Source organism: Diuraphis noxia, unplaced genomic scaffold, assembly GCF_037042655.1.
Source record: "Diuraphis noxia isolate RWA-SAM2 unplaced genomic scaffold, SU_Dnox_SAM2 contig0002, whole genome shotgun sequence".
NCBI lineage: Eukaryota > Metazoa > Arthropoda > Insecta > Hemiptera > Aphididae > Diuraphis > Diuraphis noxia.
Window position 1 is genome coordinate 23931305 of NW_028301712.1, and position 72089 is coordinate 24003393.

Sequence of the window (72089 nt, forward strand, 5' to 3'; positions counted from 1 at the left end):
CATTCCTAAATACCTTTTTTTCCTTTGAAAATTGGTATCACATAACTCTTTCTCCATGCGTCTGAGAATTTTCTTCCGACTAATAACCTGTTGAAGAACCTCGTCAACCTATTTACTCCTAATCTACCTATAGCACTTTTCAAGCTTCTTCTAGTATTCCATCTAGACCAGCGCTTCTCAACCTGTGGTACGCGGAAAGCTCGTAGGTGGTACGTGAAGAAAATCTACCTTTATAAAAAATTAATTTATTAACGAAATTCTATACATAACACATAAACGTATACATTATTAATAAGCGAAAAAATTGTCAGGTGGTACGTAAAAATTTTCAAATTGTGTAGGTGGTACGTGACTATAAAAAGGTTGAGAACCGCTGCTCTACGGTAATACCTAAGACCCGTATCGACTCAGCTGCAGTCCGGGAAACAATTAAAACAGCGGATATCAGAATCAAGAAAAGGGCCCTTTTCAGGGCCATCGCCTTATTTTGACACAAAACTTAGAAAAGTTGTTCGTTCCGAGCCAGGTTTGCCGTCGGGATACCGCTTTACCCTAACCTAACCTACTGACGACGGCCATTTGGTAAATACTCGACGAAACCCAAGCACCTCTGATTGTGTCGACTCACTTATTTTAAGTCCGATCGACACAAATCGACGCTTTACTCAGCACATGTATTGTAAATAAATAAATACATTTATTATTATTAAGATTATAATGTATAAAAATGAAACAATGAATTTATTCTTAAATTTTGTTTATATTTTAAATTTTAATTGTCTTTTATTACCTAGGTACCTAAAAATATTAAAATTATATGTTGAGCTCATACTGTACAATATCCTACACAAACAACTGGGTTCTTTGATGTTTAAAATAACAATGGGAAACTTTTTTTTCGCTCCAAGTTAAATATTGACAAAAAAAAAATGTGTTTTCAATGAAAAAAAAAAAATAACAACGTATTATTTAAGATTTACCTTTTTAAAAGTAACTTGAAGCTGATATACGTATAAAAAAATACAATAGGCACCTATGTATAATAAAACATGTGTGTAGTATGCTTAAATACTTAGATAGGTACTTTATTATTTATATAAATATTAAATATATTTAATGTAAGACAATACTTTTGAAACTAAACCCAGTCTCCTATGATAATTTGCCATCAAGAATTAAGATAAACTGAGTTAAATCTCATATTAGGCAAAGTATGGCACTTCTACAATACACAGTGCTCCCTACTTTTTCCAAACATTTGTATGGAAACTATGTGATGAAAAAAACAAATAGGGGAGACCGAGATATAATGAAATATGAGATGCACTTATACATCGTTTATATTACACCTAGTTTCTGTTAATTTGAATAGGTAGTTTAATTTGACGAAGAAAAATGTTTAACCAGCATTATTGTACGATGTCTTACAAGTGGTACCTACGACATACCCATGGTTTAAGATGGATAGATTTTCTTAGGTTTCCATCACGGTGGATTGTATTTAATCATAAGATTCGTCTTAAAACGTTGTAGAACCGCAATGGCAGCTTGATAGTGAATATTATCAATGTTCATAGTTTTAGAATATCAATAATTCACAATCAATTCTAAAAAAAAAAAAAATTATTTATGAATTATTATCTATGTAGACCTTTTACTGATAACGTTTTCCACCACATCGCACAATAAATTATTATAATAATTAAAAATTGCACCAGCCACCAATAAGGTGGAGCTGGTACAGTTCACTGATAATCGTCCCAACACGGGCTGGTGCAAATGTAGATGAAACATAAAATCTATACTTATTACTAGGGTTAGGATGTTTATGACCTTAAAAACACTAAAAAATGAACGCAAATATGCACAATAAATATCAAAATATGCCTTTAAAAAAAATTAAACATGTAATTTTAAAATTTTATTTCAAATCTAAAATGTATTTTAAATTAATTTACAACCTTTTTTATAACTTTAAACTTAAATACAAATATATAAAAATATGATATTTTGAAATTAAAAACATAGGTACTTACAGTAAATTAATATTTAATTAAGTAAGTAATAAAGATAAGTTAATTATATACTACGGGTTTCATATTTTCTCATTTTCGTTAAATGTGAAACCGACTGTGCCTACCCTACCTATGGGTTTGTATTGAGGTTCATATTGTATTTAAGTTATTTTTTTGGCGAAATATGCATCTATTCACAATTTTTTTCAAAATATGCATTTATTCATAAAAATTCCCTAAATATGCAAAAATATGCAAAATAAAATTGAATGTATTTGATTCTATGTCGCATAAAACGAATTTATAACTTGCCTAACTTGGTCTTTAATGTGCAGGACTAGAAGAAAAAATATGCTAAAGTCATAAACATCCTAACCCTACTTATTACTCATGGACATTTTTCTAGGGCGGAGTGCAAAATTAATTTTAAAAGTAAATGAAATTTTTTTTATACATTTTATTCATAGTAAATTATTACGTTTCGCCATTATTAGAATTATGAATTAAAACATTACCTACAATTAGGTAGGTATTATTATTACAATTAAAACATTAAAAAACATTATTATAGCAGAATTTTACCAATTGCTGTGGAAATAACATTATTCCAGTGCCCCATCTTGGCCCCCCCTAGGGATGCCCATGTTATTACTGATAATATATAAAGATAATAAAATATTTAATGGGTATTGTCCATCAAGATAGATAAACAATACTAAATACTAATACACAGACTTCTATAATAAGTATAGATGTCTGTGTACTAAAATTGTTTATCTATCTCGATGGTATTGTCATAGAAAAATATGGTATTGTAGTACTTATCATGATAAAAAATATCATGGGTGCATAAAACTGGCGTAGTGCATTTAGTTGAAACATAAACAACTAACCTTGCAGATGGAACATAATGATATGCTGCATTATGCACTGGTGCAGTCAGTGCAGTGTGGTAGAAAACGCCATGAGTATAATATGGTCATTCCGCGGTAGTAATTGATAATAATGATAAGCGACATAATGACGTCATGGACCGCGAATATAAAATACATAATATAAATTATTATACGTCCGTCACAGACTGCTAAAAAATTGTTCAGCCATTCTTATAATATCATAATATTTTTATATGTTAATTTGTGTCATGAATAAATGATTTATATTTTGTATATTTTCTTGTATGCATGGTGCACCGTCGTTAAACGTTATCACTAAATCACTTATTATCAGTCGAGACCTTCAAACGTCGTCACGTCGATGATAAAATATAATTATAATATTGTAATACACTGGATCAAATTAGTGGAGTTACTATGAAAACACTGAAAACAGTCAAATTGCAGACGACAACTTACTTACGATGAATTATGAATAATAATGTTATTATGATTATACAATGCATATCATTATGATTTGTTATGATTATATTGTGATTTCAGAGGCGTGTGCGTTTTGCTAGTAAACAAAATATTACATAATATTATGTTCGACTCGTCTTTGGGTGAACCATCATTTGCAATTGGTTTGTGTTTCCGTTCAGCATATTTATCAGTTGATGACGGCTCAACCGCCGCCGTCGTTCACGTCGCCGAGACCGTTGAATCGCGACACGCATGTTCCTGTTCAACTGCCGTCTCTTGATGTCATGTATGACTGATGTCACCAAATCGACGTACCTGTCATCTAACAAAAGTAAGAGTAACTGGTATCGAGAACTAGAAATTTATAGTATTACTATATATTACTGTTTAGTGTATAGTAATCAGTACCTAATATAATATTCAGTACCTATTATTTAATAATATTATAATATTTTACTCGTGTAGTCGTGTGTTGTCACAGTATCATGCTTTCTGTGCATGCGCTGCAGTGGTCTAAATTTTTTAAATAAAGTTAGTTATATTTTTCGTATAAAATAAAAGTATTACTAAGTACCTAAAGAATTTTATGATTTACAATTTAAACCGTTTAATCCTTTAAAAATATTAATTTTTTCACACCAGCTTATTAAACAATGCTTTGTTTAGAAACATATTTTACTTTTATTTAAAGATTTTTCCACCAATAATTTAAAGAGTAGTTATTCTTTGTTTTGATCAATTCTTTATATTGATAAAACTCATTTTATCTTCGAGTAGGTACCTTTACTAATATTATATAGTTGTTGTTACCAAAAATATTTGTATTCATTATTGTAACATAATGTTATCTGTATAATTTCTAAATTCAACATAAATATTAATAAACTATCTATAAATATTATACTTCAAAATATTTTAGTACATGACATTTTGAAGTATGTATAATGTATCACTCTTTTATTACATTTTAGATCACAGTTCTTTGCATTGAGTGGTTTTATCGGTGTGCCTAGAGGTACCTGATGTTATAATAACATATCTAATTGTTACCTATATGTTACTACTATATTGTTGTAAAGCCATTTTTTTTTTTTTTTTGAAAGTACAATTCTCAAAAACTATCTATAAATAATATGTTATTATTTTGGTTTGACGTGATTTAATGCATTTACTAGTTAAAGTTTTAAATTTTTCAACATTTTGTTAGGCAGACGTCAAATGCCAAAAGATAATGGTAATAGCTTTAATTTCGGTTTTAATATATTATGTATAGATTATGATATTTTATAGTTTTCTTTAAAAAATCCATCAATTATTATTATATTGGTTCTTAATTTTAACTAAATTTATTAAGTTAAGATTAAAAATAGAAAATATACTTGAATGTTAAAAAGAATAGAAAAAGTTGACATATGCATAGATAAAGCAATAAAATATACCCAAACTGTATTGGTTCATTGTTGCGATAAAATACTATCCTCTTTCTGTAAACTGTATGTATTCCTATTATTTACTGTGTAGAAACCACCTGGGGTGTAGCTATACCTATTGTTATAAAGTTAGATATACCATAAAGAGTATCATTTTTTCTGAATGAAAAATATTTCTTTTAGGTACCTAGGTCTATGTATAACCAAAATAAATTATTTTTATTTATTTGACAAATTATATTTTTTACTAATACTTGAATTGAATAATTAAAAAAAAAAAATTCATTTAGAGTACAATTGTTGATGTCTCAATTTTTGTGAAATATTTTATTTATAAATGATTTCAATATTGGGCTATAACTTAGGTATCCTACGACTTACGACTTACATTAAATAGAAAACATATACTGTTGTTCAATTAAGTTAATTTAACTATATGAATCATTAAACTACTTTTAAGTATCTATTTGTCCACTTGACCCAGTTAAACTTTTTCTAGGACACTGAGTAATAATGATTTTGTTAAATTAATATTTTAAAATTAAAAGACATTTTTTATTTGATTTAAAATTTAACTGTTTGTGTTATATGTTATTTGTGTATGAAATGTTAGTTCTTTTGAATATTTTTCTGAATACATGGTGATTCACCGAGAATGATCACCCCTCTTTACTCTTTTTATTTTTAATTATGGAGTTATTCAAATTCTGATTTTTAGAAATTTTAAATATACATGTAGAGCATATTTTTGTATACCTGGGATTTTTCATACTACTTAAAGAAAGTTCTTTGTTGAAGCAAATTTTTGTTTTTCTATTGAGAACTTCCCTTTTTTTCTGTAAATAATAGCAGATAATTATTCTAAACATTTTGATATATCTAAAACAAAATTCAAACGAGGGGTTCCTGAAATGTTGTATATTAATTAAGTGGTTAGGTTAGTGGTCCATGATTATAGCCTGGGACTCGGCCATCTCCATATAGTAAAAATTGATGCTGAATTTTTTCTTAAGTATTGCTATTTTAGTTACTTTATAACATTTTTAAAATGACAATTGCTTTGTATTGCCACCTTCATATTTAAATCGAATAATAACCAGCCACTTATTAATAATTTTCTTTTCCAGTTTATTGATTCACTTATCAAACTTTGTTTAGAACTAAAATCATAAACAATGTACTTTTTATTCAAGTTTTAATCCAATTAGTTTCTTAGTTGTGTAATGTATGTCATTCTATTGTAGTATTTTCAACCATTTTGTCAATTAGAATTATTTTTGTTGCAAACTTAGTAAGTCTAGAGTCTAGACGTATCTGGTTATTTTAATAATTTTATTAATATTACATACTAATTTTACAAATCAAGATAACTATATTGCCGTCTTAAGCAAATACACCGTAAGTCCCAAAAAACATAAAAACATATCAATAATTGTAAAATTTGGCTTGTCTAGATGAACATACATTATTGCTATATGTCTGAAATATTACTCCAAAAATATAATATAAGCAATAAACAAATAACTTAAATGCTCTAAATCATACTTTTTAGTATTTACTACATTTTTCTCAAAATCATTTCATAGTGACTTACAGCGTTTTTGTTTACGACAGCAGTATATGTCTTAGGTATTTATTAGTGCTGAGCATTATTTCGATTAATCTGGATTACGGATTATAATTATTTATTCCAAATTTCAGATCAATCCGTTTTATCAAGATTCACGGATGCAATCCTTTGATTCAGATTTTGGTTCTAATCCGGTTCCATTGTTTTTGAGATAATTAGCTATTTTTTAATTTTTTAATAAAATTCATATTTTGTGATTAGTTAAAGAATCATAGTTAAATATTTAAAAAAATAATTATTGTTTTTAAAATGATTAATAATTCAAATTTATATCATAATCCCGATTGGGTATTTTAATCCGTATTAAACGGATTGTAACTCTTGTTTCAATCCAGATCGGTAATTCGTATATGGAAATTGATTTGGATTTGGTGCTCAGCACTTATTTACCAGTGTATCTATCATAATTTTTGACTTTTTGTGTTGTAAGGTGTATCTAATATTGTAATCTGACTTTATGTACCATAATTTGGGAAATAATCATTTGATTTTGGTTTTAGGTACATTAACATTTCTAGCTTAACAATCTGCTCATCAATTTGCAGAAAAAGGAGGGGGGTTCCATTTGAAAAATAAAAGTTTAAAATTACCACAGATCCCACTCTAAGTGGTACAAAAAATTCCAAGTATACGGAAATATGCTATTCATGAACATTTCAAATTTCCAAAAAAAAAGAATCTGAATAACTTCATTATAGAAAGAAAAAAGGGGGCTGAACATCCTTTATGAATCACCCGTGGCCTGTGTATAATATTATATAATTGACTTATTAATATTAAAATTGTTTTATTTTAGATAATGGTATTGTCAAGTCATCCCAGTATTTCACTAATGTAAAGTATCAAAATGGAGCTGTTCATAATGGTCACCTAAAACCATGGAAAAAGAATCTTTACTCTAATGAAGGTTATCCAGATAATTATACTGATAAGTCTTTCCTAGAAGAATTGAGAAAAAACCTCCATGTACGAAAACTTACACTTCTAGAAGCAATATTGGGAGCTGGTTTAATTACACAAAGATTATGCATAGTGGTAATTTTTGCATTATCTTTTTATGCTCTGAATTGCAATTTAATTTCTCCACTATTATTGCTAATTTCTAGTACAAGTTTTAGTTTTATCGTTTACCTCTTTCTTTATGAAAATTCCAAGGCAATTCCATTATGGCTGATGAAGTCAGCATGTGCATTTGTCGTATCTGGTTATATTTTATCACCCGTATTAAAAACATTGACTGAAACTATAAGCACCGACACCATTTATGCCACAACTACAATAATGATGTGTGTACATCTTGTGTTTTTTGACTATGGGGTTTCTGCAGTTATTGTGTCAACATCACTGTCATTAAATGCTGCCTTATTTGGTTCAATTTGTTTGTGCTCAAGACTACAAACAGCTTTTCATGTTTTTGTATTTATAACAATAGCAGTACAGTGTTTTGCTGTATCACCAATACTTTTATCGCCCATCAAATCTTCCATTACCATCTTATTGTCGTTTGTAACTGTTACCTTTGTGTTATGTATGAGGGTGTCATCATTAATGAGTGGACTATTTATACTTACCGTCTTGTTTATTAATTTGATGTGTCCATACTATTTTGTCAAATGGCATTCATTCAAAGACAACATTTATGGACCATGGGATGAAGCTATTGTGCAAGATATTAAAATAAAAGATTTTCACGTTGACTGAAAAGTAATGAGGGTTCTCTAATTAAATACTGTCTAAGAATGTGTGATATCAACAACCAGTAACTGTTATCTTGGTTTTCCATAAAGTTACCATTCTTCTATTATGTATTAAGTTAAAGTAATTTATTATCAATTGAAACTAAATTGTGTTGGTTAATTCTTTAATGGCACTACATTCGTTGTTTTTCATAATAAATTAAATTAAAAGCATTGCATGTTAAAATTCATTTTTTTAAAGTTTGTTATTCTCTTTTCTTTGTAAAATGTGATGAACATTTTGATTTTAATTATTATATAAATATGAGATCATCTATGTGTTATGCTAATCAAATTTTATTATTTTTTCACTGTATTGTTAAGATTTATCGCCCCAGTGTATAATTCTAATGTTATTAAATACTTAATTATTAATTATTATGCTGTTTGTTCTTTTTACATATTTTATCATCATATGTATTTCATAGTAATGCCAACTCTATAGTATATTTTAATCAGGGGCATGCCTACGCATTTTTCTGGGGGAAAGAGGTTTAATTTTTTTTCTAGAACATATTTCAAATGTATTTATTCCATTAGCTAATACTTTTTTCTAAATCCATTAAAATTTTGTGGTTTGAACACCCCTATCTTCCTTAGGCACACCTCCGAGTTTCATAATAATAAATTATGAATGATGACTCAATTGTTTTTTGTCATAATATACTCATATTCCTAAAATCTGTTAGCCATGTCACAACTTTTTAATGAAGATTGAATTTGTAATGATTACTATTAGACATTTAAAAAACTTTAATTTTACTTTAAGTTAATTTTGTGTGGTAAAAGGTAAAACTACTTCTTTATTCAAAATTATAGTAGGCACTACAATTTAGTACATTATTCACGGGACTCAGAGTCATGTGTGAGAGTGTGAAAATGTGACATAAGTTTGGAGTCTTTCTTTAAATTTTAGATAAATCGTGATTTTTATAAATTTACTTATACAGATATTTCCTATATATTTACACAAATCAGATTAAAATGTATCAGTATTCATTACCTTCGAGGTTTCATAAAACAATTCATTACACTTTGTTTGGTTATTGTTCCATGCATTGTATTATAAGACACACACATGATCATTATAATTTTCAGAAGTTTTAATATACATAATATATTATGTTCTATTAAAATATTTACTTTTTAGTTAGAAAAAATCACTTTTCCATTTTCTAATAGTAATGCAATTAAAACATAATGTTGTTACTATTTCATACATTTTATGATTAGGGATGGCAAAACTAATTGATTGATTGCTGTATGCTAATTATTTTTTTAAGAACACAAGTAAAAACATTATTTGAGTTTATTTGGTTTGATTATAATTGCATGTTTTTTTATTTTCATTATAAATATTATTATAACAATAATTCTTAAGAACATATTCTAAGTACAAATACTTCATAACATTTAAATTGATTTGTATAGTATAATATAGGTGTGTCTTACTAAGATAACTACTAAACTATGTGAATAAAGTTTTTAAAAAAAACAATTATTTTCAAATGTTCTATGTAGATGTAATTGTGTTAAAACAAAATATGTAATGTAGGTAATTTTTAAGTATACTGGATACTAATGGCGGCAATAACTGTCATTGGTTTCTTGACCATCTGTGATGTAAAAGGTACCTATATATGTTAAGTTACATGTTTTTTTATCTCAAATGATCTCTACAAAAATGTTGCTCATTTGATCCACAGAAATGTAGGAAAAAACAATATATTCTACAGTAATACATATAGTACATGATAATATAAACATTATTTAAAATACTTTTCTCATTTAACTTGCTTTCAGTGAGATTTTTGAGCATTAGGTATATAGATAAGTTTGCAGGTCACTCATAATTCTAAATTTTGTATTTCACATGGTAAAGGTTTAAAATTTCAAAAAAATATAAATACTAATTCATTCTAAATCTGACACTGGTTGCCTACTGTTATGATAATTCACAGCAACAGTATTGTATTACATTTAAAATAAACAGGCACTCCCCATATCTAATCGCTTCACCCATGCCATTATCTAAATAGGTACATATAATTGGATTGTTTTGGTGGAAGGGTGGATCCAGGAGAATCACTGGTGGCAAGTTCTCCCCATTAAAAATATATATTTTAATTATAGTATTATTTTTCCATTAACTAATAAATATCAGCATCGTAAAGATGTTTTTAATTTAAGTGCTCTCTAATTATACAAATTCTGGATCTACCCTTGGGGGGTTGGCGGTAAGTCGTGACCTAATACCACGGCCCACGCTTAATATGCCTTATTTATTTTATATTTCAATAACAATGATTTGTTATTTCCATATGATTTGCTAATCGTATAAAATAATTCAGATTGTCCAATGCGTATATACACATATCACTGCCAGTGTGTAAAGTAGGTAGTTATAATGAAATAGGTATAATATAAGAATAGGTATTTACTATTTAGAATAATTATAGTTGCTTAACCATATTCACTATTGTTTTACACACATATATATATTTATATACGTGCATGTAATTATTCCTAATTATGTATTAAATTTTTTTTTTATTTCATGTCGTTGATTCAGATGTTTGTTATCTATTTAGTATTTATATATTTTCGTTCTAGCTAAATAATTATATTTATATTTATCACCTATAATACATTATGTTATGCAGTATTGCAGTGTACCTACACGTCCTACACATACACTATACACGCCAATCAAAATTATTCACGATCATTGAATAATAATGTACATTATTGTAAATCTTAGTACGCATTATGTATTTATGTGTTATGATTAATGTTTATGTATAATATGTTATAGTCATTAATTATTGCGTGTGTATAAAATTTTGTATTATTTTTTATCTATAACGATCGTCACGTGATATTAAGTAAGACACATGCTTGTATTAATAATAATGATGATATAGGTATACTTACCTATCATGTCTGCACGTTCATAACTTCATACAAACATTTGTGTATACGCTCTTTAGTGTTGTGTATTCGTGTTTGACCAAACTCCCAACCATTTATCCGTCATATAAAATAGTATAGCAGTATTATGATGGGATTAAACATTATAATACGACTAACGAATAACTATAAGTTTTCCTATATAATTTAACATTCTATTGACAATGATATTATATTTGTAACTGAAAATTCAGTCTTTTATTTTGTAGCCAAAGAATTTATATAAAATGTTTGTTAAATGTATGATTATTAATCGCCTATTATTTTATTTATAAATTGTTGCAAAATAAATATTTAAATTCAATATTATGTGACGTTTTAATTATTTTTGCTTAGGTACTTTATTACATAATTTGTGCGTGTTGTAGGTATTAATGATTTACAAAACAGTAACTAGGTAGTGTTGTTTTTTTTTCTGAAAGTAAAGTTTTTAATCAAAATGTAGCCAAGTTCCAAACACTCAGTGGTTCATATAAATTGTCAAACCGAGGTATAAATCCAATAAAATAATAATATTTAATAATTTATCACGTTTTTCAATTAATGATTGGTTAGAGTCTGTGCACTCGAGAAAATCGTTGACAAAAATGTTGAGAAGATGCTACATGTTGTGTTGTCTCCGTCTTACAGTTGATCTATAAAACACCAAAAAATATTTAACGCGCGAGATATAACCACTTAGGTCTTAGGCTATAGTGAATAGTGATACTTAAGACTCCAATCTTACATACCTATTGTATTTATGATATAAATAATAAATAATGTAAGTAAGCATTTGTTTGTAGTTGAGAAAATTATCTGTAAAGTGTGATTTTGATTTTTTTAAATCACTTATATAAAAATAAAATGTTATTATTGTTTCCAAATCAATTATTTTTGTGATTTTTTAACTCTGATAACTTGTATAAGCTCCGATATCGAAAAAATAAAAATTATATTTCACAGTTAAAGTTCTCCTTTTTATGTGGTAGACATACATTACATTAAAAAACTACCACAATATCTGAATGATTATATTTCGTTTTAGAGATACACACTCAAATTAATTGACTTATTTACTATAGTTACTACCTATATATACTTAAACATATTTTTTTAAATCTCAAAAACATTGCATTTTTTTATTATTGTTATTAAACTTTTTAGTAAACATACCGTCCGAATCGTAGAACTGTGTGAATAGGTTCATGATACATATGTTAAGGTACGTGACCGCATTGCAATGAATGTTGAAAGTCACCGGTGTATGTTGACTTTTACTGTTCATTTTGATTCAAATGTTATCAATTGTTTCAAATATCTCACAATGTAAACATTTACCAGTGTTTTTTTTTTTTTTTTTTATTTATCAAAGTATATCGACAACTAGGCCATTAGTAGAATAATTTTTTTTTTGTTACATTTTTAGTATTTTAAGTATACATTTTCTACTTTTCTAGATTAAATTAAATTGTACAATTCTGTACTTTTTAAGAATAAAATTAAGTTTTTTACATCCTTTGGGTTGGGTCCAAGTGCTTGACAGATTTGTTCGGATATGTGAAATTGATTTCGATACTGGTTGTATTTTTGACATTCGGTGTTAATGTGGTTGACGGTTAAAAGTACGCTGCATGACTCACATAGTGGAGGATCGTCTTTACTCATCAAATAGCTGTGTGTTAAGTGTGTGTGACCAATTCGGAGGCGGTTTATTATGATTTCATCTTTTCTATTGAGTTCAGGATTTTTCCATGGGCTTATATTATTTTTTATTTTGTTGAGTTTGGTGTTGAGTTTTCGCCAGTGAGAGAGCCATTTATTATTTGAGTGTAGGTTTATTTCGTTCTTTGCATCTGCAGATGTGATGGAATTTATGGTTGGAGTTGATGTATAGACGATTGCATTATAAGCTTCTTGGTCAGCCATTGCATTTCCGGGAATGCCTATGTGCCCCGGGATCCATACAAAATGAATATGTTTATTTTTTTTCCTGCAAGAAAAGTTTCCTCTTGGATGAGCTTTGTGATATCTGGTTGCTATTACCAGTGTTTGTTGATATGTGCGATAATTATTTATTAAATGTTGACATGACTGACAATATATATAATCGAATAGATAGCCAGATAGGTAAGAATTTCATTAATAAATATAGTTTAACAAAGTAATTTTTTAATATATAGTTTAGGTGGTATATATTTTTTTGAGTTTTATTTATCACAACAAAGCTATCGTGGTATTTACTGTTACAGAGTATTCCCTCATTCGTTGCAATTAAATTTTTTTGTATAGCAATTTTTTTTACAATTGCATCGTTTATTATAACGTTGACCACCACTTTTGGAAGCAGCTGTCGATACCTTTCTCAAAGACATTGTCTTATCGGATAAAACGTCGTTTAATGATATCAATTTTTCTTTGCACGCTGCGTCACTGCAAATTTATTTCGAGTGTACCTACAGCTGACTGATGATCCAATATTTTGTTCCTAATTTGTAGAAGTCATTATCAACGTCCATTACAACTGCCAAGATATTTTGGTAATCCATACGTCTTCGATCGATATCCGGGACTTGCACTCGAACAGTATCACTCACTTGAGCAGACGGACATTTTTGGTTCAACGATCGCAGCATTAATACACTTGCTTGTTTTGAAGTTAATTTAGTTTCAATAATCTATTCTTAATTGTATTATGCTTCCTTTCATTTATATCTTTGAGATACAAAATATTTGTCTAAATTATTTCTGTAATAGCTATTATTATTTTGAATTAATTAATAATTTATTTTGGTTTTTGTCGTCATTTTTATCACCGAGCTCATTTCATCATTATTTGCTTGATTGTCAAGGTTATCATCACTTTTACCGTTAGACTCTTCCTATACTTTAGTCTCATCACTTCCTTTATTTTTTGGATCAGTTTGAGGGGCTGTTAAAAAAAAGTTGTTTTCTTAACTGAATAATAAAATGCATATTATTATTACAGTAGCGGCTAGTCGTAATTTTATATGGTTGTGCTATAAACTATATATACATTTATCGATCGCACCTTATCACGAGCCGCCACTGCTTATTAATATTTTTATTTTATATTTTTTAATTTATACTTAATTATAGACTGAAGTATTTGTTCTAACTCCTCTTCTGTTGCTAAATTTTCTATTTGTTTTCGCGAAACAGAAGATGTCAAACGACCTTTTTGTGCTTTAGTGCCAAACATATGGTATGGTAAAATTACTAACGTCCAAACGTCTCCAATGAATATTGTGACTGGGCTATAACGTCTTCATTTTACAAAATAATACAATAATACTTTTTACATACAACATACATCGTATTTCAAGCGTGGTCAACATTTTCCAAGCACCGATTGTAAATTGTAAATGTCAACAATCACCGGTGATTGTCAACATTCGCTTACTGTGGTTATACACTTTAATAACATACATATCCAATCATTTCTACAAATTACCTAATCGAGTGTAGGTTAGGTTATGTTGCTAAAAATCCCGGATGGGTGACCATCCGGGAACAAGCAACTGTGGCTGGTACGTATGCTCAGTGCGTTTCCGCAGATTGAGTGTACGATCGCGCCTCACCATATAATATATTATTGTTAATATTTGTTTCCTTTTGATCTTTGAGTCAATACCGGCTTACCTCTGAACATTATGAATTTAGGTTCACCCTTTCGTGTGATGGGTATAAATAAGCAATAGCTTAAAATCAACTTAATTATTCTGAAAATGTCATTGTGTAGGTATATTAAATATAATTATTTAAAGCTCCCTCTCACAATATTCGTAATCACATTCCTTTTTATATTGCCAATCATTCTACTTCCTTCAGCCACAACCACTCCATGCACAGAATTCTTCGGTCTGCCAATTTAGTTTGATCTTCGCCTCATTTTGATATTACTTTACCTATAGTTATATATTTTAACACTTATTACTATTAACTATAGTCATAAAATATTATTGTTATCATATTATATTATATTTATATTTAACTCTTTGTAACATCGGATCCGATTGGCGTATATACATAAAATAAATAAATAATGATATAAACCTACGTAAAAATTGCCAGTTCCAGCAAATAATATAATACCTACAATTCTGTCAAAATTGTTATTTCAAAGTCATGATCACGTGGTGCAAATAATAATTATCCGTGTATATTTTTTAAATTCAGTAAGAAGAACAACTTAAATTGTGTATTACATTTCCACGCTTTTAGACCGAGCCTAAAAATTATTATTAACAGAAAAAAAACCTCTAAATACCCCATAATATCTATGAAAATCTTATGTCGAGTCTAAATATTAAAAAAAATTAATTGGGCATAGAAAATGTTAATTTAAGTAAAATTGAGATGTTTCAAGTTTCTATAATTATATCCATATTATCTTTTTTTAAAGTATAACGATTATTATATGAAACTGAAACTAAATTTAAACCTAACGTCCCTAACCTGTATATTTCTCTAATTGCGATACTACAATGGTTACAATAGCCTTGCTTAAAATCGGATTTTGATAATTAACATTTAGCCTATAACTTACCTATGTATATATATATAAGGATCCTTAAAACTAGTTTACTAAGTATATAATATGTTAATACAATTATCCATATTTGTTTGATACAAAGATTGAAATATGTACAATATTTTCATAAGATAATGTTTTTTTATAAATTATAAATTAATATAATAAACAGCAACCTACGACCTACCTATTTGTGATATTATTAAAATCACTACCGTGTTCGCTTAAATGAGCAATTCTCAAATGCGCGTCTATGACGTTATAATGTGTACACGGAACATAGACACACAAATTTATTGTGTAGGTTTTTACCTCTTAAATCTTTTAGATTGAGTTATCTCCCGCTTGTCTATTCATAACTAAAACATAATACAGTGCGAATATTATATAACAGGTACATAAATAATTAATACACGTAATTTATGTTACACTTAAAATAACTTTATTTTTATATTACGTTTAATATAATAGAGGATAAACGTCTACTACATTATTGGGAATCGTAATGTTCTAGTACCTATTTATATAAATGTTGATTTTTTTCTTTTTAAACGTGGCAAAAGCTAAATAATATTATGTCAACACATGGACATTACATATCATTATTATTATTATATTGTATGTTTTACGTACGATAATTTTAATTCAAGAAACACACACATAGTTATTGTCTTATAATTTGAGAAATTCCAATAAAAAGGTTTTTTCAATTATTGTACTTGCTACTCATTAGGTATATATCGTGCACAATATTCATAGCGATGTCTCGTCACTACAATGATGTGCAGCTGCCATACCGGACGAGTGGTGAATATTATTGTTATGTTTGATACAACAAGGTAAATATTATAAGGTATGACATTATATTAATAATATATATTATTATGTATTATTATATTAATTAAAACATTACGTTCGTATAATATTATTATATGTATACGTTGGCGAAGCGTGTAACTTAGTTTTAGATTAAATTTTATTTGTCGCTAAATGAGGGTACTGTCTGCGCAACAATATGTTGTCCACGGCCGGCAGTAGTAGATACCTCTTGGTCTTCATCCCGTAGTCGTCTGTTTGCGCCTGTTCTGTTGCTGCCGACGACTGCTGGTGGTCCCACCCGAGTTCTTCAAATGACCGCTCAGTATTCTCGACGTTCCCGCTAAAAACCATACAAAACAACCATCACGTCGAAACGTAGATAACAAAAAATCGGTATAAGTTAACAGGTATATTGTTAAATGATTAGTGTGTATGAAATAATCCCGTAAAAACATCCAACAGGATATAAAAATAACCCATCGTATCTAATAAAGGCTATCAAGACGAATTAAAGGTCTCCACATTCCTTTTAACTTTTACTTTACCTAATAAATCGTTTTACACACACATATAAATATTAAGTCTAAAATATAAAATGCTTAAATTATGTTAGCGGATATCATGAAAATGTCTGCTGAAGCTTAGCTAGAAACGTTAAACCAAAAATACTTGCACCTAGTTCTAAAACAAAATTGAGACATTTTAGTAAAATAAAAACAGGGTAAGTATCATAGGTAACCACTTAGCTATGAAGTAGGAGTAGATTGTATCTTGTCGTCGAGAATAAAAATAATCGACAAAATAAAAATAAAAATTATTCGTTAATAATTGAAAAAACATCGAACATTTTTCATAGATATAAATTCAAAAAGAACCAAAATATATTTTAAAATTTCATCACGCATGGAAAATTTTCAAATTAACATATTTAGAACATTTTAGTATTTTCAGACCATAATTATTAGTTTTCGAGTTAAATCAAAAAACGTAAACAGTTTTACGTAAAAACCCAGTTTATCCTCAATTTATTTTTGGTTTTTTCCAACGCTTTTAAAAATTATAAGGCATTATTTTAATTTTGACCTCCCCCAAGACACTAGATTTACTTTCCTACTATAAAAAGATGCTGAAATAGAAAATTGAACCAATTGAAGCACTATTATTTCCCTAAAAGTTGATATAAGAAACTAAAAAATAAATTATCATTGTAAAATCAATACACTCATCGCTCCGCTCAAACCTAAAATTTAAATTGAAAAATTAAAGCTAAAATTCATAAAAATGTAAGGTTATAAGATTTAGTTGAGTTTTAGGCGCTTATTCATAAACGACCATACTAAAAAGTTAAAAAAAACACAAATCATTTGAGGGCAATTGAAGAAGTAATACTTATATTGATAGAATTGTTTTTAATTTAACTTCTGTCAACCATGAAAATAAATTTAGTTGTTTTTTTGTTTTTAATTGGATTTGAATTGATAAATAATAAAAAAATTATTAAAAAGTATTATTCTTGACGTAGTGTATGAGAATTTTGTCGAGAGCAGCGTCGTAACCTACTATTCCCCTCTCCAATTTTTACTCCGCTTTTCTTTTATTTAAGCTTCAAATGATAATATCTTACTTTTTTAGTACCTATCTATTTAATATGATTCTTCGAAATAATATTTCCATGCTCAGAAGTGTTCATAAATATCAGCTTAATAAATAATCTGTATCTTAAAATGTATATAACATATAATCACTCGTTTGTATATTGCTCTATACAAAAGAAAGTTTTTAAACGTTTTTTTTTTTTTTTTATTACATAAACATGTTGTATAATATTATAATATAAATTCTTAAACCTTAAGTACCTACCTGCGTAATTTTATCATTATTTTTACTAAACGACAAGAGATAATAAAATCCCCATTCGGAACACCATGTTTTACAGGTTTTCGTCTAAAAATTCAAAACAATTCTTAAACCGATGAGGGTTAAAGTAATTACCCAATAAGCAGCTTATATTTTTAATTACGAATACGTTTTTATTTTGCCCGAGGTGAATATATCATTTACAAAATAAAATAAACTATCAATCGTCACAAGTGCTATTCCAAAAAATGTAATCTTTTATGCACAGTAAGTGAACATAATGTACCTATTCAATTAATATTTAATTACTCAAACATTATCAATGTGTTAATCGTGAAATATTTTCATTGCAAATCATTAGTATTTACTATTTAGTATATTATACATTAAGCATTGTGTGAATTATTATGATAAACGTTATTCCGCATGTTTAGTTTAAAATCAGTCGGCATCACATCTTTTTCAGTGAATTGTTGGCCTTTACATTTCAATTATTGTTTATCAGCTGATATTTTTATTGTAGCTTGTAGGTACTCTGTTTCTCTAATATGACGTAGACGTATTTATTATATTAATTTCTCCTATTAAAGTATGCAAGCATTTGATAGATTAAAGTTTTTCGACTAAAATACTGTACCACACAAAATAATAAATAATATTAATGTGTAAAATCATAGATGTCATGCAAACTTGGCATATTTTGAGGAAACATATTTTCATTAGTTGCAGAATATTTAAGCTGAAACTTTTAAACAGACTTCAGATTCTTTTATAACACAAAGCCATTATTTAATCATACATTTTTTTGCACAATCAGTATGATATTTATTATTTTCTATACGGATTTTGAATTTTGAGTTGTGTATGTGTGTTTTTTTAAATGCAGTTAAAATGGAGTTATTAGACAATAATATATATTCAAATTACTGTCATAAAAATTGCTATGCAAGCAGTAAGAAGAAAATCGAATTTTATTTATATAACACGGAGTGGATGATTTTTATACTATATATATAATATATTATTTAAAATAAGGATAATAAATGAGATAAGTTCAACTACGTCTGAGGAAATGAATAAGAATAGTTAACGGATTTTGGTGTGCTCTCAGGCTGACAAGTGACAGTCTGTCCACAATTGTCAAACAGGCTGACGAGTATTATTTTGAACTAAACTCAATGAGCAAAAGTTATGATGATAAAAGAATGAAAAATTCGAATAAGTAAAAGTTTCCTAATATACTATATATGTCAAGTATTGACGACAAGAACAAGTCATTGTTGAAGATACCATCTGTACATTAACTTTAATCACACTGTACTAGTGTACAATGCACATTATAATACATAAATTGAAATTAGTTAATTAAATTTATTAGTGCAATACATTGGATTCAGAAATAAGCGAATAGTTTATTATTAGCCTGACAGTGAAGGGTTTTTTTATTATCCTATGACTAGGTACATATTTTGCAAATACAACGAGTGATCAGAAAAAATTTCTTGGACAATTTTTAAATGCACTTAGTCTGAAATCGAGTTTGGAAATAGTATCAATAGTTTGTCAAAGGAAATCTAACAATCGATAATTTAAGTACTTAGCTCAATTGAATTTATTATACTATGCTATTTTTACACTGAAAGACTTGGTTAATAAAAAATATAATATTATACTATTCGATTTGAATTTTTCCAAAAAAAAAAAACCAAACTAAATAAGAATAATTACAAATTGTAAAAGATCAATGGAGTAGGTCACACAGTACCTAGCTTTATTACTGCATAGGAAAATATATTATACAAATTATAAAATTAATCAAACTTTCGCCGTTCCGTCTAGCGACAATCTCTGTAGCACGCACTTCTCATAAGGAGGTCGATATCTGGTCCGTCTATCATCTAATTATTTCGTTTTTAACATTTCATTTTTCTTACAATTAGTATGCTAATTGCCTACGAATTTCTCATTGCATTTTTATCTGTATCTGTACCACCTGCAACCAATGTTATATTTATACTATTTATTTGCAGCTAATTGTATAATATACCCAATTGAATATTTATAGATTCGAGTTAGTTAAAATTTAAAAGAATGGTATAGTATTTAAAAAAATAAAATAAAAGTTCCATTAACCATTCTATTATTGGACCAAAATAATGACCTTTTATAATACTTTCAAAAACAGCCACCATTGTTCGAATGGGCGTAATGTGTTTATATATCATATATATGGCGTAATGTGCTTATATATCATATATATGTATATATACGATTGTTCAGGTGTTCCCTGAATAATATTTATCGATCCGTGGGAAAAGTATGTGTACAGATTATTTTCCACATGCTGTGGTCAGATTGATCTTTGTATAATAATTATACAAAATATAATATAATACTATACATATTATATGATATTAATGGCAAATCCAAAATAATGTATATAGGACAGGTACCTCCGATTTTCTATCCTCTCCAGCGTGACAGCATCGTCCCTGCCATAAATGGTCGTTATAATGTTATTTTTGTTATGTAAACATTATTGTACCGTACCTATACATACATTTAGTGTTAACCGATACTTATGTAAAAAGAAAACATAATATTATCATTATTAAAAATGTAATTATTTAAATACGGTTTTTCAGACCCCTTTATTATAATCACTATATCGCGCGTATAATACCGCAAATGCCGAGTATATTTTTATAGTATATTAAAATACAATTATTATCCTCGTCCAACAATTTAAACCAACGATAATATTTGATAAAAATAATTAAATGACTTTTATGATGAAATCTTAAGTTCCTATAAAAGCATAACCTATCCCAATCCAGGAGTCACGTAGGTCGATCCAATTCAAATTCGTATCATCAATACGATATTTTCAGTATCATTAGAATATGCATTTGTAAACTACATAATGTATTAAAACATTGACTTTTAGATTAGTTTTAATATATTTATAATAATAAAATAATAAACATTTAAAAACTCAACCCTTGACATCCTCTATATATTATTGTTGAATTTTCTATCAGTAAAATTACATTTTACAAATAATATCATTAAATTATTGGCTTATTATATTATATTAGTATTCTCTCCGATACCTTAAACGTAGAAATATTGAAAAATTTAATGTTTAAGATTTTGAGTTTAAAAACACGGGTTTTCATTAAAAAAATGTACAATACCTCTTATTCAAATTAATGGAATAAACGATAACTCATCGTATTAAAATCTATATCGATTATATTTTTAATAAATACACGCGTGATGAGAATTGTACATCACCAACATACGTATCAACAATGAACTTTGTTAATTGTTCGTACCTACTTACTTATCACAAGATAGCATATTACAGTTACAGCGTTTCTCATAATAATGTTTAAAGTAGATTTGTTTAGTCTAGCATCATGTTTGTCTTTAAACACTTCACGCTTTATAAATTATGGACGTCCAACTATCTGCAAACAGACGCTATAAACTGAAAATACCTATACACGATAGTAATATGCGCATGTTGTTTAGCGTATAAACAAATTGGTTTAGTCGCGAAACGATGTGGTCGAAAAGATTCAATTATAGATACGAAAAGTTAGAAATATCAATTGTAATTCTCGCGGATAACAGCGCAAGCAACAGCAGCAACCGACACGCGAATACCGCGGTTATCATAAAATGTAATCAAAACTTATAATAACCGACGAACGAGTCACACGATTTATGTGTGTGCGCGTGTGTGAGCGATTTTTCATTTGGGTGCATATCGCAATAATATATTAATATTAGTATTATTATACGTAGGAGCGTATTATACCATCGTGGCAGGCTGATTCACACGTTTTGGTTTCCGGAACTTTGTCGGATCTTTGCGGGAGCGAAAAAAAAAAACACAGAAAAACGAAAATAAAACAACGATAAATCTATTGACGCGCGTGTGGGCCGAACAACTGCGGCGAACACATAGGGTATAATACAGCCGTGTATTATTATGCTGTACAGTCACGTTGGATTCGATAGAGAGAGAGAGAGAGAGAGAGAGAAATACCTCAAACACAACAATAAAACTACGTCCTATATGTGTACGAAAATGTTATGGTTTTTCGGTCATGACTCGACTACAGTGTGTGTAGTAATCACGTGTTTTACTACAACACGCGAGAGTCACCGCGCCAGCCACCATTTGGACGAAAACATTTTCGCCAGCCGTCATTTTTTCACCCAAAACATATATATATATATATCATATTTTACACTCGACTGTAATATAATATTATATTTAGTGTACATGTATAATATCTATCACAGTCGGGTGCGAAAACGTGCGATTTCAGTAACGCATGAAAACGTCGTTTCGTCGGTCAAACACAAGATCACATTAGGTATTTGTTGTTGCTAGCAGTGCCGGATCTAGTATATTTTTTACCCGGGACAAAGTATAAAATTAGCACCCAGGCACCAGAGCACCTTCACGCCAGTCAGTTCTTTAAATTAGGTAATTAAATTGAACTTAGAAAATATTCGAGTCAAACCGAATTTATTCTAGTTATTCAGAATACTTAAATATTTAAATAAATTCAGCTTTCATGTTTTAAATAAATGTATATGTTTTGTACTTTTGTCAAAATAAATAATCCAATAATCTAACTAAGAAGAAATCCACGTTGTTTAAATTAACTCAAGAGTCACCTTCCAAACATCATCCTTGACTACTGTCTACTGATACCTGTAGGCGACGTGATCACTACAATGCTATTGAAATATTGGGATATGCGTCTTTTAGATTATTTTTATAAATACAATTTATTATTTCATAATAATATCTTGTTAATCGGGTTTTAACATTATGTGTTGTCTGATCATCGTAATTTATAGTTTGTAGATATACTATTAGCATTAAAATATACTGCAATGAGGCGCAGAAAATATATTTAGTATACAAATAATTTCCATGGTTTTTGAGTTTTTCCCATTGTTGTTATAACCATAAAGTCAAATGGAAATAGAAGTTGTAATTTGTATTATACTTTTATTATAAAATGAATAAAAACTATTAATATATATACATTATACACAACATATTTTGTAATTTGGCGCCCTCCGACCAAAATTTCCGGGCAAGTGCCCCGGTTCGTCCCCCCCCCCCTCTAGATCCGGCCCTGGTTACCAGTGTACTTCTATGAAATTATATTTATCGTAATATTATTCATGTTACTTTAAAATGCAATATTAAAACATAATATAATAAAAGTATTGTATTAATTCAATTCAACTACATCAAATTTAATTGTTGACAGTTGTTATCATTACGCCGCCTAGAAGAATTTTCATCGGTCACGAGAAAATAATATTATGGTATTCTTCTCCTCTCCGCTCCTCTACCCATCGATTACGGTTTGTCGGCGTTACTGTTATTATTATTATTCCCCTTCAACCCCACCCAAAGAGCAGTTTCACAAATAATACACATCATTATTATCTTCTATCCTGTCATGGTGTGGAGGGGGGGATTGAGGCGGGAAACTAAAGCTCAATTGCCGATGGAGAAATATAATATACGAGTCTCTGGTCGCTGGCCGGCTCGGGTATTGCGATGTGTGCAATATATTATTAAGTTTCGTCGGAAATGTCCACGTCATTATTGCGTCGAATCGATGATGGCAAATATTATATATAACGTAATATTATCATATTATATCATTATTTATATCATCAGTATCGAACCGAACGAGAGAGAATAGCAAAAACAGACTGACCAGCGTTCCGAATTCTATGCTTAGGGTTGTGTCCGTATTATACGACGCATATTTTAAACTATACATCTTGCTAAGAATATTCACAAAAAAAAAAATATAATATCATGCAGTTTAACCATGAAGTTCTGTTTTTTGTTTATATATCTAGGATCGTGTCTGAAAAAAAAAGAAAAAATGCGTTTAAATATTAATAACAAGTAACAATGGCGTGTTACGATGACTGGAGCAAAAAGTGATTCTGCTGGTATCATTTATATAGTTATCTATACATAAAAGATCTTATATAATATTATTACTTATTATATTAGCCATAATGTTAAATCCTAAACGTACTTGCTCTTGACGTCCCTTAGGAATATTTTCTCGATGTAATACACTAATCATATTATGACTTTATGTTATTTTAGAAACGTCGATTTAATGTCTCTACCAGTATCATATAGATCATACATTGTTTATTATTATTTATTTATTAGATTATTATTGTAGAAACGCAACAAGTATCAATAGTGGTTGGTGATTTCTGTATGATATATAATATGTTTGTTTTATGACAAAACGAATCTCAACCCAAAATACAGATAACATATGTACTTATTAAAAATATTAAATCATACAATACAAATATACACTAAATCAATATTAAATAAAAGTGATGGAAAATGCCTTATTGGAAATACATATCATCCCATACATTGGTCGTTAACGGGAGTATTTAATGGGTTAAATTAATAGATAAAAATACTTAGAATAGAATAATATAGTTGTGAAACGAACTTGACTATGAAGTATCTCGGGACGGTCCACAGACATTTCAATAAGCTTCCCTTTGGTATATAATAATAATTGCCAATAATTAAGGAAGACTACATCTAGTATATTCAATACAAGTGCCTAACCGTGATGTAAATGATTAATTTATAAAATACCTAAAGACTTATTAGTTAACAATTTGACTTCTATCACTTCTGTTCCAAATAACAACAGATAATTCTATAGTTAACCTGATAATTATTTCACAGTATATAGCTCATAGCTTATATAGTATAGTGTTATACCAGCGCAGAATAATAATGATAAAGAAACTACAAATATTAAATACGGTATTTTCTATGATTATAAGAAAAGGTAGAGGAAGGGATTCTACTTCAATCCTCTCGCTGCATAAAATGCTGTTACACACGTGGAAGGACACGTAATGTGTCCGTATGTAATATTTTTCTATGCGGTAGACGGTTGTCGCAAAAGATTACATACATTAGCTTATTAAAGGACGACAAAAAAATAAAAATACTTCAGGGCAAAAAACCTAAGGGTTGCATATTATTTCTTGTGTTCTTATAATATAGTGACTTTGTGAGCAATATGATCCATCTATTTATCTCGGACGAACGAGTCATATCGATCCATCAAAACTTTCTTGTGGGTCAGTCCGTCAAAGTGGAATGTCCTGTTTAGAATACCGTGAATGTCAGCATGTTTATTCACAAACATCTAAATTTCATGTTGCGACGGGATTTACAGTAATATTATTTATTATATGATAAATTATACCTATCAATCTATCATATGTTGTCCACTAAATCACTACACCAAACGTGTATTAGCGGTTTAAAAGCCCTTGTCAAAAGACCGTTTTACCCATCACGTACTTATGATGTTTGATGCGATCGCAAACAATTTTTTTCTTGAATAAACTTTATTTAACGCTATAAATTATATTAATTTCATAAATAAGTGATAATAATCTTTAATTATTTAAAAAAAAAAAAAATATTAATCCTATTATTGATGTATAATTATCTCGAGTAACATATCAATAACCAATATATATATATATATATATATATATAGGTAAGAATTTTATTAAATAGCATATGATATTATTTTTGTATCAGACCGATAATCTTCTCGTAGTTAAATATGTAGGTATAGACTGGCTGATTTCCATTAATTTGTTGAATGAAAATGTTTCAATTTACAACCAATAAAAAGAAACAAAAAATATAAAAATTATATAAATGAGTTATTTTGGTAAATAAGTTGCTTGTATTTTAACTAAACTATTGTCAATTTTAGTCAAAATTGAATTCCAAAGTTTAAACATTTTGTAAAACTTTTTATGAAACAGCAGCTTCAAAGAAACATTAATTAGGATTTAAACTCAGCTTTTCGTTAAGTTGTGTAGTACTTTAAAAGAATGTCATTATTCAATTTAGTTTTATAATATGATATTTTTAAAGTGATTTAAAAATTAAAAACATGCGAAATTGAGATACAAAGAAAGTATTTATGCGAAATAATACATAGTAACTTGACTTATCTTGTGGCTGTAGACATTTAATTATTTCATGTCTGCTTAAAACCTTTATATAAATATTCAAAGAATCGTCTTGGAATTTCGTTTTGACTTAAGTATTAGTTTATAGAATAATAATTCATAATTGACATTTAAAACATAACTAAAATAAAATGTTTTACTTATAACATTCAATCATTGAATTAATTAATCGGTTAGTTATTAATTAATAACAAACAAGAAATTCAATGAATAAAATTTATAGTATTACGACAAAAGACGAAATAATAATTATATAAGAATTATAAGATATGAATATCAAATCAAGCTATAATTTTGTTTTGGTGAGCTGTGGCTGTTTCTAGCTGATATCTAATGCGGTGATTAATATGAATAAAGACTTCAATACTTAATTTTTTTAAATATAACGTTTTATATATAATATATTAGTAATAAATCTTAAATGACGCACAAGAGTAGGCTTGTGATATTATATTGTTTTTGTTGTGAATTATTTTCACTACTTTCGTAACACGGCGTCCTGTATATGCAATTTTAATGCATTAAGCTTGAAGCAATTAATGTACTTAATAATTGAGTGGATTTATACTATACCTAGGGTTATAAGTACTGTTTATTGTTATAGGATTTGATAAGTACACGATTTGGCAGTAGCTTAAGTAGGTACAACAGTTGTGCCATAAATTATAACATTAAATCAAATAAGCCATGTATGTAACTATTATTAAAATATTTTGGCAATAAGATGGATCTCCATAACCTATAATAATAGCACCATGAGTAAACCGAAATGTTGATGTTTACTAAACACTATTTTGTTGCAATATGATGAAAATAAATATAACATTCAGTAATGATTGTATTCAACGCCACTTCCTTAAATTGTATTAATTTATTCCTCATTGCAAGAAGCCTTTGAACCATATTAAATATTAAATATTAAACCTACTATTATCTATCTAATGTTTACTCAATGTGTTTTTCAAAAGATAAAATAAACCAAATCACCATAAAATCAATGAGATTTCAGTGTCAAATTGAAATAATTTTAAAATAGGATAAACAGTGGCGTGCTGAACAGCTATTTTTTGAGTCAACTGTCTCAGAGAAAACACGGGTGGGTGGGTGGGTGGGTTACTAAGTGTGCAACTGGGCACTAGTTTGATCGTACATTTTAAATATCATATAAATATATACAATTTTTTATTAAGTGAAAAACTTGATGGTTGTATAGGGTGGGTGTCAAAGTGTCAAATTGTATAGTTTACCTCTGGTCTGAAAAATGTTCTGCACGCCACTGAGGATAAATACCATATACCTATGCGGTTTGTCTTTAGGTTTTGTACTCGGCTAAAAAAATTATATAATGCTATCAAACAGTTGGAAAATAAAGCATTTGTCACCTAAAATGGAAAAATAGAATGTAATTTATTTCAATTTGACGGGCAAAGTTAAGTGTTTACTTTTTCCAAAGATGGGATGTTATTGTAAATTTGAAATCACAAACATTTTAAATTTCATCGGATTTACAGATCCATTGGATATCGGATTGGCTATTCACTTTTTGGCATTCGTGACTTAGTATTCATGTATAGATTCACCTTGTGGAATTAACTGGACATTAATAACGCATAATACGAAAAAATTTTGGCCTTTAATGAACGTTAGTGTTAAATTATTAAATTTTGGAATTACGTAAAAGTGTAAATCATTTCCTATAGAGTAACGTCGGCACGAAAACATGTATCGATATTCGATATGAATTCGAAAGCGGGTATTTCGATAATTTAGTTCAAAAGACGTATAAACAAAAGGCTTTCGATTTGAATTCAAATAAAAGTTTGAATTCCAGGAGTGAACTTGATTCATAAAACAGAACTCACACACACACAGGTACATAATATTATATACATCATGTGCGAAACGCGTTAACATTATCGTTTAACACAATATATATAAACATGTGTATCTCTTACTCGGAGGCTGCAACGGTGGAGGTCCTCTTGTTTATGTCGCACTGGTACGACCCTCTGCCGTTACGCATGTAAAACGAATGAGGGTTCCTAAACGACGGCAGCCAGCCGAGTCGAGCAAGCGCGGCCAAATGCCTCTTGCCGTAGCTGCTCTGGCCGGTGCTGCCAAACGAATGATAAGAGGCTGGTGATCGGGACGACGTCGAAGCGAATCCTCTGGGCATCCAACCGCTGCGCGACAACGCACCTACACGCACACACATACACACGCACACACACACACGGTATCGAGAATCAGACACGGCGGTCGCACACGACAGTAAAAAAAAAAAAAAATAAAAAAAAAATGTAAACGGTTGACTTTAAGCAACGTCTTGAAAGTCAATATTAAGATTATGATATAGATATTTCATTATTGTCATAATTATTTACGTAGGTGGTATATGCGGTTCAAAAATACGACACCACTCATATAATAGAATGCATATCATGTGAATATGGTGGAAAACACGACACAACAAAAACAAATCTCTACCACACGCACACATACATACACGACACAATACAATAGACGTTACGCAGGTAGGTTTAGGGTGTTTATGAAGAGGAAATACGAATATAATAAAGTATAAAACTATGTACAAATATAGGTACAAACAAAGACTACAGTCTACAATACACGTAAATCGTATTACACTATCACATTAAAATTCAAACTACACATTATTTATTTTCCGATAACCATTGACCATATGGATCCGTGTAAATGGTTATCGCAAAAATAATAAATAATAATAATAATGAACACAGCACTCAATCATTATAATATAATATGCTATATTGAACGTCACAATCATATTACATAAGATATAACAAATAAACATACTATATACCTACCTACTTACATATACAAGTAAAGAATAATATTATGTAATTCTTTAATACCTATATATTTTACTGCATTATTATTTTACTCTACGCGGTTATTGTGGCGAGTGTTGGTAACAATAGTATACAGTAGTAGTGATAAGGAAGTGATAATAAATTAGATTAATGACAATATAAATAGTATTATAACAGTTATTAGAGTTACTAGAGGAGGACTTAATAAATGATTATCATTTATTGTCATTTCTCTGTTTATTGGTAAGTTCTGAATATTATAATGTAAATGAGATATATTAAATAATAAATACAATCTCTGTTTATAAAGCAACACACTATTGTGTTTATTCTGTTTGGAGTCAATTACTAATAAATGAAAATATTAGTCTTATTTATATAGGTATATATATAAATATGATGGATATTAAGTAGATAATATATATAATTGAGTAGTATAAAATGCATTTATTATATTATATGATAAAATACACGCAGAAGCTTGAATCGAACCATTTCAGTCTTTGACTTTCTACGCTGTATACCATATGTATTAAATAATATAATCTCCTCAATCATCTCCTATTCGCTCACAACAACTATACTATTGTCGATAATTCATTAACTGTCTTAACCAACCAAAACTAGGTAGGTATACATTGAGATGAAAATAATAAAATATAAAATATAAGTAATATTTCCGTGTTACGAGTGAAACGTCGCCAGACAAATCTCAGCCTCATTTCCAAACTATTAATCCTGACTAATAAAACAGCGGCGTGTTTAATGTTAAGCTTTGTAGCTTTATTACATTTTATCGAAGGGTTTTATGATCTCTTTTCGATTTTATTTTACTTCGTGAAAAATCTAATATAAAAATGTCATTGTTACTAAACAACTTTAGTTCATCTCTTATTATTATTATTCGCATCTAATAGTGTATGACGTATGAACATACATATCCTATGAATACGCATTATTCTTGGTTATCTACAATAATATTGAATTGTGTAATCTGGGAATTCATGCACATTTTATATTATGTATGAACAATATATCTGAATAAAGTTCGTACAATCGTATGTATGATGAAAATTCAAAATGCCCATGATTGTATGATATATTAGGTATGTACCAAATAATACCCTAAATTTCAAAAGGTATTCTACGTGCTTGATTTTATGCGCATTCGAAAATAAACATTGTATCTAAGTTTATTAAAAGATTGATTAACTGAAAAAAAAATTATTAACCCTCTTAGTTATTTACCTACCAATTTTTATATTACGAGGAAATTATAAAGATTTGTAATTGTCTAAAACGAATTTGACTCTTTTTCAGTAAATAATAATAAATTAGAAACGGAAACGCATTGTATACCAAATTATCCATACTTATACAATTGACTTCGAAAAAAGTATCAAAAATCTATTACTTTACATGAAAAATATAAAAAGAATTTATGATATTTTTGAAACAAACTATTTAAATAATAGTTTCGAGTTAAAAATAATACGATACTTTGGTAAAGTTAATACTGTATGTTGGACGAATTTGTAAATATAATATTATGTTAATATTGTATCCCTGTTTGCGTTTCTACTTTCTACTATACCTAAAAAACCAAAATTACCAACTTAGGTAGCTTATAAATTGATATTTTTTATTTGTATTATTATTAATAATTATTTATAATAATTATGTGGATTACAAATGATCATTATTTAATGTTGATATGAGCTCATATAAATGCACCAACGTAAAATATGTTTTAAATTACATAAGTATTTTTTAGAATCGTGAATATCTTTTTTGTTTATCTATTTTTTAAATGGGTATAAAAATAATAAATACGTTTGATTCTAATTTCATTTTTTCATAAATTATGGTATAATGAGCTGAAGAAATTACTTTATACATATTATGTAAAGAATCTATCTGTATTTACGTAACAAAATTAATAATTAATAATTATATTTTGAAAGAATAACAGAATAGTCCAATGTAAATTAAAACATTTAAAACTTTGCTTATAAAATTATTACAAACGTAATAAACTAATAACAGTGTTTATACACATTATAATAATGCAACACCGCGTCGGCTGTGGCTCAGTCGGACCGGGTTCGATCCTCGACCATCGGGTGGAATTTTTCTCCGGGCAAGTCACGGTGTCCAGAGAACAAGTACCGCCACCCCCACTCCGGGGCATGGCAGAAACCTACGGGTGCCCCAATAGAAATTCTGCCAAAATTCTCACCCACGTGTAAAACCAACCTACAGTTCCACAAAAACCTACAGTACTACCCGCTTCCCAATGGCCTTAGTTGCCGCGGGATAATTAAAAAAAAAAAAAGAAATAATAATGCAACAAATGTACGTCGTAACCTCTGTAAACTTTTACTATTGAATATAACTGTTGGCTTCTAGAATTTATACTCAATGCTAATTGCTAATATACAATATTCTATTACGATTATACTTTAGTCTATGCTACAGGCCAAGTTGACTAGAAAAGCACATGCAAATTACGAATACTTAAAACGTCAATATACAACGAAATGAACTCTGATGATGACCGATAGATGGCCTGATACTGTTTTTACTTATTATTATATACTTATTGCTAGTTCTATATGGCTAAACAATTATTAAAATTATCGAAGGTACTGTCTACTTATTTCTTTCAGTGATCAAACCTATAACTCTGTGCTCAATGCGCAAGATTTCACGCACTTATACATTATAGTGTCTGTCAATAGACAACCATGTTGGAAGTCTAAAATTATTTACCTATTATGTTAGGTAAGTAAGTGACGGAAGTTTTATACGCAAGCAAAGATCCAAGCATTATCAGAGTTCAAATCATTATCATACACGACAGACTGTAAACAAGATTTACTCGTAAGTTTCGGTAAAGAAGCTTTTTCATTACTATAGGAATTCAAATACTAAGCGTATACTCGATGGGAATCAAACAAATACAATTATGTTGCACATGTATATTCGCATATCACGGTTTTTGTATGCGTTCACGTGTATTAGATTAAATTCCATTGTAAATGAAAAATAAGAAAACTGCACACAAATATGTGACAAATATAATACGACTGGGATTTAAATCGAATTAGTTATAATAATAATTATTATTATTATTATTATTTTTTTAACCGTTTAAATACGGACTACGGTTGTGAACAATCAAACGAAAACTCAGTAGATTTTGTTTCTAGTTTTTAATTTCGGCGTTAACCATTATTTGAAAAACGAAAATTACTACGATTTTTTGTATTATATTATCCAACTAATGTTATACAGTCGTCTCCGTATTGATCACTTTTGTTTGAAACTATTTATTTACGTTTACAAATGTGCAACACATCATAATATACTAAACTCCATAATTTGTTAATCACATAATCACAATATCGTCATTGATTAAGATACAAATGTACTCACCCAAATATCTTTTCTGCATAGGTTCTTGTGTCAAGTCGTCGATAATGCTCTGCAAGCTTTTGCTACCTTGCATCACGGGTATAAACTCTTCACTATTTTGAATCGTCGCGTCGCTTCTCTTGGGTTTTTGGCCATTTTGTAAGTTCCAGTTTTGGTTTTTCGTCGACGATTCCGTGGTGGGTTGGAATCCGTAAGGAAGTTTACCTTGTCTCAGCAATGAAGAAATGTACCGCTTGGCGACGTATCTCGGGCTGTTGTACCAATATGGCATGTCATCATTCCGGGCTAGCGAGGCAATGTATCGTTTGGCTATATAGTCTTCCGGTGATGAATCTCCATCGGCTGGTTTTACATCGTCTTCTTCTCGCATTTCAGGTTGGAAGTAACCAGTCTCGATCAAGTATCGGATGTGGTCTAATGAAACTACACCGTGGTTTTCAAACACTTCGTCGGCCATGTTGGTCAAGAACAGCTCTACTTTTTCTGGATCATATGTCGTCCCAAACTTTTCCAAAAATTTATCCAATATGCTTCGTAAGTCTGATTTAAACTCGTCGCGGAAATCAGGCTCGGTGGCTGATTGTCTTTTCGATAACCCCAATAGACCCAAATTTTTCATCTCCTTAGAAATCCAAACATAATATACATAAATAATTTTAAATCATATTTAAAAAATTAATGGTTAAGATAAATTAGATGACAGTATCGTTTAAACATTTATTGTGATTGAGAAAATTAGTCTTATAAGTCGTAATACTAATGGAATAAAAAATGATTACCTAAAATAAAAATGGCTAAATAATAATAAGAAGTTAACTACACTTAACAAACCAATAAATAATTACAATTTGAAAATAAAACTTTGATAATACTGGTGTCCCCGTAATGCATATCATATTATTATTATTATTATTATTATTACCTATATCTACTGTGAACTGTAATACCTATTTAATTTAGTTATACTACGTAGGGTATATATTATAAATATGAATGTAAAAATATTTAATATAAATTAAAAACATTAAATACATACATTCATATATTAAATATATACATGTATACAGAAAAAATTATAACTTTGATTATTAAATTATATTACGTTATTATTTCTGCACCTTATATTATTTCATCAGCAAGTCATATATTCTGAATTTTACCATGTATATATTTTTGGGGCCATTTTTTTTTAGAGACAGCTATACAATATTAAAACAATAAAAACATGCACTATTAAAATTAAATTACTAAAATCGTTTTTTTCCCAATATATCATAGGTACAATAGACAGTAGACACATATTACATTAATGTTGGGTATTTAACATTGACACTAACTGATATGACTTTTTACACCTATGATTTTTACATATAGAACAATTGACATCTATTTAGTTTTATTTATAAAATATTTTGAATATTATAATGTTGTAAAAGATTTAATATTAAATAATATAAATACACAATAAAAATATTAAAATGTAATGTTTGATAATATGTAATAATGGTTTATTAAATAAATTAACAATTTGTATTATGACTTCGATTAAATTAATTTCTTATAAAGTTATAACTATTAAATTAAGTAACAATAGTGGTGTCGACAAACTACAAAAGCCGCAATCGTCACTGGTCAGTGTGTCTATTTTAAAAATATCGGGTGTAGAAAGTCTAATATCAATAAAACCGACGCGCGACGGGTGTAAAATTTATCTATATAATATATATATTTTTATAGTGTCAATAGCCGAGTATCATATTATTATTACAAGCAGTTACCCTGAATAATAATTATATTATACGTTTCGGTACGTCGCTATTATAAATAAATTATAATAATGACTTTTTTTTTTTTATCAAACAATATCGTTATAATATTATTATATTATAATATATTTAACACGAGTTGTAAATCAAAAATGAATAACGTTATACTGATAGATTTCAATGTTATTTGATTTACGATGCATCATTGATACGAATATTGTTTAATATTATAAAACTAAAAATTGATCTGCACAGTACCTCAATTACCCGATTCTTTTGGTCTTGGATGGCTTTTGAATTTGCATCGCTTGCTTGTTCCAACACTTCCAACATTCGTTTCTCTTGAACCAACTTTTCAGGTAGTTGTCCACTCTTGGCCAACGAAGCAAGCGATCGTTTGTATTCTGGCAACTGTCCGGTTCTGGCTAGAGAAGCTACATTCCTCTTGTCGAAATTAAATGGGAACGCATGTGAAACCTGCCATAACATAACCTCCACATATTATCACATATTATATGACGTACAATATAAGTTTTTTCTTTCAAAAGCCCCCAACGAATCATAAACTTGTATTATGCGTTTTAAAAAACTTCCATTTATCACGAAAACCGTATAACCCGTATTATGTCAACGTTGGGCCAATATTACGTTTATTTTGGGTTCGTTTTTATATTTTTTTTATAACTTGCGCGTTATTAAAGTACAGAAATGATTACGCTGGGGTTGCATTCCTTGAACATCAAAGATCGCGTCATCCTGTTTCCACAGTTGTGGTTATCTTAAAGCATACCTTTAAGAATTCCATAGTATTACAGTAATGATTAAGTGTAAATCGTTTAGACGTGTGATGTCCATTTTTTAGCGTATAATGGAAAGATTTTTTAGACTCTACCATCGAATATGACTATTTATAAAAATTCTAGTGTTGCCATTGAAAATTGCGATGGTAAAAAATATAATTATAATATTATAATAATCTTGATTCCATGTAATATGTAATTTGTAAAAAATGTTATTTAATATTATTTACCAATAATTAGAAAAAATAGGATATCAATTCAATGGCAAAGTGAAACAAAGCACGGACTACATAGGTATAAATTTGTGTGAACATCAGTTTGAAACGACGAATTTATTATTTAAAAATGAGTTTAAAGATAGGTATTATTTCTGTATTTTATATGATATGTTGCGCGTATATTAGCACTCAGCTGCAGATACACATATAGGTACGTATATATTTTCCATTTATCGTATTTTTGTTCGCCGAAATATGATGGTTAGTTTCCCTTTCAAATGGAATTGCTGACGTCAAGTTTCAAATCTCAGATCTGTTCATACGTTCTTTTTTAAATAGTTTTCACATCAAAAAAGGTACACTTTTTGTACATTTTCAATTTAAGAATATTCGGAAAAATGTTAACATTATCTTTTGGGAATATTTTTCATATTTATTCTAATAGGTATTTTAAAAGTTTTAGATTCTGGGCGCATTGAGAAATGTATCGATATTACAAAAATAGTTGTTTTTTTACATAATATTTTATTGTGGTTATACAGATTTTTAAATATCACTAAAATACATATAAGATTCATTAAATTTTATCAGTGTAGATTGGAAATTGGTCATAAATGATATGCGGTAAAGTTTTTTTAGGAGTTTTTCAATTGTAGTGAAAAATATTTTGTTAAATTCTTAAATTATAATTTCACATGCACTATCACATTTAAATTTGTTATTTTATTGTTGTAATTCATAAACCGTACCTCTTACTTCACTATGTCAAACTTTTTATTAATATTAGTTGTTGCTTGTTGTATACGAATTTAACAACGGGTATTATGCGAGTGCAAAAAATGTAATTCATTTTTTTTATGTTATAAAATAATACCTAAGTATGTTTTTATCTTTTTATATCTAGTAAAGAATTTTTCAATTTGGCAATAAAGTTCCATACGTATGCTGTAATCATCTCAAAGCGTTTTATGTGTAGTTAAATGTATGGTTTGTCAAATATAGGTAAGTAAACTATTCAAATTTTTACTACAGATTTAATATAAAATATTAATCTTATTATATGATATGAAATAAACGTATATGATGTGTGTGTTTGTGTATTATAATAAATATTTAATTTAAGAATTCGTGCATAGTTCGTTTAAATTCTAAATTAAACGGAATGTTGTAAAAATATATTGATTACAGCCTGGTGTATAGAACTGACACGATTTAAATCGTTCCCCTACACCATTTATTAATTGTTCTTTTAATTGATTTTTTGTGCAGATACTCTCATTGAATATACTATACAGGTTGAACTATAGGGGTCCATTTGTCTGCAATAATATCTCCTGTCGAATTTTGGTTTTCAATTAATGTCTTTAATTTAAGGGTTTTTTAAATTTTCTGATTTTTAATCAAGTTAATTATTTTATAATAAGTATTATGTATATAAAATATATATGATGGATTTGAAAAATACGGAAAATTGTCTTTTGTTTGTTCATTTTATAAAATGAGCATTGTCTGAAGACTGCAAATTGCATATATAGTTGCTAAAATATTATTATATTTTTTTGGTTTATCCATTTCTCTTACTTTATAACATATATTTTTCATAATGGGCAGTACCTACTTGGGGAGATATATTTTTCTGTTTATATTTAACATTCTGAGTGTAATGATGTATGTATTGATTTTACAACGGTCTGTGGTTTTTTATTCTCTGTGTTTATACACACGAAAAGTAACAGGAAAAATGTTTCAATTTTCAATATTAAGGGTGGTTGCTAATAATAAATTGGATATAGAGATATTTTTAAGTGAATATCCTCTGAATTTTTCAAAATCATCGAGAAAAACTAACCTAAAAGATAAACTGACATTTTTACGCTAAACAAGGTTTTGTCAAAATCAGTTTTGTTTTTTGATTTAACTCTTAAACGAATAACCATAGATAATTCAAAATATTTAAATTAGCATTTAAAAAAATGCATATTTATATTTTAATGTTTTTTGAGCTATTTATAGACATTTGAAAACTTTTTTATAATTTCTAACAATCTATAGGTGAATATAATACTTAATATAAATTTTAAATTATTTAGTAACTATTATTAATATCATTATATTATATTATTATCAGTTTGCCACATCATTTTGGCTTTGAACCGTTTTTAGTATAAAATGATTTTTTATTGAATTCAAATTCAACATATCTATTTGACTCTTATTGTACATCAGATTATCAGAGCTGTTACTTACTATTCCCTTCAAAATTCTCAATTTATTAACTAGTAATTAATTTGGATAAAATAAGCCTGATACTATAAAATGTAAAATGTAAATTTATATTATCAGTAAAATAGGTATAATATGTAATCAATCAACGAAGATAAGTATTTCATGTTTAAAAAAAAGGCTTAAAGTATAGCTACCTATATTTCAATTTGTGCAGTAATTTGTTTTACATAAATAATGTCAATAAATAAATTAAATATCATCATCATTACTCTTAAATTATAACTATTTACTTCCATAAATTTGAGTATTAATTGGTATTAAATTGTCACATAAAAATGTCAAAAATGTAATAAACTGTTTTAGCTCAACTGCTTAAGAACTTACTTTTCAATACGATTGTAGAAAAATAATCAAATAAAATTCATCTTCTTGAGTTTTATAAATAACGTCCCAGTGTTCTCATATAGATATGGATACGTTTTTTTATTTTTTTATTTAACATACAAATAATACATGCCATATTTATATTTAAAATATAATTTAAGTTAGTAACTTTTTAAAAAAGTTACATTTTATCATTCAGAATTAAAACATTGTTATTATAGTTAGGGTTGATACAGTTAAATTAATTTCAAATTTTACAAACCATTAATTTTAATCTAACCGAAATATTTGCACTAGAATTTTTATAATTTCTCTTTATTACTCTTCTTTAATTATAACTAGTTTTTTTTTTAAACTTGAGGTGTATCAGTATTACATGGTTTATAATTTAAATCAAAAATATATTTTTGGATTAAATGATATACTCTATACAAACCTTATACCTACTGAATTGGAATAATAAAAAGAAACAAATCTATTTAGTTGTTTGTGGTTTTGTATAACGTTATTAAATTGGTATACATTGATTAATGAATCATCACGAATTCAATTTTTTTCCCCAAACGAAAACCTACGTTTCACAATACATTTTAAGCAAAATATGTAAATTAGATTCTGAATGGAGCAAAGAATGTATTTAAAATTCTCAATGTACTAAAATCGAAATTTCAATCATTATGTTATTGTTAAATATGCTTTATTTTAATTATTCTAATATATTTTGATAATTATTCATTTATTTTAATAGGTAATCAATAATTGTAAATTTTAAGTTTTTAAGAGTTATGAATGGAAAAACTATGAACTGAAACACTAAATTAAATATTATCTCAAAAAAGGAAAAAGTTCGACGCCTAAGACTTAAGAACGGGGGTTAAACGTCCGCAAATAAGTAATCGACTGACACACACAGACATAAATTATTATATGAATTGAAAAAAAAAAGGAAAAAATATAGGAAATGCTATATCTATAGTTATTGAATTGTATTTATGAATTATGTTACTTCGAGTTCCGGCCGAAACTATATTTTTAATCTTCTGATCAAATATCAATAGTAATATATTATACTTCCAATGACTGAGAACCCTTGGTAAATCGGAAAATTTAAAATTGTCAGATTCGATTGAAAATCTAATTTTTAAAGTATAATTCAATATTGGAGCCTATTATTTATTCATTTATTTTTTAATACCTCTAGATTGTTATTAAATAAATAATTCGTTCCCGGTTGAATAATTATAATTGACTAAACGGATAGGTACTCAGCATACAACTAAAGTAGTACATTTTTTATGGTAGGTACGAACTTTCATGAACTGCCAAGTCTGATTTATACTTAAAGTTTACTAAAAGAATACAACTTTTTTTTTTTAAATTTATATTTGTGTTTATTGCTTAGCACTATTATAAGAAATTTCAATTGAAAATGAACGATTTTAATAGTTTAACAATATTATGGCTATGTGGTATATAACAATGCCGATTGTCATAAACATAACCTATAGAATTTTATGATATAAACGCTTATTGATTTTTGAGATTACTAGTTACTATGAATTAATATTTTTTTAAAAGATCAAATTCGCAAAAGGCATAACTTATACTTCTTGTACTAGATGTTTATGATATAATGGAAGACTACAAAATGCTACTAGTATAATAAAATATATTATGTGAAGTAATTTCATATGTGAATAAACCTGACGATTTTTTATAATATGAAGTAATATTATTTTTTAATTTCAGTTCTCATATTAGCATGTTAGCATGTATACAATTCAAATATAACTATAAAACTTAGAACCGACTTCTTATAACACGCATTAAAAAAAAAAAATTAAATTTACAAAAATTGTGATTCAAGTATGGGGTTTTAATTAATTATTGTCCAACTAGATTAAAACTTGAATCTTTCAATCAAACATTTAAAGAATTATACTTAAAAGCTTCGTTTTACGTCTTAAGTTAAATGAAACATATATATATATATATATATATATCTTAAAATAGAAATAAATCATAAAAATAATTTAAGATTACAAGAAACTGCTTAAAAAACCATAAATATTACGCAAATACTCTTCTGTTTGCTGCTTAGTTTCAGATCTTCTAAAAATTGTATGCTGGTTTGCATAAAAAAATTGATTAAATTAATGGACTAATCATGAGTTACAAAATCATGTTTAAGGGACCAAAAGCTTATAAATGATTCATTAATGTTTAATGATTGTTTGTGCAACCCAACTCTATAATTTATCTTATAAGCGTTTAAAACCAATAAATCTCAAAATGTTGCAGAGATCTTTTTAATTTATATTACTTATCCATCGTAATATAATAAAAATATTTATTGGATAGTTTTAAAGTGTATACTATATTTATTATTGCATTACTTGTACGCAGTGTTGAGACTTTTGGAATTGCTATCTATTATCTTTATCTTTATAAATTCCTCTCGATAATCTATTATCTTTATCTAGATGATATTTTAGTTATCTATTCCCAACATGGCTTGTACGTATAATGTGCATTCATTTTATTTAAATCAAAACCATTAAAAACGAAGTATGTGAACATATATTTGTATTTAAGTTATTTTTTTCAAAGTGAATTTAGATTATTTTTCACTGTGAAATAAATAAATTTATTACATTATTTTACAGTACAGTAAGTTTGCAATTTAGTTAGTTACCTACTATGATGATGTTTGTACGAATGGCATGCCATATATTTTATTGTAACTATAACACAACGGAAAGTATTTAAGCGAGCTAATCCATTTCTATTAACGGTGAATGCAAAGAATTCTTAGCGTATTTAAAATATTTTATTTATAATTCATTATTCTACAACTTAAAATCATTTACTTTGTGTTATTAAATTACTATGTAGTTTTAATTAATTACTTAATTTTAAATTTACCTAACCCTAAACATCGTAATTTATCTTCTTTGAATCCATAAATTTTAGATATAACTAATAAGTATTACAATTTAAATAAACTTAGTTTGAGAAATTTGACTTTTTTGGTTAAAAATTTATCGGCAATATTAAATTAACGCAGCATACAATAGTTATATACAATAAATACATAATATCATGGATATTAGTTTTAAGAAAAATTAACTATTAATAAATATTTGATTAATTAAAAATTCTAAATACGCAGTTGTATAAAAATCCAATATTTTGGTCTATGTTAAACGATTATATGTACATATTTTAATACTTCTAATTACATATAATTTATAAAAATATTCTTTTTGAATTAAACTACGAGTACACATAAATATTAATGTACATACAATATTTATCAATAAAACAAAAATAAGATACACTCTTATATAAATTATTATTTACAAAACACTAGTTGGCAGTTGCTTTAAAAAAATGTATAGAAATAATTCAATGGAATATCTTTGTCTATATATTTTCAAGTTAATATGAGTCTTTATTTGAAAAATGTTTATAATATTTTGATAATACTTTTAAATGCGGGGAAAGTCACTCTGTTGTATATTATATTTCGAGTGCGCCTTATCATTTAAGAAAGCATTATTACAGTGGTTAACACACAATGTAATTTAATACACCTATTACCGATATGTCAAATTTAAATTTAATATTGTATACAAAAAACTTTTTTCAATGGAAACGTTGAGCCTCTATTTTAAGGCTATTATATAATTCATTTATTAAAGCGTACTGTTGGAAATTTATTTTCTATAAATAGTTGAACTTCTTTTTGGTAAAAAATATTAAGTCTAAATATTTTAAAAATGTCAAATGTTGATTAATAATACAAAAAATTCAATTGTACTATGTCTAGAAAACACGTATTGCATCAATACATATTTTCGTTTTACTGTTAGTTTTTTAAAGTTTTTTTTTCAACTTATAATAAAAGTATGGGGAAGTGTTTCCACGAAAGTACTTATAAACTAGATCCAATTTGCTACCAGAAAGCATCTTGATATTAAATTGAAGATTATAAGATTTTTACTGTCCCGAAACTATAAAACTCAGATAGATACAAAACATTAAATTAAAACCTTTTAAAATAACACCATTGAAAAACCAGTACATTCATCACTTAACGCCATAGATACATTTAATGAAAAATATTCCTTAATATATATTTTTAGTGGATTATTTATTTCTATACCTAAAAAGTAGAAATTAATTAGCTTCAAATATATTACATAACTACTGTTTTGCTTAATCCTCTTTTTGTTTTTAAGCATTAAATTGTATATAATAGTTTTTTTCATCGTTGATATTGAATTATAAAAATAAATCGATAAGTGACTGTGTATTTTATTATTGAATCGAATTATCCTTATCCAAATTTTAACGAGTAAATATTTTATTTTTTATATTTGTTTTTTTTTTTTTTTTGAGTAATTTGGAGTCATTGAACAGATTTTACTTCTATAATTCTGTTACTAAATAGTTATAGCATATTCTAAAAAGAAACAACATGCGTTACGGTCGAAAATAAAAATAGTTCGTCGTCGTTACCGAAATCTATACTGTAACGTAACGGTACAGTATATAAAAAACAACAACAACAACAATGACATTAATCGGTTATCCAAAACGGTTACCTCGAGTAGGCAGGCCAAGGCGGCCAAGATCGTTGCGGCTTTCATCGGTCTCCGGCTGCGTGCGGCTCGACAACGACGACGAAAGTGATGCGGTCGTGTCCGTGTACCACCGGCGATTTGCGACGCGAATACTTAGTGACGTCTCTGCCGCCGAATCCCGCTCATTTATCTGCGGCGGGATCCGCTGGGACGCAAGCGCCTCCCGGCATCGCGTGGACGCGCAAAAATGGTACGACACGAAGACCGAAAAAAACACGCAAGCGCGCAGCCCACCCACGCCTACGCGAGTATTGCATTACGCCATTACCGGAAACCGGGCAAGTACCTGCAGTATTAATATATGTGTGTGGGTATATGCATAATAACCCTATTGGATACGATCAACTATATCTACTATAATAATAATTACCAGTCATCGTAATGAGGTGAACGCGTTTGCAGGGGGATTTCGACGGGGATGTCGTATGGGTTAGAGGAGGGGGGGGGAGTGCGGGTGAATCATCCAACGACGAAACCAGAGAGGTGTATATTATTTTAATTTTAATGATAAGTGGAAAGACCGAATGAAATACTAATATAATACCTGTAATAAAAATGTATCGAAAGAATTATATAAGTTCTCGTATGTTAGGTATACATATTATATTATATACGCGCACGATATTATCGTGTCGATTTCAGAGGAAAATTATTGTCCCGAGGAGACCCCCAAGATTCCGGTTACTCGATATTATATATATATATGTCGTTTAAGGTCACGATATTATTCGACGTGATAGACCTCGTTACAGCGGTGGTGAAATGGATCGTTAATTATTGAACGTTGGGTATCGTAAGGTACCTATATAATATAGAGATTTAGGACATATTTCATAGGTGTATGATATATTTCTCACATATATTATAATAAATAAAAAAAATGCCGAAAATCGATTACAATTAACTAACTATTATGTAATTACACTTTAGAGAACTAATTTGGTTTTAAATATATAATATAATTAACATCAACCATAATTCATAATATAAAATATAATATTTGAATTTAAAAAAAATTTATAGGAATAATAGTATAGATAATAACTAATAATATACTTATTAATTATGCCAACCATAGCCAATTAATGATATCTGTCAGTTATTATTTCAATTATACTCTACGTGAATATATAGTTTTACTTCACTCTCGAATGGGAGCAACGGACAAACTGATCACCACACATTCCCAGAAAAAGGAGATAATTACTCAGTTAGTTCAATTAATTGTTGTGAGCCGCGGGCTCTGAAAAGTTTGACGGATGTGTCTGAATAATTTTTTTCAATCGCAAAGTTTCATGTGAATCAATTTGGAGTACGCAACTATAGTGTATCTACCTATATTAATCTAAAAATAAATATATAATAAACTAGAAAAATTGAAATGAGTTATAGCAAATATTATCATTACCTACACAATCAAGTCAAATAATAAAGATGAGGATTGGTAGTATAATTTTGTATCACAAAGAATTTATTTATTTGTTTAAAATATAAATATTTCATTAATTTATAAATATTATCATAACAAAAAGATCTAGCGGTTCGATAAGCGTACCTATTATATATATATAATATTAAAATTCGCTTTGTATTTACTCTAACAAATAAACGTAATATATTTTATAATTATAATTAAGAAAATAATATTATGTTTGGACATTAAGGATCCTGGAATAATGTTAAATATTATGAATATAATAATAGTAATAATATTATTTAAAAACATAACTATTAATGTTACAAACTTCAACAAAGGTCAAAGAATAAAAAATACCCTCGATGGGATAAGTAATATAAATGTATTTGTTCAACAAATACATTTTTTGTAATGAACTTTTTTAACCTAAAAAATATATTGAGTGATAAACTTCTACAAAATGATAAAATTCAGGAAACTTGATATAACGAAATTAAAATACTAATATGAATAGTAGGTAAATGTTGTATTGTTATCAGAAAGTTATGTCTATCATAATGTGAGCTATGTTCTAGTAAAAATCATTGTTTCCGATGAATATATTGTTGTGAATAACAAGAAAATTCACTAAGATATTATATTTGTATACAATAAATTATATAAACTGCACAACTTAATATTGAAATTAAATTAAAATCCATTATTCATGAACAATTTTTAAATAGTATACTAAAATGAAAAATAAGTACTAAGTATATATATAAAATCATTTTAGAAATAAGCTCTTTCAATATATTTAATTCATATCGGTCATCTTTCAGTATAAATAAAACTATTCGTTTAAACATTGGAAAACAGATTAACACAATTTAAATACGAGCAAAAAGGTGTTTTCATTTTATAGAGAACTTTAAAATGTATCTAAATCGTATCTGCTTACATAGATATGTAATTATATTTCTTATTCATCGAACATCAGTGAAGAAAAAAAAATTAAAAAATTAAAATACGAACAAATGTAATTACAAAAACGTATAAACAAATTTCACGTTTCGCCAGTATGTACTATATATATATATAGTGTAAAGCAACAGATGTGTTGGTATGCGTCCTAGACAAGTGCTGTCACGTTAAATCCGAGATAAGGACTAGAATCATTTATTATCAATGAACTGTAAAAACGATTTCAACAGCTGATCTTGTTTTATTTTTTTCTGCACATTTATTTTATAACACTTATACGTTTTTATCGAAAATAAAAAACGTTTATGAACGTTTTGTGATTTTAACACATCTGAAATGTAATATACGTCTGATTCTAGATCTTAAAGACATAGCACGAAAATAACTGTCAAGAATGTTCACTGTGAGTATTGTTGCGTGTACAACATTCTTTATTTTCTACTTCGCAAAAGTCTCGTCAACGGATTTTTTTTTTTAATAGCGACCAGACGACTTTGACGGCAGTATATTGTAATACGATAAAATAAAATGACAGTAATAATAATAATAATAATACATCATGCCGAGACCCAAACCAATCATAATATCCAGATAAGACGTTTGGTTATAATCAATTTCTTAGTTCCGACTCCGAATATGCTAAACTCTCGTCACACACGGAAACGCGCTGTGTATTCATCAGGCATCAGTCATCACAGTCACACATATAATTCTCCGATGCTAACCGAACTATATAAACACGTACTCAAACTTTCAGAAACTCTATGAGAAATCCTCGCACCTTCGACAAAAGCTATCAATACGCTAATCAAATTTATATTAATGAAACTGAACTCCGTCAAATAATTTGAAACAATTTAACAACTTTAATCAGTAAAATAATCGTAACCGCTAATGTCCTCATCGTTGATACCATAAATATGAACCATTGCAATATGATATTAAATTTAAAGCAATATATTTATAATAATGCATAGCGTTACAATTATTTTCTTGTAAAGTATCAACTTTATAATTTAAATTTTAGATAATTTAGACATAAACAAAACTACATTTTTGAAAAAAAAAACTGTATTTTTAAGATTATTATTTTTTTGAACGATGGTATCGGATTTTAATTTTATATTCGTAAGCAAAATATTTTCATAGAATTTAAATATATGAACATTGATTTTTAAATTTTAAATAAGTAGGTATTTAAACAGCTATACAAATATTTAAAATGTTAATAAACGGGGTAGTACGCCACCATTTTTTTTGAATACCACCTGTAGAGGCCAATACCACTTTATTCCATTCATTTTTATAAATAATTAATACTTTGTTTGAATTTCAGTTTTCATAAATATAAATATCTATAAAACAAATATGCTATTCAGGAATATAAAATCGAAAATGTATGTTGATATGTTGTTATTCAAAAAAAAAAAGGAAATAACTTAAAATTCATGTATATATATTTTATTTTTTGATAAATGTGCGTGTTGTAACAAATAAAAATTATGCAAAAAAATATTTCTTACAAAGTTAAGGCTTTTCAAAGAAATGTGTTTATTACTGTTTGTCTTTAAAAGAATCACTTTGAGACGTATGAAAAATGGCCTAGATGATGTGTGGTGCTGGTGCACATCAAATATCCGATATTTAATTAATTTATAATTGACTCTTTGTGTTCTACTCGAGATTTCCAAATTCCCATCAATGAGCGTAATTATATGATTATTTTTAGTAGTATTCTGCGAAACTTCACCACGAGTTGATTGAAAACCCTTCGGTTTAACATAATTCTGTATCGTGATTGTGTATTTCAAATTTCCATTATACCTAAGCGTAGGTATATAATGTACGTGTGGTGTGTACCTATCGAAATAATAATGGTTTATATTTATAGGTTATTACATAATATAATAATAAACTCATATTTTGGCAATAAACATAACAAAACCATAACACTATTACCATTCACGTTACAGGTACCGCATTGTTCCCTAAAAATGTTTATCATATAAATTGAGTATCGATATACATTTTTCGAACAAAAGAAAACGTTGTTGACATGAAAAAAAAACATCAGAAATGATAATAATTTATATTGTTTGTGCAATGACGTATTTAAAGCCTATAATACTAATTTGCCTCCGAATGAATATTTATGAAACGTCTAAAACTCTAACGATTGTAAATTACTTGGACTGACTTGAGTTTATTATTTTAACTCCTCGAAAGCTTGTACACGAAAATACTTAATTTTTAAAGCCAAACGTACATAAATCTTCCGCAGAATATATTACCATAGTTTATATACAATAAGCATTTTTTTTTAAGACACATAATATTGTTACGTATTGCACTTTAATTATAATATTATAGATAAGGTAAATTATCGTTATATTCGTCTTAAGTGATGAAATGTAGCATATTATATGGAATGAGAATTAATATATTTCAATTACATATATTTTTGTTATTACCATGCATTTAAATTTTAGATATCATAATAACTCATAATCCTAGATTTCACACATTAATTTTAACATGCAACTGTATGACTTAAAATAATATAACTCTGATGGGTGTTATATTTGAAAATTAGTATTATAAAAAAAAATATGATTAACTTTAAATTTCCAAAATTGTACTTGGAAATCCATTTCTGTTAAATGTAACACACATGATACATTGCGCATATTTTATGAGTTGAAAAAAATAATTACATTATTTCAACATAAGACTTTACATTTATTTTATTTTAAACATTTTATAATTTGAATATTAAAATTAAAAAGCAGTGAGTAACGTAGCAAATATACATTATGACCATTAGGTATCTAAATAAGACACTGTATGACTGTATGATAAATACGTTAAATTTGAATTTAATAATATAAAATCATTGTATTTGAAAAACGATTCTGAGTGAAGGCGATTTATCAGCCTGTAATATTACTAAGTATATTTTTAATTTTATGATATTATTGTGATTAAAGTAGTTTATTTCACTATTATGAGCATTAGTATTACTTACAGTAGGGTACATTAATTGGTACTGAAAAAATTGCAAGATAAGACAGAATAGAAATAGCGTGATTTTCACGATTGATAAAATTGTGTTGATATACTGAGGTAAGTTGTATTACAAGTGAATATTATTATAAACATACACATGTATGGCGTATATTATATTATATACGTATAAGACTCTTAATTTCAAGACAGCCGACTTCTTTAAGTACACTTTCAGCAAAAAAATTATTTCTTTTTTTTCGTTCCGGTGCAGGCAGCATTAATATGTCTATTTCTCTGGTATTTTAGAAAGATTATATATAATATATTTACGTATATACTTAATTATAATTCAATAATGAAATAACGGAAGACGCGGCACTTTAGATAGGCAATTTAGCTGCACCACTTTTTTATATCTGTTCTTGGGAAATTATCTCTAAGAACGTGGACAATAAACACGAAAAATCGATAAGCTTTGGTATTACATTCAAGATTTAATAACCTAGGTAATCAAAGTTCGAATTCTTGTAGCACTATTTAGAAATTAAATTTGGTATGCGAATATACCCTGTTGGTATACCTACCGATTTGAGACAATATTTTTATATTGTATTAAGTCATACGACTTTATCATATTAATATATTATCATGTTAAAGACAATACGGTCAAAAATTATACTATTAATATATTAAGTTTTTAGTGTACAGATTTGAATATGTCTAAACACAAATTTGTTTAAAATTAGGCAACGTACACATCGGTCATTCAAAATGATTGCGTAATAGCCGTTCTATGCTCGCTAGGAAGCGACGACCGCAATGAAATATATTATGGTATAAAAGGTACAATAATAATACGTACTCTCTCAAGCCTAATGTCGAGTGATCTAACAGGTCACCAACCCATCTCGTGTACATGTATATATAGTTTCTATACCATAGGCGTTTTGGGCTAAGTAGTTTTAATTTATATTGAATTAAACAGTGTAGTATAGCGTTTTAAATCGAATAAGTCCCACCGTCTCTAATATATTATACTCGTATTAGTCGAATATATATATATATATATATATACGATGACCAGTTGTATAACACATATATAATATACTCGTGGCGGTTTTCACTACTGCACGCTCAAAGTGTATTTGCGACGACGACGACAATTATTCTTATTTTACAACGAGTTGTGTGCGGAAGTGTGGATACAGGACTGTTGCAGCAGTGTCTTGGCCGAGATAACTATATATAGTTTCTGCGAAAATTTTATTCGAAACTTCCCGTCATCGTATATCTGGTTTTAACCAGTGTCGGCCTAGCCAGGCAGCGAGGCAGCGAACGCTGCCGAGGCCCTCACTTTTTTTTTTTAATTCTACCATAGGCACTTCAAAATGATAAAAAAGTGATGGGCGGGGACATAATAGCCCAGGCTGCTAAGTATTGTTAAAGGCTCTTTAGGTCATTACATGAATGTGTGATTAAATTTTGGTAATTGTGTTTCGCACAAAAATATACAATTAATAAGCAAAAAGAGTTTAAAGGATAAAAAAATATTAACATTGAATACTTTCAGTTTATTGGGATAATCATAAGATATCACAATACATGACTTTCACAATTTAAACTCAATCTTAGGTAAATTGTAATGCTATATTTATACTCATAAATAGGACCTGGAAATGTATGCATTTGCATATTTTTATTTATTAAATTAAAAGTAGCTAGATAAGACACACATTTGAATCTTAACCTAATGTGATGGTATGTAAAAATAAATGTTGCATATTTGGAACATTTTTAATTTTTATGCATATTTTGCTATTTCTCCAAAATATAATTCATATTTTTGAAAAAATAGTATTAATACTAAGAGTTAACGTGATGTCCTATGTAAGACCTGTGAATGTGAAAAGAAAAAACATTTCTAAAAATCGACATACATTTTAATTTGAAAATGTATCCAAGTCTTTAGTAGTTGAAAGTTAACTGAAACTCTCCATGTAACTTTGGAATATTGTATTATAAAAATTTATCTACTAAATTAGTTTTTATTAATTTTTGTTCACGAGAATTTATTTAGATGCGTGGATGTTCAAAATGCAACATACTCAATTGAATACATCATACGAAATACAATTAAATTATATCAACTAGGCATTTAATACATTTATTTGTTCCATATTGATTATTTAATGAATTATATACATTTTTAAACTAAATAAATTTCATTAAAATGCATTTTTGTTCACATATTTATGCATATTTTAAGTGCATATTTGAATGAAAATCAGTGCATATATGCATGCGTATTTTGTAAATTTTTAGTACATATGATTCCGGGCCCTACTCATAAATTTTACTTAACGTAAAACTGTGGTAATGAATAACGGACGTCTGCAATGTAAGCTTGTCGAATATATAATGAATTAATGACCAATAACTTTAGATAATTTAAGGCAAATTGTTTTAATTTACAGTTGTTAGTTGATATTCGCTGTCATGTCAACTAACTGAAGCCAGCATATTGAAAATATTATGCTTATTTTTTATATCATATTTAACTAATACCTACTACTTATGTATTACTATTGTTATACTGTATTCACCCACAATGTATTATATTTATAAAGTCTTTTGGTCGTTTAAATAAAGATGCCATAGGCAGTTAAAAAAAAAAAAAAATATTTTACAACCCAGCTGTATATCGGTGGCTTAGCGGCTCATTTAAAATTATATATATATATATATATATGCTTTTTGAATAATATCAAAAGGTTATTATGATATTATTCCATGGATCCGGGCTTGCGAATATCTGCAATTATACGAGATATATATAATATATTTAGCACTCTATACCAGGTAGACAAACCAAATGTATAAAATATAACTAAGCACACGATACAATTTTACTATTATATTATAAACATAAATATATATATTTACAATTTATAAAAATATTGTATTAAAATTATACAGGTAATATTTGAACTTTATTTTTGTTGCTTTAATTTTTACAATATATTCATCAATGATAGTATTCTACTTTTTCTAGACTTCTAATGTTAATTTATTTATTTCGTTATATCTAGGTTAACCTTCCACTTTCTAATATGATCATGAATCATGATCAAAATATATTACCTATTCAATAGCAATATTTATCTGCAGATATTATGTGGCTAAATTGCCTATATAGGACGCCGTTTGAATGTAATATATCATAATTCTTTTTAATATTCTATTGAAATTCTTGGTAAAATTGTAAAAACTATCAATCTAACGGAAACAACGATATAAATGTATGAAAAGATACAACAGTAGTTAAGTTGTAGTTTGTCAATTATAGAAATCGTTCACTTAGTATGCCTGAGTTATTTTAGCAAGAAAACAGACAAATTATTTCGGTGCTTGTGAGTGTAATAGGTGTTCTCATATTATTATTATTTATATTATGCACTTTCGATTTCACAATTCTTTAGTTTTATAGCGCATATATTTCAATAAAAATTCATTTTTAATAATCTAATAATATCTTACCATGTGCTAACTAGACTTTGGGACTTATATATTATCGTCTCTAAAAACAATACACATTTAGAACTGTGCACCAACTATCCATTAAAAATATCAATTAATTTTTCATTAAAACAAAAAAACGTCACGGTGACAAGACATACAAAACCGTAATCCGTGAAAATCATGCAATATTGCAATATATGTCAATATAGAAATTATAGTTTTTTCATTCAATTGTTATGATTTATGAATAAACGTTTATATCATTGTCATATTATTTTTTTTTTATTTTTTTTTATTTTTGAAAAATTCTTTATTTAAAAAAGAAAGTAAAAAAATTTTAATAAGATAGATTATTTGTAAATATTAGTTCTATAATATTTATCGAAAATATGCAAAAATAAGACTTCAGATTCAGGAAAAAACTTTGTTTGCATGCAAAACAGCACGTAAAAAAAAATAGTGTTACTCTAATCTCCATGATAGTTTGTCCTGCGAAACAAATCATTAAGTTCGGTTATTTGTTTCAAAAGTCAATAAATTTCTATGACTTATCTATATATGTAATTATTTCCTTTTTTGTCTCTTGTTAAAACTAGTAAACTATAACGATATATAAATATTTCTTATATTTATTTTCATTAAATTCTTTTAGTTTTTAAATAAAAATAGCTCCAACGTTGAGGGTTCTGGTTTATTCTAGTTTTAACTATAGTCATATCAGTTTTGACGAAAAAGGGTTGTTAAAATCAATATTGTTTTCTAAATAAATCTTGGGTTGACGGATTTCAGGTTTTAACTGTAACATATTATATTACTATACAATGTATTAGTAAATAAGAATCGAAACAGAAAAACAAACGGAAATATTATGTACGATTGTATTATAATATAAATAATATGTTTATATTGTATTCAAACAAATATCAACGGATCTCTGTCGACTTTCGAAACGTGAACGTTTTGCTGTGGTTGGCCAGTACGATCGTCACTTTGTTGTGCACTGCGTACAGCACATCGTGATGAGTCCGGTCAAATATATAAACCATCGTCGACACCGCGCAATACGGACGCACCTAAACCGGCCACCGCCGCTGCTGAACCCATCGTCGACTCTGTAAATCACACAAATAATTATACATATTATTCTAATATAATACAATGTGAAAATATAATGCATTAGTGCTTCGATTTGGATGCAATTAAAAACAAGAATAAAATAGTTATTATTCTATCAATTTTGAAAACTTATTGATCTATAGACAATGTTTAAACAAATCGTCTTAATTAAACACTTTCACTTCGATTTTTAGACATTCATCAAAATCGTTTATTTAAATCTTACGCTAAATATGAAATATTTTGCTCACGCTGATATAAAATGAACTTTATAAGTCGTATTGTCCATCGTAAATTTCAGATGCAATTGCGGAACATGCCCTCGATTATCATATGAGAGGGAGCCCCAATCAACGTTGTTTCAAGTATATCAATTTTTTCGATAAAAAATAATCGAATGAGGTAGAGAAAGTGAGAAACGCCCATTTAACTTATACATCGGAAAATTACTTCTCTGGGGGTCATATATTGCATAGTTGTGTTACCATCCTACCAGTACCGGGAAGTTTATAGTATACAGTACTCTTTCAAGTATACACTATACATACAGCAATAGCCGAATAGAATTAATCGTAAATTATTTTAGTTTTATTTTTGGATACTACATGTTTTTCATAATATTATCGCTCGTACATGACTTTCACAATTTAAACTCAATCATCTTAGGTAAATGTTGACAAACAATTGAGGCCCTAAAAAAAAACCCAGCCTAGGCTTTTCAATTTTTCATATCCCAGGCCGACACTGGTTTTAATCCTAAAGTTGTACCTGCATGACGTGATAGGGGCAGACTTCGATGGGACGAAACACATTAATGATAAAACTACGTATACAAAAATGTAAATTATCATTTAACAGTTTCCATACGACTAGAACAAACATTTTAAAAGGTATAAGTAACATTGCAATTATTCGCACGACGTGTTCACAGTGTTGGCTACAAAAATCAAAAACTATGACTAAACGATGATTAATTTCATAGGTATTATACACACATCAAATTTAAAATCAATAGTTGAATGAAGTTTCTACCAATTTATATATTGATTTAATTATTCAATATCATGCCATTTAGTCACATATTTTAGTCACATATTTGACTGCAATTTTAGACAGGTGTGTGTGCGCATTAAACAAAAGTTACGAAATTGTTCACAATATAAATTTTCGTTATCAATATTAAAACGTTTATTAAATTTTACACCAAGTCATTAAGTAATATAAAAAAAAAAAAACTAGAATATCGAGCGGTTCAACTATATAATATATGGGTTAATTATACGAAACTTCAATCTCAAGTCAGTGTGAACGATTAATAATCGTCTACCGAGCAGTTAAGTCATCAACTTGTCATGTCAAAATGACAAAGAATGTTTATCGTCAAAGTTATTTTTTTTTTGAAATTGTTTCTATATTAATTTAAGCAATATATATGTAATCTTAAAAAAAAACCCCCGTTCGGTAAAATATCAATTTCAATTTAAATCGTCTGTTAAAAATGTTATTAACGATATCTATTCGTCTAAATTAGTATTAACAACCTAATCACTACAATATTGTTTTTATCCAGAATAAATATTGATTTGTGAATTATGTTTAGAGTGTACGAAACATGAGTATACGTTTAAATGGCATAAGACGATATATATATATTTTTTTTTTGTTATTAAGAAAGACAATTTACAATCTGTACACAGTAATTACAATAAGCAACGGACGATATTTAACTAATACTTTTCATAATATAACTTATTTTCTGTTGATAAATATTTGATATCATTGTCAAAACAATATTTGATTTCGACCACGCGTTATTTTCAAAATCTGTCATTCTTATTAGGTAGTGACAAGACCGCAGTTATGTTCCATCTTCTGTGTGTCAGAAAGCATCTCACAAATACATTGACAAGTAAACTAATTGGACATTACGTCTTATTGTTTTTCCACTTATCTATAAATGCTAGTCCTAATAATAATGTGCTATTCGCGATACGACCCTATTATAGAGTCTGTTTTGTTCCTGGTTGTCTATATAAAGAAAATTAATACCAATAATTCTCATGAGTCCGATAATATTATTTAATCCAAAAACATAGGTGTAGGTTACCTTACCCCGAAGCCGTTGCCTATAACATTTGGCTATGACAGAAAACCAATAACACGCTATCAACGACGGTATCAATTTTCCATTGCTTGTTATCCAATGCCATCCGGTAAGTGCGTTTGAAAAAATTCTTAGAATTATGTTTAGATGGTAAACACTCTATATTGTCGTATATGTTATAAACTAGAAGTTATTACATATTTAATAACGGCTTTTGGATTATGGTTTTTAAGAAGTCGAATGTCTCCAGAAATTTAATAACTAAAAAAAATTCATCAGTCACAGAAAAAATAGAAAAAATGTTTTTGTTAACATACTTAAAGTATGGAAATGCCATTCAAAAAAAAAAAAAAAAAAAACACTAGTTTTTATAGTAGAAAAATATTTCGATTTTTAACTTTCGGTATTAAATCTAGTTACTCAAATTAAGGGAAAAGAAGCTACTTACTCAACACTAATTTTTGACAAAATCGATATTTTTATGTTGTTGTGAATTAAAAACCAATAGTTGTAAATGATTGAAATTTTCATAAATGATTTTTAATAACATTCTATTCATAACATAATACCTATATAATAAAATTTAAAAAATATATAAACTAACAATAAGCTATTTACAATTATTTTATATTTTTAATTTTTTTTAGTTTTTTCTTATAAATGTTAACTGAAATTGCTATATTCACGGCCAATATGAGTAATTCAAGGCTCAATTTAAAATAATATAAAATACATATTGATTAAAAATAAATTACAAATGTTTGGATTACATATCAATAATAATAATAATAATAAAAAAGCGGGTAAGTCGTGGATGTCGTTCTGCTGTACTGTAGGTTACTGTAATGGATGGGATTAAATTTGAATGCAATGATAGGTATCATTTTATACGAAAAACGATTCTGAACGGAGATGATTTGTCAGTCTAGGATATATTATATTTAAATATTGTCATATATTCTATTTTGAAAAAAATATTTTATTTTTCAATTAAGACGCATTTTGCATATGGCATGGTTAATCAATTAGTGTAGTTATCATAATTCATAATACCTTATATTATCATAGATATACGAATACCTGGTTTGAGGATAAATCGTTATCATTACGCGATTTCATAAAAATTTAAAACTCAAACGCTCAAAACATTTTTCCTATAATGACGCTTCAAATTTTCTCTATAGCTATTTGAAGCAAAACTTATGGAAAACTTGGTGTTAAATTCTATAACCTTAGATATAAATACAAACAATATTATGAATTTTGAACTACAAAATAATTTGCAAATATTCATGGTTTGACGAATTTTTGTCAATATTTGAAATTCAAATGCTAATAAAAATTTAATTTGAATTTCCGGTGGACATTTTTTTTGTGATAAAGATTGACAAATTTGTAAAGAATCTTGTATTAAATTTTCAAAGCTAAGATTTAAAAAGAAAATTTTTTATGAATTTCTAGCTTATAATAATTTGCGAATTTTCGTAATTTTTACGTATTTAGACAAAATTTGAACTTTAAATGCTTATAAAAAAAATGTACATTTAAAACTATACATTTCTTGATTTTTCAACTGCCATTGTAAAAATATTTTGGGAGTCTTGTATTAAATTTTCAAATCTTAGGTATAAAAGGAAAATTTTTTATGAATTTCTAGGATAAAATAATTTACGAATTTTCGTGATTTTTACGTATGTTGTCAAAATTAAAATTTGAATGCACGTAAAAAAAAAATATGGCTAAATATTTCTTTTATTTTTCAACTGCTATTGCAAAACTATATTATGAGCCTTGTATTAAATTCTCAAATCTTAGAATTAAAAAGAAAAACTTTTATGAATTTTGATCTAAGATAATTTGAAAATTGCCGTAATTTTACGTATTAAGTCAATATTTGAACTTCAAATGCTAATAAAAAAAAATCGTGGCTATGTATTTTTATAACTTTTTAATCACTATAAGAATAACTTATGAGGAACTTTATATTAAATTTTCAAGTATTTTGATAGGGCCATAAATATTTTATCGACACTTCAAAAAAAAATTTTCAGAAAAATTGAAAATTTCAGTTGTCTATAAATACTTCAAAAAAGTCAAAATATTTTGAAAATTAAATCGTGTAAAGAAAATGCCAATCTAAATAACTGGTGAAATTTTTCAATTATTTATGACTTATACTTTTTGAATAATAACAAATGTTTAAAATCATTTGAGGTTAAAAATTTAAAATTCAAACGCACTTAAAATTTTTCCTATAATGATGTTTCGAGTTTTCTCTATAGCTACATGAAGGAAAACTAATAGAAAATTTAGTGTTGTATTTTTAATCCTTAGTTATAAACACAAAAAATTTTATGATTTTTGACGGATTTCGTAAAATTTTGAACTATAAACTATAAATTTTTACCAACACACATGTGATTTTTCAAAAAATATTATTTTATTTGTATTTATATCATATAATTATTTTAACATTTTTTCACTTACACCTATATGGCATTATGGCTATATTTATAGCCATAATATCTTGAGTGGGTCAAAAAGAGAAAACAAATTCGCTGACATTAATCACAACATGCATTCATCATCACGATAGTTATTATAATATTTTAATCACCAAAAACTCCTATTATTTGAATGTTATAAAATCAATGGCTAATGGTTATACAGGGTGTCTCGCGAGGATTTACCCATACTACGATATCTCACGAAATAATGGAGATATCAAAATTCTGGTTTTATAATAAGATTCACAGGGTTAAGAACTACAATTATTTTATTTTTAAATTTATTTAAATGTTTTTGTAAATAATTTAAAAAATATAATTTTTTATTTAATTATTTCCAAAAAAATTAAAGATAACCATTTTGCAGAATTTATTTTTCTGAAAATATTGACGTTTCAAAATTTTATCTCCATTAATTTCCTGATTTTTGATATTTTTTCTAGTTTAGAAGAAATAAAATATGATTATAAATTTATTATTATTAGGAACACGGAAAGTATTCAGCCGACCGTATGGGAATGCGCGTGGCGCGGCGGGTCACATGTTTGATAATATTATGGTGTTAAATAATTTGCAATTTTTCTCGAAACTAAAAAAAATATTAAAAATCAGGAAATTACTGAAAATAAAATTTTGAAACGAAAATATTTCCAGAAAAATAAACTCTACAAAATGGCTATCTTTAATTTTTTTGGAAATAGTTAAATATATTTTACTTTTTTACCAAAACATTAAATAAATTAAAAAATGAAACATTTGTAGTTCTTATCCCTGTGAGTTTTATTACAAAACCAGAATTTCGATATCATCACTATTATTTCGGGAGATATCGCAATGGGTAAATCTTCACGGGACACTCTGTATTCAACGTCGAATTGATTTTCTTCAATGTCATCTCAGTGTAACAAACCGTAACTTTCGTGTCATTTTTTTTTTAACTATCAACGGTTCCTAAATTCCTATGCAATATACAAAACAACCAGTAAATGATAAAACAGTACTATAGGATCGTATCGTAATGTATGAAATATGATTTTTCGAAAATATTAATAATTATAAATTTCATTTTATTATTTGCTATCCATACTATTGATTTTATAATATACAAATAAATTGGACCACAGAAGTTTTTGGTGATTAAAATTTGTCATCTTCTTTATTAGACCTATCGAATGATAGCATGATTTTAATCAACAAAACTCTTATGGTCCTTATTTGGATATTATAAAATCAGTGGTTATACCGTTATACGTAACTGTTCAACGTCGAATTGATTTTGTTCAATGCCTGATTAGTGTAACAAACAGTGGCGGCCTGGCCAGGTCGGCGAGTCGGCGATCGCCGACTGGGCCTTTGGCTAAATGGGCCCTTACAGCCAGAGCCATTACCCGATTGAGATTATATTAATTTAAATGTTCATAAATAACTTAGTTTGTAGATATTATCTTAAATCGTGTTAGATAGTCGTATTAGCCAAAGGGGTAAAGTTAATTGAAACCTAAATAAGGTACTTACAAAAATAGTTACATATTATACATTTTTTTGGAAGAGGGGGGGTAGTAGAACTTCAAAATGATTAGGTATCTTTAAAAATGTAAAACTGTAAAAAGGCCCATAGCCATTTGCATTTGCACATTTGCTATTAGTCTTATTGGTCAGGGGCCTTTTTAAATTCTAGCCGACTAAAAAAAATGAACCCAGGCCGCCACTGGTAACAAACCCAATAATCTGTCATTCGTGTTGTATTTTCTTAACATTCAACGGTTCCTACGTTGTTATACAATATACAGAAAAGCCAGTAACTGATAAAACGATACAATATGTACGAAATTTGATTTTTTCAAATATATTCTTTTCTAACGTTTTCCTAAGAAAATTGTTAATTGTTATGTTAAAAATAATATTTTCGAAAAAATCATACTTCATACATATTGTATCGTTTTTATCAGTTACTGGTTTTCTGTATATTGTATAACAATGTAGGAACCGTTGAATGTTAAGAAAATATAAGACGAATGACAGATTATTGGGTTTGTTACACTATAAGCAAGCATTGAAGAAAACCAATTCAACGTTGAACAGTAACGTATAACCACTGATTCTATAATATACAAATGAGTTGGACCATAAGAGTTTTGTTGATTAAAATTATGCTATCATCCGATAGGTCTCATAAAGAAGATGACAAATTTTAATCACCAAAAACTTCTGTGGTCCAATTTATTTGTATATTATAAAATCAATAGTATGGATAACAAATAATAAAATGAAATATGAATATTATGGTCGATGTCGGCGCATTTATTTTTATCTGAAAGTCCTAACCTTTTAAAACCTTAACTAAAAATATACGATTATTAATTTAAAATTTGTATTTAAGATATGATTATAGACAAATATATTTAAAAAACACAACCAAATAAGCGTTTCCACAGTGTGCGGCGTTTGGGCTTAGCTTCGGGGGTTACTATATCTGACACAGAACCCACAAGATCACAGCTGGAGTTTTTCACGTCTGTTCCAACCGGGTCACTGATTTCTTCGATCGGCAAAGACGCTTGCTGCTGTAATTCATCTGCACACCGGGGTGAATCCATCAATATCTGTTCGTGTGTGTTTGGAGTCAAACCGATATCGACTTTATCACCCACGGAATCCGTTTCCACATAGGGAATCAACATTGAAACTAAACACTCGTACGGTGGAACTTTAAGGTCACAGTGGAACTGTTGCACGTCTGTTTCGACCGGGCCACTGATCATCTCTTCTACTTGGGAAGTCATTTGTGGGCCTATAGGTTCACAGTCGGACTGTTGAACGTCAGTTTCAATCGGGTCGTTGAACTCCTCTACTTTCAATGTCGTTTGCTGCAGAAAATCCTCAGCAAATTGGGGTGAATCCGTTAATACCGATTCCTCCATGACTGGTAGCGAACTAAAATCTAATTTATCACCCGCGGAATTCGTCGGCTCGACGAGTATGCCAGAACTAGAACGCCGGACCTTGACATCACCACAACAAAACAATTTTCGGAGGAAACGCTTGGTCCTTTTCCAAGCAGAACGGCACTTTGGCTTGGTCACAGTGGTTATTGAATTTGCATCATCGGATCCCTGAATTATGGGTTCCTGCGGAAAAATAGCGTGTATTTATAAATACAAATATAATATAACTTTATAATATAATATAATATAACAAATACCTCATTGATACAGGGATTTGGTATCATAACACAACTTGAGGACTGTTGTACCTCGATATCTGGCAATTTCTACAGCCGGTCCACTTAACTCCTCGACCGGAAAAGCCGTATTTGACATCAACTCGTCCGCGGATCGGCATGAGTCAATTATGTCCGGTTCCTGTATCAAGGTGGAAGACAGTAATCCAGTATCAATTTCATCGCTATCCGAACCCAAATGTTTGGCGATGTTTGGTATTAAATTTGATTTCCGATCAGCCAGGTCACCGCAGTGACTCTCCGATACGATTTCTCCGGTCACGTCATTTTTCAGATCTGCAGGAGAACCGTCCATTACGATCGCCTCGGTGGATGCTGTAATACTCTGTTCAACAATGCTCGGCATGATATTATAATTAATATAATAGTAATAATATTATATTAACTGGTTAGTAAATTATTATAATATTATAGACAAAATTAAACTTTTATTGTTTTGTGCACACTCTAAGACAGCCAAAGATATAATGAATAATGAAATAAGACCAATGTATAAATTAAACAATTTATTATTTTCAATGGCAACTATATCTTAGCAACTTTTATTTATTTATTTAAAGCAATATTTTGATATTTATTAAAATAAACAAAAAAATGAAAATATTCCAAAGCTATTTTATATTGTACAATACATTTTCTAAGATATTCAATATATGTGGTGTGTATTTTGGTACCATTATAATATTTTATGTGTCTTATTATCCAGCCATAAAATGTACAAGCTTCATCACTGATGTATTTAAAGTTAAACTATATTATAAAAACCACTATGTGTATAATAAAATATATTATTTATTGATTATCTATTATTGGAATATTATATGCAGTTATGCATATTATTGCATATTATGCACGTTAAAAGCTATTTCCTACCCTGGTGGCTAGCATCCAAATTTTCAATTTTTTTGATTTTTTAACTATTAATTTTACTATGATTTATACCAATCAATACATCCATATGTTTAGAATTTAAACCTCGATATTTTCCCCTAAACATTAAATTTTTCAAAAACTACCTGTGGGGGAAGAACATTGGCAAGAAAACTGAAAAACGTCTTGAATATCTCACTGTATGTCTGTAAAATCATGTCTGGTTTAACAACCAGGCTTAGATAAATTAAATCCAAAAAGATTATAAGAAATCAATAATATTTTTTAATAATTGAAAATAAACCTTATAGTTTACCTAATTTACCTAAGTTTTACTAAAGTTATATGTGCAAACAATAAAAATTATACCAACTACGAAGTATAATCAGCTATAAATACTTACTAAAATGTAACAAACATTGTCTTGTATGATATTTATTTTGAGTGTTCAGCATATACATTAAATTAAACGTCAACATCAATTTTTTTTCACTTCAACGGTTTTAGGTAAGTACCTAATATAAATTTTTAAATTATGTCAATTTATTGGTTCGTGCATGTACATTAAAATATGATTTTAATTCGATTAAAATCAGTAGAGGTTACACGCAATAAAATTCTAAAACACTATAATTATTACAATTTATTATACTTTTTATTCTTTTATTATAAATAATATGCGATTGGCCGGTACCATGTTCGGCATGTACTGTTCCCAGCACCGACGCCGGGTGACCTATGTAGCCGGCGCAGACCCGCTCTGACGTTTACAATTATAGACGTATATTTCTATCTTACCGTTACCATACATGGCCAAACTCAATCGTATATTCCTGTATCAAAAGAAACCGCAATTTCATAATTATTTACTCTCAATATGGGTTCCACCCCGGCAAGTCAACCATCGTCCGTCACTAGCAGCATTTCTTTCACCACCTATATACTTAACAGTTTTGTGGCTAATAGTCAAGTTAACACTATATTTTTGCTGAATTCAAGAAAGCGTTTGACTCAGTAGAACATGGGCCTTCATTGCCATACTTGACTCCCTCGATATGTGGGAAATATATAAATGTATACATACATTTTCATTTTCATTGGTTTAACCACATTCAGATGTATTATTTTTTCGTTAACTGCTTCAAGTTTAGTCAATACTACTGAAAGTCGATTATCGAAAAATAGGTGCCACACAATGAATAATAGGTACTTTTATGATGTATTTTATTTCGTATAAACAACACAAGAAAATACAACGAAGTTAGAACCTATTTCCTTCTCTAGAAGTAAAAGCTAAATAACTAAAAATGAACAGGACTGTCATTATTAGTTTTCATAAAAATATATCATGGTACAACCAAATTAGTTTCAATAAATATTTTTGGTTGCAGATAATAAGTAGTTACATACATTAATATTAGCATCACAGCTTATTATATAGTATATAGATACATTATACAATTAGTTTTACGATAATGTAGATAATTACTGCACTGATTGAAAAAAATAATGATTACTATCTATACTAATTTATATATTATAGAATGGATAGCAAAAAAAAAATACACCAAAAAACTAACGAAATAATAACAGCAACATTCCATGTCTTAAATGGCATGTTGAGTAGGAGCGAGAAGATACTAAGATACGAGTTAGTAAGTATAGGTAGTAAATTATATCTATCAAAACTATTTTTCGTATATGCTCAATGAGGAAGTATTAATTTTCATTTCTGAGTGAACAGTGAACGATGCATCTATTGGTTTTACAATCATGGTTTTAGATTCTGAACGAAGTGATGAATGTATTGATTTTATAATGATGTGTGTGTTTTTGATTTTGTGTCTGTGTACAGCATAAATAGTCGAAATAATGCTTCAATTTCAAACTTTGGGGGTGGTTTCCGATGGAAAAGTGAATATCCTTGGTGTATTATACAGGTAAAAAGTAAACATTTTCCAACAGTTTTCAAAAAAATCGAGAAAAACAAAAAAAAATGACAGAAAAACGGTAATTTTTACGCAAAACCAGTTTTCGACCAAATCGATTTTTTTTATATGGTTTTAATTCAAAAACTAATCACTGTAAATACTTGAGATTTTCACCAAATGTTTGATTTTTGTAGAGATATTTATAGACCACTAAAATTTTCAATTTTTTTGAGAATTTTTTTTTGATGTGCCGGTAAAAAAATGTTGGATGACCGAAAAAACTTGAAAGTTTAATACAAGGTTCCTTATGAGTTGTTATTATTGTAGCTAAAAAAAATTAAAAATCGTAAGTCACAATTTTTTTATAAGCGCTTATAGTTCAAATTTTTACGAAATCTGTCGAAAACGCGAAAATTTGCAAGTAATTTTGAAGTTGAAAAATCATAAAATGTTTTGTATTTATAACTAAGGATTAAAAATACAACTCTAAGTTTTCCATAAGCTTTCCTTCAAGTAGCTATCGAAAAACTCAAAGCATCATTATAGGAAAAATTTTAAGTGCGTTTGAATTTAAAATTTTACGAATAGCGTAACGATAACGATTTATCCTCAATCGATTTTAAATATTTGTTTTTTTCAAAAAGTATAAGTTGTAGATACTTGAAAATTTTACCAGTTATTTAGATTGGCATTTTCTTTACATGATTTAATTTTAAAAATATATTGACTTTTTTTGAGTTATTTATAGGCAAATGAAATTTTCAATTTTTCTGAAAAAATTTTTTTGAAGTGTCGATAAAATTATTTTGTCCCTATCAAAATACTTGAAAATTTAATACAAAGTTCCTCATAAGTTATTCTTATGATGATTAAAAAATTATAAGAATACATAGGCACAATTTTTTTTTATTAGCATTTGAATTTCAAATATTGACAAAAATTCGTCAAAACCATGAATATTTGCAAATTATTTTGTAGCTCAAAATTCATGAAATTGTTTGTATTTTTATCTAAGGTTAAAAAAATCAACACTAAGTTTTCAATAAGTTTTGCTTCAAATAGCTATAGTGAAAATTTGAAGCGTCATAATAGGAAAAATGTTTTGAGCGTTTGATTTTAAATGTTTGTGAAATCGTTTAACGATAACCAGGTATATGTATATTGTATATCTATGTTAATATAAGGTATTATGAATTATGATAACTACATGCAATGTTTTTGGAAAAATTGATTAACTATGCCTTATGCAAAATTCGTCCTAATTGAAAAATAAAATATTTGTTTCAAAATAGAATATATATAGACGATATTTAAATATAATATCCTAGACTGACAAATCAACTCCGTTCAGAATCGTTTTACGTATACAATGATACCTATCATTGCATTCAAATTTAACCTGCTCTAGTCAGAGGTCCACCCCACCCCCTAATGTACAGCAGAGCGACATCCACTTACCCGCTTCTTTTTTTTTAAGCATGTTTACCCGATTTTTATATTTAAATCAAGCATATATTCAAATCCTAATTTTTGAAATTTTAAAGTGTATACGTACATATTTGAAGACGATATTTTTGAATACTTTTCATACATTATACAAATGTTTATGAATATGATTATTCTACTTTAAATATTAAGAATAATAGTATATTAATAGTTTATTAATTTTGTTTTGAAAATTATTTGATGCAATAATTATCCATAACCATAAGTGATGTGTATAGTTAAATTGTCAACTATTCTAGACTAAGAAGCAGTTATTCACTTCTTTTATATTACATACTTAATTATAATTACTTAGTTTATAACCATTTAGTATTTACAACATTAATACCTACTATTATTATTAATATTTAAAGAAAAAAACTCAGAAACATTTCGTTCAAATTTAAAATACAAAACATCCGTCAATATTCATAAAAAAAAACCATTTAAATCACAATTTGCATTAAAACTAGGTTCCCATTGGAAAAACTAAAGTATTAATGTTGTGATTTTTAAATAGTCTAAGTTTTCTGAAATATAGTTTGTAACTGCATAAAAAAAATCCAAAAATTTAAATTTTATTGTATGCATAATTTAAATATAAAAATAGGTTAAGCATACTTAAAAAATATATTCTATATATAGAATTGTTATAACGATTAATAAAATATCTTTTTTTAAATATTGACTGAGTTAAAAAGAACATGTGCAAACGTTATGATAAAATATTAAAATATGAAAAATGAAGACCTACATTTATACTCACTAACATATTATTATAAATTATTATATTTAATTTCTACAATTTTAACAATAATATGTGGTTTGATGTTTGTATCATAAAAGTAAATACGTCATTTATGATAAACGTATATACTCTTTGACTTCGGTAAGACTTCAGTTATTTCTGTAATGATTTGTGTTATGCAACCTTTAATGCTCTATTTAATATTCTCATAGCTAATTGAATGCATCATTTGAGTATTTTTAGTTTATCAAACATTTAATAACAATGCAAATAAACGTTAAAGAATTTCTTAAGAAAACTATCAAAACGTGTGCTTATTTTTGAATATATCAAATTTTATAATTAATAACAAAAATCGACAAATTTGAAGGAAGGTAATATTATTCTTTACGAATTTAATACCGTTTCATAGTGATTTAAATTTAATGCCTTTTATACTATATATAGCTTTTAAGCTATATAAATATAAACTTTACGGGTTGGTGAAAAACTGTTAATTTCGTACCGATTTAACAATATTAGTCGAGATATCAAATTGTTGACATCACACACGAATACTTTTGTCACTTATTCACTTTATATATATTGTTGTTTAATCGCAATATTAAACAGGCATTTAAGCTTGATTTTTTTAAAGTCACGACGTGAACAGTTATACTAGCTAAACAGCGAAACAGTTGCACTAAATAAACACTTGGTTGGCGATATGGAAAAAACATTAGGAATGCCACGAGATGAATTGTGTTCAATCCGAAATAACGGCTCATTACACTCAAGCATTATTATCCTAGTTCAGTCAAATATTTGAGTGAGAAACTGCAAATGACGTGTATAAAGTGAACTGACATGACGGAAAACAGCTCGTCACAGTCAATCCTAAGCAACTGTACAGTTTAAAATATTATATATGAACACAGCTCGAGGCAGGCCCGGCTCAATGTTTTTATAAGCACCTAAACAAACTTGAGCATTGCCGCCATTTGCATTTGAATACTGCGTCAAATATTTTTAAATTATGTCCCAGTAAAATGACCCCCCCCCCCCTCTAGGAGTGGGCCTATATCACCAACTCTTTGAGCCGGGTCTGATTCAAAAAATACTGTTAAGGACGCATTATCTGCATTTGCGATTGTTCCGTTTTCCAAATGTACAGCATTGAACATATTTTGTGTTCAGATGTTCCAATCTTGTTTTATTTGTCTTTAATCTGTAATCAAACTTGTTCAAACTTAAAAGCAAGAACATTGTTTGTGTTCTGTTGTTGTTGCTTTTTTTACAATATTTTCATTTTTAAGCTTCATGTTGTAATATTTTTAAATTTAAATATTTTGCATAAGAACTTTTAACTTGCTTAAAAATTTAAATATTGTAAAAACAAACGAAAGAACAAACTTTTGTGTTTATCTTTAAGTTTAATAATTTGTCGATTTTAAAGTTGACACAAAATCGGTATTGTTGATCACAAAATATATACTTTGAAAATCAATAATCTATAATTATTTTATTATTATTATATCTATTAATATCCTCAACAGAGAATTTGATGTTACTTTGTAAAAGAAATTTAGTTTTTTCAAACATTAGCTATCAGTTATCACTATTAAATATAATATATTAAATAATGTTAAGACATCTACCTGTTTACAAAATTGTGATTTGAATATTTTCATATTTTTAGATAGTTTATAATATTTACACCCAAAACTATATTATTTGATTTTAAGAGCTATATTTTATATTGTCTATTTAAAATATAATAAACTAACATTTGCTTGAAATAATTAATAAATATTACCGATTCATTAATATTTTCAAATTGTATTAAAATAAATTAAAATTTCCCCTTAATGGATTAAGATTGTCATAAATTACATGTAGTTGTATAACAAAATAGGAAGACTTCAAATCTAAAGGGATGTTTATTGATTAATTAACATTAAACGCCTTACGGATTTTATAAATTAACAACATGTAGCTTGTAGAATATTTAAGATGAAATAAAAAATTATATATTAGTGTCAGTAGCGTACTTAGACCTCAAATTTGTGAGGGGTGGTTAATTTTTTAATTAACATATATTGGATGACGTGCCAACTGAACATAACATTCAAAAATTCCCTTGAGAGGGGGGGGGGTTATCGCTCCCCTTAGTACGCCACTGGGCACTGACTAGTGACATAATAATTAATTAATAAAAAATTAAATGGAAACCATTTTTTTTTTTAAAGAAAAATAAGAGATGAGATTTAAAATATTATCTTGTAACATGCTAAGACGGAGTGGTTTTTTTTTTATCATAATAAGAATGAAATACTGTAGAAATATGGAATGGGACAGAATATGAGAATGATATTGTTTATGTAGTTAACGGCAAATACATTATGTCTTGCTTGGATGCTGTTTGAACTTAAGAACAATAGTGACCTCACTTACTTATTACTCGAGGACAGACTTTTCGATGTGTGGTTGTCGAACTGAATTAATTTTATGTCTCAGTATGACGGCGTGTGTCGCCTAACCACACAGTGGCTTCAACGGTGATTTCGGAAACAGAATATCTGTAGCAATACGTTATATATTATTTGTAATATATTATATATGTTATAAATATATATTTGCTGTTTGTACAACAATATAATATATATTATAAACCTACGCCTTTATTTGCTCGTAAAGGTATTCGTCAATTCGTCATGGACTTGACGTGTAGCGTTTCTAATCAGCCGGATGATCGGCATTTTATTTTTTTCAAAAATTTATACTTCGGAATCTCTATATATAGTAAATATATAATGTAATATTCTTGAACTGAAATATGTTTCTCAACGTTTATTTATTTTGGCGCGTGTGTGTAATCTCCAACAAAGAAAAAAGCGTATGTCGATTTCTTTTATAATTTTACGGGATGTTTGATAATATGATGTTTATTTCCCTCTTTTTTTGTGACGAAAACGATAGCAGCTCAACTCCTCATCCAAGGAGGTATTGTAAATCGAACAGAATATTATCTACAAATATTATCAGCTGGTATATGCCAGAGAACAAGGACTTTCTCCAAATTTATGCAAGAACAGATGTAAAAATGGAATGGCAATCAGTAATGAAACTTGTCAATTATTTGAGTAAAAGCATAGATTAAATATACTATAGATACCCCACGAGTATATGTGATATGGAAACACTTAAATTAATAGCACAGCGTCTCAATAGATAGCGTACTCAGTTGTAATATCGAAAAATAAATTAGGTACTATTAAAATCAAATGGACGGGGAAAGATGTTCTGTGCGGGGGGACACGGCCGGCGTTATCATGCGTTATGCCCGTTTATACTAAAAATAAATTACAATTACAATACGGAATAAAATATGAGTAATGAAATCATTTAGGTTAGGTTAGGTATGTTTATTTTACGTATGTTGTCAAAATTTAAATTTAAATGCTTGTAAAAAAAAAAATGTGACTATGCATTTCTTTTATTTTTCAACTGATATTGTAAAAATATATTATGAGCCTAGTATTAAATTCTCAAATCTTAGAATTAAAAAGAAAAACTTTTATGAATTTCTATCTAAGATAATTTGAACATTGCCGTAATTTTTACGTATTAAGTCAATATTTGAACTTCAAATGCTAATAAAAAAAAAATTGTGCCTATGTATTTTTATAATTTTTTAATTACTATAAGAATAACTTATGAGGAACTCTGTATTCAATTTTCAAGTATTTTGATATGGCCAAAAAAATTTTTCAGAAAAATTGAAAATTTCAGTTGTCTATAAATATCTCAAAAAAAGTCAAAATATTTTTAAAATTAAATCATATAAAGAAAATGCCAATCTAAATAACTGATAAAATTTTCACGTATCTACGACTTATACTACGACCTATCTACTTATACTTTTTGAATAAAAACAAATATTTAAAATCGTTTCAGGATAAATCGTTATCGTTACGCTATTTCGTAAAAATTTAAAATTCAAACGCACTTAAAATTTTTCCTATAATGATGCTTCGAGTTTTCTCTATAGCTACTTGAAGGAAAACTTATGGAGAACTTAGTGTTGTATTTTTAATCCTTAGTTATAAACGCAAAAAATTTTATGATTTTTCAACTTCAAAATTACTTGCAAACTTTCGCGTTTTCGACAGATTTCGTAAAATTTTGAACTATAAACTATAAACTATAAACTATAAACAAAATAAGAATATCGGTACAATAGAAGTCAAGTGAATATCCAATGTTGTACAATTTTTAAATTCAAATAATCATAAAATATATTTTGACTTTCCAATAGACATTTTTTGTTTATTAAAAATAGACAAATTTATGAACAATCTTGTATTACATTTTCAAATCTTAGATTTAAAATCAGATTTTTTTATGAATTTCTAACTCAACATAATTTGCAAATTTTCGTCATTTTTACGTATTATATCAATATTTTAATTTTAAATGCTTATAAAAAAAATTGTGATTATGGATTTTTACTATTTTTTATCTGACAGCAGAGCTGCAACATCCTTTTGCGCGCCTCAATAATAAAGAGGAAAAAATAACATTAGAAACCTGTTCAAATACATTTTTTGCGGGATATTTGGCCATAAAATGTATGGATCAATTTAAATGCACTAAATGCGAATTAATAATTTTAAAAAAGTGACGATTTTTTGTTCGATGATCAAGAATATTTAATTTTTTTTAAACAATTTGAAAGTGCCGATATTGAAAAAAGTAGTCTCAAAAAGCCTTCTGATTTATTTATAAACTTTGTTTCTACAGCACAAAAATATTTAAAAGATTTCGTAGAACTAAATCCTTATAAAAGAAAATTGTGTGCAACCATCCAACTAAAAATAAAAAATGAATTGATTTCTGATTTAAATTTTAATCCAAACTGTGATCAACATATTGATTTTATAATCCAAAAATTAATAATTTGTAAATTATTAAGGCATTTTAATTGGACATCTAAACATTTGAAAGGACGTTCTAGTGTACAAACAGTAAATAAATTAAAAATTTTGAAAAATGTTTAAACTTAACATATAGCCATCCATATAGGTACCTAACTAATTCTATAGTTGGCATGTAAATATATTATAATCTGTGGTAATACTTAGTAGGTACATATTAATTGTATTATTTTTTAGTCTTGATCGGTAAGGTTAGGTTAGGTTTTAAAATTTTAAAATTCTATTTTAAAATTTGATGGTTTTACGATGTATTAATTTTCTTTATTTAACTTTGTAAAAATTATATTTACCTTCCTAGGTATAGGGTTTAATTATTTTATGAAAAAAAATAATATTTGGTCTGTACCATGTTGTTAATACTTAATTGTTATTATTAATATCTTTATTATTATTAATTTGTCCACAGAATTTTTTATCAAGATTTAAATGTAAAGGTATTTTAAACATTTATGCCTGTATTTTATAAAATGTAAAATATTATATTAGCTCTTAAGTTACTATATTTGTGTCTACGACTATACCTACATATCATTATGCTTATAAAATTATTAAAACATTTTTTTTTTTTACTACTACACTAATAATTTAAAGAGTTTATAATCATGTAACATTTTTATTGTTTTTTAGTATAACATTAGATACTGTCTTTACGCTTTATATGAAAATTAATAATAATATTGTTTTGGATTTTAACAACTACTTAATAAGGATAAATATGTAGCCCTATATAGGTAATTTCATAATTATTATTATAATAACTATAATATTTGTATTTTAATATCTGTGATCACTGTTTAAGTTTATCGATGTACATTTTACAAAGAATACATGGTAATTAATTTGTTTATAATAAAATTTATAACAATATGTTAGTTGCCGCCGCTCACGAAGTCTCGACATATTAGTATAATAATACATATCATAGAATAGATGTCAGACGCGCAAGTTACAACAAATTTATAGTTATAACTAGTTGTTTTTTCAAGTTTTACAACTGGACGGCGCGCGGTATTGACGTCCGCGCGTGCGCAAAATCTATAACACTTATAGCGATCCTATAGGGGTACATTGGTACTACTCAGCTGGGGTACAAAACGTCTGCATATCTGGTTGCCGCTTTTTCCTATGACGTTGGCTATCTATAGTATATTTAATCTATGGTAAAAGTTACTGCTATTGTAACAATATGTTAAGAGCCTTGTATTAAATTATAAAGCATTTCTACCAAACAAATACATTTTTATCGATATTAATTTAAAAAAAACTAATAATGATCGAAAATTGAAAATACCTATGAATAGTTCAAATTAAGTCGAAAATTTTTGAAAATTGAATAGTAGATAGAATATACTTATATAAACATTCGGTGAAAATTTCATGTATCTATGGTCATTTATTTTTATGTTACATCA

The 72089-nt window shown here is 27.8% G+C and overlaps 2 protein-coding genes across 4 annotated transcripts; one reads left to right on the top strand and one right to left on the bottom strand.

Annotated features, from left to right (window-relative positions):
- The first annotated feature begins 3252 nt into the window (after positions 1-3252).
- On the top strand, positions 3253-11451 carry PIG-C (phosphatidylinositol glycan anchor biosynthesis class C). Of its 2 annotated transcripts, XM_015512372.2 has the most exons (3): positions 3253-3394; positions 3455-3707; positions 7233-11451. In XM_015512372.2, the coding sequence occupies exons 2-3, from the start codon at positions 3629-3631 to the stop codon at positions 8135-8137; spliced, it is 984 nt and encodes a 327-aa protein (XP_015367858.1). In that variant the 5' UTR covers positions 3253-3394; positions 3455-3628; the 3' UTR covers positions 8138-11451. The 2 variants fall into 2 exon arrangements, with proteins under 2 accessions (XP_015367858.1, XP_089074938.1); XM_089218812.1 differs by having other exon boundaries at positions 3339-3707.
- A 5086-nt stretch (positions 11452-16537) lies between these two features.
- Positions 16538-42915, bottom strand: Nplp1 (Neuropeptide-like precursor 1). 2 transcript variants are annotated; one of them, XM_089218814.1, is made up of 5 exons: positions 42756-42915; positions 34785-34994; positions 32752-33373; positions 28414-28657; positions 16538-16835 (listed from the first exon to the last, which is right to left on the bottom strand). In XM_089218814.1, the coding sequence occupies exons 1-5, from the start codon at positions 42798-42800 to the stop codon at positions 16646-16648; spliced, it is 1311 nt and encodes a 436-aa protein (XP_089074940.1). In that variant the 5' UTR covers positions 42801-42915; the 3' UTR covers positions 16538-16645. The 2 variants fall into 2 exon arrangements, with proteins under 2 accessions (XP_089074940.1, XP_089074939.1); XM_089218813.1 differs by having other exon boundaries at positions 34776-34994; positions 42756-42913.
- Positions 42916-72089: the final 29174 nt, after the last annotated feature.

Excerpts from the sequence above, each read along its gene's own strand:
- PIG-C (XM_015512372.2), top strand. The coding sequence starts at position 3,629 with ATGTTCCTGTTCAACTGCCGTCTCTTGATGTCATGTATGACTGATGTC. Across the intron at positions 3,708-7,232 it reads GTACCTGTCATCTAACAAAA|ATAATGGTATTGTCAAGTCA; the intron begins GTAAGAGTAACT and ends GTTTTATTTTAG.
- Nplp1 (XM_089218813.1), bottom strand. The coding sequence starts at position 42,800 with ATGAAAGCCGCAACGATCTTGGCCGCCTTGGCCTGCCTACTCGAG. Across the intron at positions 34,995-42,755 it reads CCTTGGCCTGCCTACTCGAG|GTTTCACATGCGTTCCCATT; the intron begins GTAACCGTTTTG and ends ATGTTATGGCAG. Across the intron at positions 28,658-32,751 it reads TATGCAGAAAAGATATTTGG|GTGCGTTGTCGCGCAGCGGT; the intron begins GTGAGTACATTT and ends GTGTGCGTGTAG.